Source organism: Lissotriton helveticus, chromosome 1_1 (genome assembly GCF_964261635.1).
Source record: "Lissotriton helveticus chromosome 1_1, aLisHel1.1, whole genome shotgun sequence".
NCBI classification, from domain to species: domain Eukaryota; kingdom Metazoa; phylum Chordata; class Amphibia; order Caudata; family Salamandridae; genus Lissotriton; species Lissotriton helveticus.
In genome coordinates, this window is record NC_136057.1 from 1282095485 (window position 1) to 1282167573 (window position 72089).

Consider the following 72089-nt stretch of genomic DNA (forward strand, 5'->3'; position numbering starts at 1 on the left):
AGCAAAGTCTTTAAGCATAGGACTAGTACAGTGCAGTCCTTGTCGAGCTGTAAAATAACAAAAGCCATTTATCACTCCAGGCACAATATTACAGCTTTGAATTGGTAAAATACCAATTCAAGCCAACCAGCTTGGCAAGGACTGCACTGTACTAGTCCTATGCTTAAAGACTTTGCTGTTAGGACGGGTCCGCTCACACAGAGTATAATGCGTGCATCCATTTGGGGGATGAGAGATTACGAACCACAGTTCCCATAATGCACAGATCTATATTTACCATTGGAGGGAGTGCAGTATTTAAATGGGAAAGTCATATACACGCATACTTTCCGGGGAAGCCTCTGAAGAGAAAGCTGAGGAGCTTTCGAAACGCGTCATGCAAACCTACACGGAGGCTGTGAATGGCTGTAGCGGTATCCGTCCATACAATGAAAAGAGAGCTGCTGTTGGCCGAGTGAGACTCAACTGATGGACACATCTTGGAGCTGTATGTATTCCCGGCCGTCCTGCCGCGGATTCTGCACCAACCCCGCGAAAACAGGGGGGCACTCGACAAGGTATTTACCAAATCGACAATATGGGTCAACAGCAGAGGATTTTGGACGGGTCCGCTCACACAGAGTATAATGCGTGGATCCATTTGGGGGATGAGAGATTACGAACCACAGTTCCCATAATGCACAGATCTATATTTCCCATTGGAGGGAGTGCAGTATTTAAATGGGAACGTCATATACACGCATCCTTTCCGTGGAAGCCTCTGAAGAGAAAGCTGAGGAGCTTTCGAAACGCGTCAGGCAAACCTACACGAAGGCTGTGAATGGCTGTAGCGGTATCCGTCCATACCATGAAAAGAGAGCTGCTGTTGGCTGAGTGAGACTCAACTGATGGACACATCTTGGAGTTGTATGTATTCGCGGCCGTCCTGCCGCGGAGTCTGCACCAACCCCGCGAACACAGGGGGCCACTCGACAAGGTATTAACCAAATCGACAATGTGGGACAACAGCAGAGGATTTAGGACGGGTCCGCTCACACAGAGTATAATGCGTGCATCCATTTGGGGGATGAGAGATTCCGAAACACAGTTCCCATAATGCACAGATCTATATTTCCCATTGGAGGGAGTCCAGTATTTAAATGGGAACATCATATACACGCATCCTTTCCGTGGAAGCCTCTGAAGAGAAAGCTGAGGAGCTTTCGAAACGCGTCAGGCAAACCTACACGGAGGCTGTGAATGGCTGTAGCGGTATCCGTCCATACCATGAAAAGAGAGCTGCTGTTGGCCGACTGAGACTCAACTGATGGACTCACCTTGGAGCTGTATGTATTCGCGGCCGTCCTGCCGAGGAGTCTGCACCAACCCCGCGAAAACAGGGGGCCACTCGACAAGGTATTTACCAAATCCACAATGTGGTTCAACAGCAGAGGATTTAGGACGGGTCCGCTCACACAGAGTATAATACGTGCATCCATTTGGGGGATGCGAGATTACGAACCACAGTTCCCATAATGCACAGATCTATATTTCCCATTGGAGGGAGTGCAGTATTTAAATGGGAACGTCATATTCACGCATCCTTTCCGTGGAAGCCTCTGAAGAGAAAGCTGAGGAGCTTTCGAAACGCGTCAGGCAAACCTACACGGAGGCTGTGAATGGCTGTAGCGGTATCCGTCCATACCATGAAAAGAGAGCTGCTGTTGGCCGAGTGAGACTCAACTGATGGACATATCTTGGAGATATATATATATATATATATATATATATATATATATATATATGCAAAGAAACTCCTTCCGAACAAAGAAGAACAGAGACCCAAGGAGAAACGTTTGGAGGCTTTAATGTGATCAATGGCGGATGCATTTCTGGCGGATGTTTGCCTTGGTCAGCGCCCAAAGCCTCCACGGGTGAATAGGCGCTTTGCTCAAGATCCCGCCTCTATTTGAACTCGATGTAGCAAGTTCGCACCGCCCCCAGTACCTTGAAGCAGCACACCTGTGTAGCGTCCCTGTTCCCCTGTAACGCCTCCGCCTCTGATTCCAGGGTCCATGCCGCAGGGGCTGCAAAGACAGTGTCTGCTGCCCAAAGCGAGGTTTGACTAACCTTGTGACTGCCAACTTTTCTTCCTGGGCTCTGAGGCGGGCTGTGGACCATCCAAATACCTTTGGCATACACGAAGAACTATAAGAGTTCGTACCTGTGATGTCCAAGCCTAGAGTGAGGTGGGGAGTCTGTAACGCGTCTCAGGCTGACGCGGGGGTATGTGCAAATAAACTCCTTCCGAACAAAGAAGAACAGAGACCCAAGGGGAAACGTTTGGAGGCTTTAATGTGATCAATGGCGGATGCATTTCTGGCGGATATTTGCCTTCGTCAGCGCGCAAACCCTCAACGGGTGAATAGGCACTTTGCTTAAGATCCCGCCTCTATTTGAACTCGATGTAGCAAGTCTGCACCGCCCCCAGTACCTTGAAGCAGCACACCTGTGTAGCGTCCCTTATATCCTTGGAAAACTACAAGTCCCAGAGTCCCCTGTAGAAGGTCCTGGGGGGTTGTTGCTGGGGGATAGAGTGATGTCACACACCTTGTACGTTAGTGCAGAAATGAAAGCAAAGTGTGCCATAAACCAAAAAAGTGATGGTACGTTCTCAGCTTTGCTGTCCACAATAAAACCTCCTCTGTTCCCCTGTAACGCCTCCGCCTCTGATTCCAGGGGTCCATGCCGCAGGGGCTACAAAGACAGTGTCTGCTGCCCAAAGTGAGGTTTGGCTAACCTCGCGACTGCCAACTTTTCTTCCTGGGCTCCGAGGCGGGCTGAGGACCATCCAAATACCTTTGGCATACACGAAGAACTATAACAGTTCGAACCTGTGATGTCCAAGCCTAGAGTGAGGCGGGGAGTCTGTAACGCGTCTCAGGCTGACGTGGAGGTATGTGCAATGAAACTCCTTCCGAACAAAGAAGAACAGAGACCCAAGGGGAAACGTTTGGAGGCTTTAATGTGATCAATGGTGGATGCATTTCTGGCGGATGTCTGCCTTCGTCAGCGCCCAAAGACTCCATGGGTGAATAGGTACTTTGCTCAAGATCCCGCCTCTATTTGAACTAGATGTAGCAAGTCCGCCCCGCCCCTAGTACCTTGAAGCAGCACACCTGTGTAGCATCCCGTATATCCTGGGAAAACTACAAATCCCAGAGTCCCATGTAGAAGGTCCTTGGGGGTTGTTGCTGGGGGGGTAGAGTGATGTCACACAACTTGTGCGTTAGTGTGGAAATGAAAGCAAAGTGTGCCATAAACCAAAAAAGTGAAGGTACGTTCTCAGCTTTGCTGTCCACAATAAAACCTCCTCTGTTCCCCTGTAACGCCTCTGCCTCTGATTCCAGGGGTCCATGCCGCAGGGGCTGCAAAGACAGTGTCTGCTGCCCAAAAGCAAGGTGTGGCTAACCTCGCGACTGCCAACTTTTCTTCCTGGGCTCTGAGGCGGGCTGTGGACCATCCAAATACCTTTGGCATACACGATGAACTATAACAGTTCGAACCTGTGATGTCCAAGCCCAGAGTGAGGTGGGGAGTCTGTAACGCGTCTCAGGCTGACGCGGGGGAATGTGCAAATAAACTCCTTCCGAACAAAGAAGAACAGAGACCCAGGGGAAACGTTTGGAGGCTTTAATGTGATCAATGGCGGATGCATTTCTGGCGGATGTTTGCCTTCGTCAGTGCCCAAAGCCTCCACGGGTGAATAGGCACTTTGCTCAAGATCCCGCCTCTATTTGAACTCGATGTAGCAAGTCCGCACCGCCCCCAGTACCTTGAAGCAGCACACCTCTGTAGCGTCCCTGTTCCCCTGTAACGCCTCCGCCTCTGATTCCAGGGTCCATGCCGCAGGGGCTGCAAAGACAGTGTCTGCTGCCCAAAGCGAGGTTTGACTAACCTTGTGACTGCCAACTTTTCTTCCTGGGCTCCGAGGCGGGCTGTGGACCATCCAAATACCTTTGGCATACACGAAGAACTATAACAGTTCGTACCTGTGATGTCCAAGCCCAGAGTGAGGTGGGGAGTCTGTAACGCGTCTCAGGCTGACGCGGGGGTATGTGCAAATAAACTCATTCCGAACAAAGAAGAACAGAGACCCAAGGGGAAACGTTTGGAGGCTTTAATGTGATCAATGGCGGATGCATTTCTGGTGGATATTTGTCTTCGTCAGCGCCCAAAGCCTCCACGGGTGAATAGGCACTTTGCTTAAGATCCCGCCTCTATTTGAACTCGATGTAGCAAGTCCGCACCGCCCCCAGTACCTTGAAGCAGCACACCTGTGTAGCGTCCCTTATATCCTGGGAAAACTACAAGTCCCAGAGTCCCCTGTAGAAGGTCCTTGGGGGTTGTTGCTGGGGGATAGAGTGATGTCACACACCTTGTACGTTAGTGCAGAAATGAAAGCAAAGTGTGCCATAAACCAAAAAAGTGATGGTACGTTCTCAGCTTTGCTGTCCACAATAAAACCTCCTCTGTTCCCCTGTAACGCCTCCGCCTCTGATTCCAGGGGTCCATGCCGCAGGGGCTACAAAGACAGTGTCTGCTGCCCAAAGTGAGGTTTGGCTAACCTCGCGACTGCTAACTTTTCTTCCTGGGCTCCGAGGCGGGCTGAGGACCATCCAAATACCTTTGGCATACACGAAGAACTATAACAGTTCGAACCTGTGATGTCCAAGCCTAGAGTGAGGCGGGGAGTCTGTAACGCGTCTCAGGCTGACGTGGAGGTATGTGCAATGAAACTCCTTCCGAACAAAGAAGAACAGAGACCCAAGGGGAAACGTTTGGAGGCTTTAATGTGATCAATGGTGGATGCATTTCTGGCGGATGTCTGCCTTCGTCAGCGCCCAAAGACTCCATGGGTGAATAGGTACTTTGCTCAAGATCCCGCCTCTATTTGAACTAGATGTAGCAAGTCCGCACCGCCCCTAGTACCTTGAAGCAGCACACCTGTGTAGCATCCCGTATATCCTGGGAAAACTACAAATCCCAGAGTCCCATGTAGAAGGTCCTTGGGGGTTGTTGCTGGGGGGGTAGAGTGATGTCACACAACTTGTGCGTTAGTGTGGAAATGAAAGCAAAGTGTGCCATAAACCAAAAAAGTGAAGGTACGTTCTCAGCTTTGCTGTCCACAATAAAACCTCCTCTGTTCCCCTGTAACGCCTCTGCCTCTGATTCCAGGGGTCCATGCCGCAGGGGCTGCAAAGACAGTGTCTGCTGCCCAAAAGCAAGGTGTGGCTAACCTCGCGACTGCCAACTTTTCTTCCTGGGCTCTGAGGCGGGCTGTGGACCATCCAAATACCTTTGGCATACACGAAGAATTATAACAGTTCGAACCTGTGATGTCCAAGTCCAGAGTGAGGTGGGGAGTCTGTAACGCGTCTCAGGCTGACGCGGGGGAATGTGCAAATAAACTCCTTCCGAACAAAGAAGAACAGAGACCCAGGGGAAACGTTTGGAGGCTTTAATGTGATCAATGGCGGATGCATTTCTGGCGGATGTTTGCCTTCGTCAGTGCCCAAAGCCTCCACGGGTGAATAGGCACTTTGCTCAAGATCCCGCCTCTATTTGAACTCGATGTAGCAAGTCCGCACCGCCCCCAGTACCTTGAAGCAGCACACCTGTGTAGCGTCCCTGTTCCCCTGTAACGCCTCCGCCTCTGATTCCAGGGTCCATGCCGCAGGGGCTGCAAAGACAGTGTCTGCTGCCCAAAGCGAGGTTTGACTAACCTTGTGACTGCCAACTTTTCTTCCTGGGCTCCGAGGCGGGCTGTGGACCATCCAAATACCTTTGGCATACACGAAGAACTATAACAGTTCGTACCTGTGATGTCCAAGCCCAGAGTGAGGTGGGGAGTCTGTAACGCGTCTCAGGCTGACGCGGGGGTATGTGCAAATAAACTCATTCCGAACAAAGAAGAACAGAGACCCAAGGGGAAACGTTTGGAGGCTTTAATGTGATCAATGGCGGATTCATTTCTGGCGGATATTTGTCTTCGTCAGCGCCCAAAGCCTCCACGGGTGAATAGGCACTTTGCTTAAGATCCCGCCTCTATTTGAACTCGATGTAGCAAGTCCGCACCGCCCCCAGTACCTTGAAGCAGCACACCTGTGTAGCGTCCCTTATATCCTGGGAAAACTACAAGTCCCAGAGTCCCCTGTAGAAGGTCCTTGGGGGTTGTTGCTGGGGGGTAGAGTGATGTCACACACCTTGTACGTTAGTGCAGAAATGAAAGCAAAGTGTGCCATAAACCAAAAAAGTGATGGTACGTTCTCAGCTTTGCTGTCCACAATAAAACCTCCTCTGTTCCCCTGTAACGCCTCCGCCTCTGATTCCAGGGGTCCATGCCGCAGGGGCTACAAAGACAGTGTCTGCTGCCCAAAGTGAGGTTTGGCTAACCTCGCGACTGCCAACTTTTCTTCCTGGGCTCCGAGGCGGGCTGAGGACCATCCAAATACCTTTGGCACACACGAAGAACTATAACAGTTCGAACCTGTGATGTCCAAGCCTAGAGTGAGGCGGGGAGTCTGTAACGCGTCTCAGGCTGACATGGAGGTATGTGCAATGAAACTCCTTCCGAACAAAGAAGAAGCGAGACCCAAGGGGAACCGTTTGGAGGCTTTAATGTGATCAATGGTGGATGCATTTCTGGCGGATGTCTGCCTTCGTCAGCGCCCAAAGCCTCCATGGGTGAATAGGTACTTTGCTCAAGATCTCGCCTCTATTTGAACTAGATGTAGCAAGTCCGCACCGCCCCCAGTACCTTGAAGCAGCACACCTGTGTAGCATCCCGTATATCCTGGGAAAACTACAAATCCCAGAGTCCCCTGTAGAAGGTCCTTGGGGGTTGTTGCTGGGGGGGGTAGAGTGATGTCACACACCTTGTGCGTTAGTGCGGAAATGAAAGCAAAGTGTGCCATAAACCAAAAAAGTGACGGTACGTGCTCAGCTTTGCTGTCCACAATAAAACCTCCTCTGTTCCCCTGTAACGCCTCTGCCTCTGATTCCAGGGGTCCATGCCGCAGGGGCTGCAAAGACAGTGTCTGCTGCCCAAAAGCAAGGTGTGGCTAACCTCGCGACTGCCAATTTTTCTTCCTGGGCTCCGAGGCGGGCTGTGGACCATCCAAATACCTTTGGCATACACGAAGAACTATACCAGTTCGAACCTGTGATGTCCAAGCCCAGAGTGAGGTGGGGAGTCTGTAACGCGTCTCAGGCTGACGCGGGGGTATGTGCAAATAAACTCCTTCCGAACAAAGAAGAACAGAGACCCAGGGGAAACGTTTGGAGGCTTTAATGTGATCAATGGCGGATGCATTTCTGGCGGATGTTTGCCTTCGTCAGCGCCCAAATCCTCCACGGGTGAATAGGCACTTTGCTCAAGATCCCGCCTCTATTTGAACTCGATGTAGCAAGTCCGCACCGCCCCCAGTACCTTGAAGCAGCACACCTGTGTAGCATCCCGTATATCCTGGGAAAACTACAAGTCCCAGAGTCCCCTGTAGAAGGTCCTTGGGGGTTGTTGCTAGGGGGGGTGGTAGAGTGATGTCACACACCTTGTGCGTTAGTGCGGAAATGAAAGCTAAGTGTGCCATAAACCAAACAAGTGATAGTACGTTCTCAGCTTTGCTGTCCACAATAAAACCTCCTCTGTTCCCCTGTAACGCCTCCGCCTGTGATTCCAGTGGTCCATGCCGCAGGGGCTGCAAAGACAGTGTCTGCTGCCCAAAGCGAGGTTTGACTAACCTCGCGACTGCCAACTTTTCTTCCTGGGCTCCGAGGCGGGCTGTGGACCATCCAAATACCTTTGACATACACGAAGAACTATAACAGTTCGAACCTGTGATGTCCAAGCCTAGAGTGAGGCGGGGAGTCTGTAACGCGTCTCAGGCTGACGTGGAGGTATGTGCAATGAAACTCCTTCCGAACAAAGAAGAACAGAGACCCAAGGGGAAACGTTTGGAGGCTTTAATGTGATCAATGGTGGATGCATTTCTGGCGGATGTCTGCCTTCGTCAGCGCCCAAAGACTCCATGGGTGAATAGGTACTTTGCTCAAGATCCCGCCTCTATTTGAACTAGATGTAGCAAGTCCGCACCGCCCCTAGTACCTTGAAGCAGCACACCTGTGTAGCATCCCGTATATCCTGGGAAAACTACAAATCCCAGAGTCCCATGTAGAAGGTCCTTGGGGGTTGTTGCTGGGGGGGTAGAGTGATGTCACACAACTTGTGCGTTAGTGTGGAAATGAAAGCAAAGTGTGCCATAAACCAAAAAAGTGAAGGTACGTTCTCAGCTTTGCTGTCCACAATAAAACCTCCTCTGTTCCCCTGTAACGCCTCTGCCTCTGATTCCAGGGGTCCATGCCGCAGGGGCTGCAAAGACAGTGTCTGCTGCCCAAAAGCAAGGTGTGGCTAACCTCGCGACTGCCAACTTTTCTTCCTCGGCTCTGAGGCGGGCTGTGGACCATCCAAATACCTTTGGCATACACGAAGAATTATAACAGTTCGAACCTGTGATGTCCAAGTCCAGAGTGAGGTGGGGAGTCTGTAACGCGTCTCAGGCTGACGCGGGGGAATGTGCAAATAAACTCCTTCCGAACAAAGAAGAACAGAGACCCAGGGGAAACGTTTGGAGGCTTTAATGTGATCAATGGCGGATGCATTTCTGGCGGATGTTTGCCTTCGTCAGTGCCCAAAGCCTCCACGGGTGAATAGGCACTTTGCTCAAGATCCCGCCTCTATTTGAACTCGATGTAGCAAGTCCGCACCGCCCCCAGTACCTTGAAGCAGCACACCTGTGTAGCGTCCCTGTTCCCCTGTAACGCCTCCGCCTCTGATTCCAGGGTCCATGCCGCAGGGGCTGCAAAGACAGTGTCTGCTGCCCAAAGCGAGGTTTGACTAACCTTGTGACTGCCAACTTTTCTTCCTGGGCTCCGAGGCGGGCTGTGGACCATCCAAATACCTTTGGCATACACGAAGAACTATAACAGTTCGTACCTGTGATGTCCAAGCCCAGAGTGAGGTGGGGAGTCTGTAACGCGTCTCAGGCTGACGCGGGGGTATGTGCAAATAAACTCATTCCGAACAAAGAAGAACAGAGACCCAAGGGGAAACGTTTGGAGGCTTTAATGTGATCAATGGCGGATTCATTTCTGGCGGATATTTGTCTTCGTCAGCGCCCAAAGCCTCCACGGGTGAATAGGCACTTTGCTTAAGATCCCGCCTCTATTTGAACTCGATGTAGCAAGTCCGCACCGCCCCCAGTACCTTGAAGCAGCACACCTGTGTAGCGTCCCTTATATCCTGGGAAAACTACAAGTCCCAGAGTCCCCTGTAGAAGGTCCTTGGGGGTTGTTGCTGGGGGGTAGAGTGATGTCACACACCTTGTACGTTAGTGCAGAAATGAAAGCAAAGTGTGCCATAAACCAAAAAAGTGATGGTACGTTCTCAGCTTTGCTGTCCACAATAAAACCTCCTCTGTTCCCCTGTAACGCCTCCGCCTCTGATTCCAGGGGTCCATGCCGCAGGGGCTACAAAGACAGTGTCTGCTGCCCAAAGTGAGGTTTGGCTAACCTCGCGACTGCCAACTTTTCTTCCTGGGCTCCGAGGCGGGCTGAGGACCATCCAAATACCTTTGGCACACACGAAGAACTATAACAGTTCGAACCTGTGATGTCCAAGCCTAGAGTGAGGCGGGGAGTCTGTAACGCGTCTCAGGCTGACATGGAGGTATGTGCAATGAAACTCCTTCCGAACAAAGAAGAAGCGAGACCCAAGGGGAACCGTTTGGAGGCTTTAATGTGATCAATGGTGGATGCATTTCTGGCGGATGTCTGCCTTCGTCAGCGCCCAAAGCCTCCACGGGTGAATAGGTACTTTGCTCAAGATCTCACCTCTATTTGAACTAGATGTAGCAAGTCCGCACCGCCCCCAGTACCTTGAAGCAGCACACCTGTGTAGCATCCCGTATATCCTGGGAAAACTACAAATCCCAGAGTCCCCTGTAGAAGGTCCTTGGGGGTTGTTGCTGGGGGGGGTAGAGTGATGTCACACACCTTGTGCGTTAGTGCGGAAATGAAAGCAAAGTGTGCCATAAACCAAAAAAGTGACGGTACGTGCTCAGCTTTGCTGTCCACAATAAAACCTCCTCTGTTCCCCTGTAACGCCTCTGCCTCTGATTCCAGGGGTCCATGCCGCAGGGGCTGCAAAGACAGTGTCTGCTGCCCAAAAGCAAGGTGTGGCTAACCTCGCGACTGCCAATTTTTCTTCCTGGGCTCCGAGGCGGGCTGTGGACCATCCAAATACCTTTGGCATACACGAAGAACTATACCAGTTCGAACCTGTGATGTCCAAGCCCAGAGTGAGGTGGGGAGTCTGTAACGCGTCTCAGGCTGACGCGTGGGTATGTGCAAATAAACTCCTTCCGAACAAAGAAGAACAGAGACCCAGGGGAAACGTTTGGAGGCTTTAATGTGATCAATGGCGGATGCATTTCTGGCGGATGTTTGCCTTCGTCAGCGCCCAAATCCTCCACGGGTGAATAGGCACTTTGCTCAAGATCCCGCCTCTATTTGAACTCGATGTAGCAAGTCCGCACCGCCCCCAGTACCTTGAAGCAGCACACCTGTGTAGCATCCCGTATATCCTGGGAAAACTACAAGTCCCAGAGTCCCCTGTAGAAGGTCCTTGGGGGTTGTTGCTAGGGGGGGTGGTAGAGTGATGTCACACACCTTGTGCGTTAGTGCGGAAATGAAAGCTAAGTGTGCCATAAACCAAACAAGTGATAGTACGTTCTCAGCTTTGCTGTCCACAATAAAACCTCCTCTGTTCCCCTGTAACGCCTCCGCCTGTGATTCCAGTGGTCCATGCCGCAGGGGCTGCAAAGACAGTGTCTGCTGCCCAAAGCGAGGTTTGACTAACCTCGCGACTGCCAACTTTTCTTCCTGGGCTCCGAGGCGGGCTGTGGACCATCCAAATACCTTTGACATACACGAAGAACTATAACAGTTCGAACCTGTGATGTCCAAGCCTAGAGTGAGGCGGGGAGTCTGTAACGCGTCTCAGGCTGACGTGGAGGTATGTGCAATGAAACTCCTTCCGAACAAAGAAGAACAGAGACCCAAGGGGAAACATTTGGAGGCTTTAATGTGATCAATGGCGGATGCATTTTTGGCGGATGTTTGCCTTCCCCAGCGCCCAAAGCCTCAACGGGTGAATAGGTACTTTGCTCAAGATCCCGCCTCTATTTGAACTAGATGTAGCAAGTCCGCACCGCCCCCAGTACCTTGAAGCAGCACACCTGAGTAGCATCCCGTATATCCTGTGAAAACTACAAGTCCAAGAGTCCTCTGTAGAAGGTCCTTGGGGGTTGTTGCTGGGGGGGGTAGAGTGATGTCACACACCTTGTGCGTTAGTCCGGAAATGAAAGCAAAGTGTGCCATAAACCAAAAAAGTGATGGTACGTTCTCTGCTTTGCTGTCCACAATAAAACCTCCTCTGTTCCCCTGTAACGCCTCTGCCTCTGATTCCAGGGGTCCATGCCGCAGGGGCTGCAAAAACAGTGTCTGCTGCCCAAAGCAAGGTGTGGCTAACCTCGCGACTGCCAACTTTTCTTCCTGGGCTCTGAGGCGGGCTGTGGACCATCCAAATACCTTTGGCATACACGAAGAACTATAACAGTTCGAACCTGTGATGTCCAAGCCCAGAGTGAGGCGGGGAGTCTGTAACGCGTCTCAGGCTAACGCGGGGGTATGTGCAAAGAAACTCCTTCCGAACAAAGAAGAACAGAGACCCAAGGGGAAACGTTTGGAGGCTTTAATGTGATCAATGGCGGATGCATTTCTGGCGGATGTTTGCCTTCGTCAGCGCCCAAAGCCTCCACGGTGAATAGGCACTTTGCTCAAGATCCCGCCTGTATTTGAACTCGATGTAGCAAGTCTGCACCGCCCCCAGTACCTTGAAGCAGCACACCTGTGTAGCGTCCCGTATATCCTGGGAAAACTACAAGTCCCAGAGTCCCCTGTAGAAGGTCCTTGGGGGTTGTTGCTGGTGGGGTAGAGTGATGTCACACACCTTGTGCGTTAGTGCGGAAATGAAAGCAAAGTGTGCCATAAACTAAAAAAGTGATGGTACGTTCTCAGCTTTGCTGTCCACAATAAAACCTCCTCTGTTCCCCTGTAACGCCTCTGCCTCTGATTCCAGGGGTCCATGCCGCAGGGGCTGCAAAGACAGTGTCTGCTGCCCAAAGCGAGGATTGGCTAACCTCGCGACTGCCAACTTTTCTTCTTGGGCTTCGAGGCGGGCTGTGGACCATCCAAATACCTTTGGCATACACGAAGAACTATAACAGTTCGAACCTGTGATGTCCAAGCCCAGAGTGAGCATATATATATATATATACTAGCAGCCTGTCCCGACGTTGTCCTGGTATGAAATAGAATGTGTGTAATGTGTGTATTTGGCAAGGGCAATTTATTTTAAAATCTCGCGGTAGACAACATTTTTTGTTTCATTAGAATCCGGACGGAGAAGGATCAGCTGCAGCCCTGGTTGATGTTAGCAGGCGTGTGTAATTGGTGTAGTGATCCGCCGCCTGAGCCCGGCTACAGCCCTGGTTGATGTTAGCAGGCGCGTGTAATGTCGTTGAATGAGAGAGTTATCAGCCGCGGGTAAATCTGTTTAATGAGAGAGTTGAGTGACAGCGAGTAGGAGATGCTGCAGTAATTGTCCCTGCAGACACGCTCATTGGCATGTTACCCCGCTTGAGGCCCAGATGCAGGCCTGTTTGACGTTAGCAGGCGCGTGTTCCCCCGCTTGAGGCCCAGCGGCCGCCCTGGTTGATGTTCTCAGGCGCGTGTCATTATTTTACTGATCCACCGCCTGAGCCCGGCTAGAGCCCTTGTTGATGGTAGAAGGCACGTGTAATTTCGTTGAATGAGAGAGTTCAGTAACAGCGCGCAGGAGAGGCTGCAGTAACGTTACTTACCACGCCTCCAGCTGAACGCGTTTGTCACGCCCCAGCACACGGCCACAGCAGACGATCTTCTGATTAATGTACGACCCACATGGCATGAAGGGTGGAACGTAGCACACGCCCCCAGCGTTTCTCATGCCCCCAGCGTGCCCATTGATGCCGCGCAATTGCGTTCACATGGCATGAAGGCCGGACACTCGCCCCAGCGTTTCTCACGCCCCCAGAGTGTCACGCCCCCAACGTGCCCCTTGATGCTGCGCAGCAACGTAATTGGCGCTTGTATTTACGACTCACATGGCATGAAGGGCGGACACACGCCCCCAGCGTTTGTCACGCCCCCAGCACACGCCCACAGCCCACGATATGATGGCCGTACCACACGTCCCCAGCGGTAGTCACGCCCCCAGCCCAAGCCCACAGCACAACGCAGACACGCCCACAAGGGACTACTTTGCTGGCACGGTTCTTTTACATTTTAAATGTATATGGTGGCCGTCTGCATAGCCTATGTCCTTCTGCTGCAACTGCCCTTTCCAATGCTGTATTGGGTGTTGTGATTGGTGCTGTGGTTACTGAGATTACCCGCCTCAAAGGTTTGGGCTCTCTCTTTATAATATTAGTATGGACTACATATGTTTTAATTTACTATATGTGAGTATTGATGTATATAAGTGATTATACATGAGGGTGTGAGAGATTGGAAGAGTTCCTACACTAAGCGCGCGGATTTATCGCGACGCTGTCGTCTTTTCCGATTTTGGGCTAAGACCTCATTTTAAATTGTATAAATTACTGCTGATTAATTTGTACTCACCACATCCGGCGCTTCCTTCCTCAGAGGGTACGGCCGATTTTGGGGCTGTTCATCCTGGGGTTAGGGCAGAGCGAGTGTGGCAGCCATCTTGGGTAGGGGTCCTCCCTTGGGGCGAGACTGAAAAGAGAATAAAAACAGTAAGAGGACTCTAGGCGCGAGATTCCTGCAATCGATGCCTGAGGCTTGAGCCGGGCAGTTACTTTTATTTTCTCTCCTTCTCTAGAGCTGTTTTAAAAATCTATTATTCTCGAGCGCACTACCCCCTGTGTCCTTTCCCCCCCTGCACTAAGCGCGCGGATTTATCGCGACGCTGTCGTCTTTTCCGATTTTGGGCTAAGACCTCATTTTAAATTGTATAAATTACTGCTGATTAATTTGTACTCACCACATCCGGCGCTTCCTTCCTCAGAGGGTACGGCCGATTTTGGGGTTGTTCATCCTGGGGTTAGGGCAGAGCGAGTGTGGCAGCCATCTTGGGTAGGGGTCCTCCCTTGGGGCGAGTCTGAAAAGAGTATGAAAACAGTAAGAGGACTCTAGGCGCGAGATTCCTGCAATCGATGCCTGAGGCTTGAGCCGGGCAGTTACTTTTATTTTCTCTCCTTCTCTAGAGCTGTTTTAAAATCTATTATTCTCGAGCGCACTACCCCCTGTGTCCTTTCCCCCCCTGCACTAAGCGCGCGGATTTATCGTGACGCTGTCGTCTTTTCCGATTTTGGGCTAAGACCTCATTTTAAATTGTATAAATTACTGCTGATTAATTTGTACTCACCACATCCGGCGCTTCCTTCCTCAGAGGGTACGGTCGATTTTGGGGCTGTTCATCCTGGGGTTAGGGCAGAGCGAGTGTGGCAGCCATCTTGGGTAGGGGTCCTCCCTTGGGGCGAGACTGAAAAGAGTATAAAAACAAACGGCTATGACTCCGCGCAGCGGACGCGTTCAGCGGGCGCGCCGTCATCGCGCCGGAGTCAAGCCAGAGTCCAGCCCGGGTGCGCCCGTCCGCGGCTGGCAGGGGCTAGGGGCACCCCATCATACCTCTCTTCTCACATATTCATCATCTCAGCTCTGCTCATATTGGAACCTCGGTGTTATCGGATCCTCCGTCACTGACTATCTGATTCACCTTGGTTTATTTATTCCCCCCTCTAGTACACCACCCGTGATTATATCGCAGCTGACCCCTTCGCCTGCTACCCCCCGCCCATCCCCCCCCTCCCTTTCACCCCCCACCCCCCGGTATTTAATACCACGGCCACGCTCTTGAACACTCGGTCGGCGGTTAACCATCAGTACGAGCTATTTGATTACATCGACACATATGAACCGGACCTCCTGTTTTTAACAGAGACCTGGTTCAAGGCCGACTCCCTGCCCAAAGTTTTAGCTGCACTGCCCCCCTCATATTCTGCTATTCGAGCGGACCGCCCGGAGGGCAGGAGGGGTGGAGGTGTGGCCCTGATAGCTCGCACCGACCTCCACTTTCAGATTCTTCCCTTCCCCCCCATCCCAGAAGTAGACTACCTGGTGACACGTTCCACCTCCTACCAGACACCCCTGACCTCTGTTCTTATCTACCGGCCCCCCCATTCCACTCCTTCCTTTATTTCCTGCCTCCAAGATCTCCTGGCCACACTGGCGGTAAACAACTCGTCAGTGTTAGTCCTAGGAGACCTCAATTTCTGGCCAAATGATCCTGCTGAAAGCTCCCTTTCTAAGGTGTTCACTGATCTGATGATCAGCCTTAACTTTACGCCTCATATCCACAGTTCTACTCACATACAGGGTCACACGTTGGACCAGATCTGGACTCTGAACATCCCCACAACACCCCCCACCATTTCCCCTTGCCCTTGGTCAGACCATTCGCTCATCTCATTCTCCCTTGCCCTAGCCCCTGAGGCAAAACCCCCGCCCCCTAAAAACATCTGGATCAGCAAATGGGGCAAAACTGACATGCCATCCTTTTGCTCGTCTCTGGCCAAAACCAGTCCCAACCTTTCAGGTCTTGCTGCTCCAGCCCAGCTGGCCACCATTAAGAACTGGCTGACCCATGCGGGCGACGAATTCGCTCCCCTGCGACGCATCACGGTCAAGCGGGCCCATGCAGCCAACAGATGGTTCACCCCAGATCTTAAGGTGAAGAAACTGGCTGCTCGGAGGGCCAGCGTGCATGGAGAAGAGCGTACTGTCCTGTGCTAAAAACCACCTACTTATCTGTTCTCCAGATTTACAAAAAAGGCATCCTTGACGCTAAAACAGAGTTTTATTCCAACAGGATACTGGCAGCAGAGTCCCAGTCCAAAGAAATCTTTGCGACAGTGCATGAATTGGCCTCATCTGACAGAGCTACGGCTGTGATTCCCCCCTCCCAACCTCTTTGCGACTCACTCAATGAATTTTTCACTGAGAAGGTGGCAATGATTAAAACCAACATCCCTCTCCCATCACCTACATTTATCAACCCTTCTCCCCCTCCCACTGTCACCAAATTAACCAGTATTCCCCTCTTGACCAAGGACACACTCCCCCCACTGCTCCAACGGGTGAAATCGGGCTCCCCCTTGGACTTTGGCCCCGCTCACATTCTTAGAGAAATCTTTCTAACTTGTCCCACCCCGCCTCTCACACTTCTCAATGACTCACTTAGTAATGGCATTGTTCCTAATCTCCATAAAACTGCGGTTATCATCCCAATTTTAAAAAAGGCTGGCACCGATCCCTCACTCTCCTTTAACTATCGTCCCATTTCTCTTCTACCTTATTTGGGAAAGGTTTTAGAAACCCATGTCACCAGAACCCTGAGCACTCATGTGGAGGCAAATCATTGCCTCTCCCCTTGCCAGGCGGGCTTTAGGCCCCTCCACTCTACGGAGAAGGTGGTGATCTCAGTGATGGATGGGCTACGTGAGGGCATCGACACCAACCTCTCGCAAGCCCTCATCCTCTTAGATCTGTCCGCCGCTTTTGACACGGTGGACCACTCCACCCTTCTCACCTGTGTCAGGGCGGCGGGCATAGAGGGCTTAGCCTTCTCCTGGCTTGAGTCTTTTTTGAGCGAGAGGACTCAGGCGGTCCACCTTGCTGGTTTCGCCGCTGTCTCCCGTAAGGTGGAGTGTGGTGTTCCCCAGGGTTCTTCACTTTCCCCGCTCCTGTTTAATTTATACATCTACCCCCTCATTTTTATGTTACAGCAGCTCGAGGTCACGGTGTTCAACTACGCCGATGACTTCCAGCTAATTTTTAATCTCTCCAATTCCCCTTCCTCCGCCCAGAATGTTCAAACAGTTATGCTGTTCATTCAGGACTGGATGAACTGCAACCACCTCAAACTCAATCCGGACAAGACAGAGTTGGTCTTGACCGGAGGTGGTTGCAGTCCCTGGTCTCCCTCTTATTGGCCCCCCTCACTTGGTGCTTCCCCACTCCCTGTCCCCAAAGTTAAAACCCTTGGGATTCTTCTCAACTCACAACTTTCGGTTCACTCCCAAGTTAGTTCAGTTGTGTCCTCCTGTTTCTTTTCCCTCAGGACAATCAGGAAGATCTCCCGCTTCTTCTCCCTCCCGGCATTAAAAGTCATCGTGATGGCAATGGTGCTCTCGCGCCTCGATTATGGTAACATAATCTACAATGGCGCGCCTGCCTACGCCATTCACCGTCTGCAACTAGTGCAGAATCAGGCTGCTCGCCTGATCCATGGCCTGCCCAAATTTCATCGTGCCACTCCTTTGCTGCAGGCATTACACTGGCTACCTGTGAGAGAGCGAGCCTTATTCAAACTCGGCTGCCTCACCTTTCAGGCCAGGATGGGCACTGCTCCCGAGTTTATATGCTCAGCCATCAAACCTTACCGGCCGGCTAGAGAACTCCGCTCCACCCACTTGGCACTCCTGACCATTCCCCGTTTCAAAAAGAAGAAGGCGGGAGGAGCAAAATTCGCGGTTCTTGCCCCAACTTTTTGGAACTCTCTCCCTCTGCGCCTCCGCACTTCACCCTCCTACATCGAGTTCCGTAAGAACCTCAAAACCTTCCTTTTCTCCCGAGCTTTCGCTGCCTAGCCCCTCTCGCTGCTATTGCTGGTTATAATCCGAAAAGCGCCAAGAAACCGCTAGGTAAAAGTGCGCTCAACAAATGTTTTTAAATTCAAAATTAAAATTAAAATTAAAATTCCTGCATAAATAAGTATGTGTTTCTATAAATGATTGTTTAAGAGAGTAAGTATGTGTACGTTTCTGTAAAAGTAAGTGTAGTGGTGTGTGTATAGCTGAATATGCAAGTAAATGGATGTTTGATAGTTTATTTGCATGTGTGAGTACGTGTGTGAGTAACTGTATGGATGAGTATCGGTGTGTAACAGGATGTATAGGTGTATAAGTACATATGATGAGTGAGTACATGTATGAGTGACTATATAGAACTGTTGGTGAATGAGTGGCGTGTATGTAGATTTAGGAATTACTGAGTAGGTTGTTCTAACTGGTATTGGTATCTCAATTTTTTTGAAAATTTTAGTTTCTATTTTTGAAGGTGTGTATCAAAGGTTATATTACGCTGAGAGGAGGTCTGCCACATTTTTTCACAAGGATGATGTCATCAGTGATGTCATTTGAGATGTCATCAGTGATGTCATGAGTGATGTCACTGACCATGTCATGAGTGATGTAATGTGACGTCATCAGCAGTGCATTGCAGGCGCGCGAGTTATAGTTAGCTGAACTAACTATAACGGGGGAATTTCAATGGTTTTGTATGAGTGAAATGTCCAGCTAACTAACATGTGTGAAACCTATGGTTTTTTCAGTGAATTTTTATGGTTTTTTAAATGCTAATTCCTAACTATAACATGGCTGAAACCTATGGTTTTTTCAGTGAATGTCAAAGGTTTTTTAAATGCTAATTCCTAACTATAACATGGCTGAAACCTATGGTTTTTTTCAGTGAATTTCAAAGGTTTTGTAAATGATAATTTTTTATTTATTTTTTAAAATATTTTTATTATCACTCAGTTCATAGCATAATCAAGGCAAATACAAATACATATGGACATCAATCCGTTAGCTAGCATATTAGAGATTCACTGAAACACAATATGTGCAAGCTTACATGCCAAAAAACACACAGAGGAAAAGAAAACAAGCATTTGCAATGCAATAGGGCTCGCAATAGTAAAGTTTGAGGGATTATTATTGTAAAAGACAAATTTTTTATTTATGTTTTTGTTTTGAAATTTTGGTAAATAATAACTTTGTCATTTACAATGCTAATAGTGTTAACTTGTGGAAATGTAACACCTATAGCATTTGTAATGCAATATGTGTTGTCTTTACATGACTTAGATGTATTAATATTAAAATTAGGAAAAAATTTTTACCAATATTTAATAGTTAAATTCAATAATTTGTCATATATAATGGCAATAGCTGAAACCTTAGCAAATAATTTTGTGGAAGATTATGTTAGCAGCAAATCACAAAATCACAATGTTTTAACAAGAACAGAAGTGAAAACATTTAACATCTTTTTATGACATTTGCAATAAAGCTTGAAACATTGACAGAAAATATTTTAACCAGTTGTTGTTGAATGGTTGCACAGATTGATGCTGTGGTGGCGCTGAGTGATGTTGTTTTGGGGACAAGTGATGCTGTGGCGTTCAGTAATGCTGTTGTAGCGCATAGTGATGTTGTGGTGCCCCTGAGAGATGCTGTAGTGGTGCTGAGTGGTGCTGTGGTGGTGCTGAGGTGGAAGTGTGCACTGCCGGCTGGTGGTGTGTGTGCCTGGTGGAGTTGGAGGGTGGAGTTGGAGTTGGAGGGTGTATTTGGAGTTGGAGGGTGTATTTGGAGTTGGAGGGTGTATTTGGAGGGTGTATTTGGAGGGTGGAGTTGGAGGGTGGAGTTGGAGGGTGGAGTTGGAGGGTGGAGTTGGATTGGAGGGTGGAGTTGGAGGGTGGAGTTGGAGGGTGGAGTTGGAGGGTGGAGTTGGAGGGTGGAGTTGTATTGGAGGGTGGAGCTGGAGGGTGGATTTGGAGTTGGAGGGTGGAGTTGAAGGGTGGATTTGGAGTTGGAGGGTGGATTTGGAGTTGGAGGGTGGATTTGGAGTTGGAGGGTGGAGTTGGAAGTTGGAATTGGAGGTTGGAGTTGGAGGGTGGAGTTGGATTTGGAGGGTGGAGTTGGACGGTGGAGTTGGATTTGGAGGGTGGAGTTGGATTTGGAGGGTGGAGTTGGAGGGTGGAGTTGGAGGGTGGCTTTGGAGGGTGGAGTTGGAGTTTGAGGGTGTGTGTGCCTGGTGAAAGCATGCACTGACGTCTGGTGGTGTGTGTCTGCTTGGTGAAAGCGTGCACTGATGTCTGGTGGTCTGTGCTTGGTGGAAGTGTGCACTGACATCTGGTGGTGTGTGCCTGGTGAAAGCATGCACAGACGGCTGGTGGTGTTTGTGCCTGGTGAAAGCGTGCACTGATGACTGATGGTGTCTGTGCCTGGTGAAAGTGTGCACTGACGGCTGGTGCTGTGTATGCCTGGTGAAAGAGTGCACAGATGGCTGGTGGTGTGTATGCCTGGTGATTGGAAATGCAATAGGTCTCGCAATAGAAAAGTTTGAGCTTTTGGTGTGGAAAATGTAAATATTTTGTGAAGTTTTTGTTTTTAAATATAAAAGTATTAATTTTGTTATTAGAAATGGCAATAGTTGTGAAATTATCAAATGTTACATGTATAGCATTAGTAAAGGTACATCTTTTGTTTTCCCCTGTCTTACATGTATTGATCTTACAAATCACAATGTTTTAACAAGAACAGAAGTGAAAACATTTAACTTTTTTTATGACATTTGTAATAAAGCTTGAAACATTGCTAGAAAATATTTGAACAAGTTGTTGTTGAATGTTTGCACAGATTGATGCTGAGGTGGCGCTGAGTGATGATGTGGTGATGCTGAGTGGTGCTGTGGTGGTGCTGAGTGATGCTGGGGTGATGCTGAGTGATGATGTGGTGATGGTGAGTGATGCTGTGGTGGTGCTGTGGTGGTGCTGTGGTGATGCTGGGTGGTGCTGTGGTGGTTATGCGGTGGTGCTGAGTGGTGCTGTGGTGGTGCTGAGTGGTGCTGTGGTGGTGCTGTGGTGGGGCTGAGTGGTGCTGTGGTGGTGATGAGTGATAATGTTGTGGTGCTGAGTGATAATGTGGTGGTGCTGAGTGGTGCTGTGGTGGTGCTGAGTGGTGCTGTGGTGGTGCTGAATGATGCTGTGGTGGTGCAGAGTGGTGCTGTGGTGGTGCTGAGTGATAATGTGGTGGTGCTCAGTGATAATATGGTGGTGCTGAGTGATAATGTGGTGGTGCTGTGGTGGTGCTGTGGTGGTGCTGAGTGTTGGTGCTGAGTGATGTTGTGTTGGTGCTGAGTGGTGCTGTGGTGGTGCTGAGTGGTGCTGTGGTGGTGCTGAATGATAATGTGGTGGTGCTGAGTGATAATGTGGTGGTGCTGAATGGTGCTGTGGTGGTGCTGAGTGATGCTGGGGTGATGCTGAGTGATGATGTGGTGATGCCGAGTGGTGCTGTGGTGGCGCTGAGTGATGCTGTGGTGGTGCTGGGTGGTGCTGTGGTGGTGCTGGGTGGTGCTGTGGTGGTGCTGTGGGGGTGCTGTGGTGGTGTTCAGTGGTGCTGTGGTGGTGCTGAGTGATGCTGTGATGGTGCTGAGTGATGCTGTAGTGGTGCTGAGTGATGCTGTGGTGGTGCAGAGTGGTGCTGTGGTGGTGCTAAGTGATAATGTGGTGGTGCTGAGTGATAATGTGGTGGTGCTATAATGTGGTGGTGCTGAGTGATAATATGGTGTTGCTGAGTGATGAAGTGGTTGCGCGGAGTGATGCTGTGGTTGTGCTGAGTGATGCTGTGGTTGTGCTGAGTGATGCTGTGGTTGTGCTGAGTGATGCTGTGGTTGCGCTGAGTGGTGCTGTGGTGGTGCTGAGTGATGCTGTGGTGGTGCTGAGTGATACTGTGGTGGTGCTGAGTGATACTCTGGTGGTGCTGAGTGATGCTGTGGTGGTGCTGGGTGGTGCTGTGGTGGTGCTGGGAAAGCGTGAGACAGGGCAAGAAAACAATGAAACAGGCATAGAGAGCAAGTCAAAAAGAGAGAGCGGGCAGAGATAGAACGTGGAAAAGTGAGAGAGGCAAAGTAGAAAAGAGAGAGACAGCGGGACAGAAAGAGAGACGGGCAGTCAGAGAGAGAGGCTGGTACAGACAGTGGAAGAGAGAGAAGCAGGGACAGGCAGGGAAGAGAGAAAGAGGGGCAGAGACAGACACATTGACAAAGAAAGAGAAGCAGCAGAAGCAGAGAGCGGATAAGAGAGGGAAGGAAATACAGGGGAAACGATAGAGGGGCAGAGACAGACACAGTGGAAATCACAGAGACAGGGAGGCTGATACACAGAGCAAGGCAGAGGCGGACTGTGGAAAGATAGATACAGAGACAGACACAATTGAAAAGACAGAGACATTCAGGGGCAAAGATAGAGAGAAGCAAAGAATGACAGTGGAAAAGAGAGGGGCGCAGACTGAGGCACAGAGAGAGGCAGATAGCGACAGCTGAAAAGAGAGGCAGAGACAGGCTCAGTGGAAAAGATACAGAAGCAAAGGCACAGAGAGAGAGAGCGATAGACAGTGGAAAAGAGGGCACGAGAGAGGCAGATATATTAGAGTAGAAAGAGCGGCGAAAGAGAGAGAAAGAGGAGGAGAGACAGAAACAGGAAATATTTCTGCGGTTTGTTTTGGTTCTGGCTGGCGGCGCCTCGGCCAAAAATGAAAGATAAAGGGAGAGACTGCGGCATGGGGAGCGGGGCAGAGACGGGCTGCAGAGGAGAGAGCGCGCGAGGGGGGGGGGGTGACAGACAGTCATAGAGAGACCTCCAGCAGAGTCGTACATTTAGGAAACAAAACGTGAAACTATGGTGCAGCCTCGAGAATTGGTAACATTACCTCAGGACCCAGAACATCATATGCTGCCTTCATTGAAAGGGATAATCTAACTCCTGAAATGTTCTTGATTATATAACCCAAGATCAAACAAAAACTAATTAACTATTGGAAGAAAAGCACGAGACTTTTAAAAAACACTTTCCTCCTTCACTAAAACATGAAGGTATACACCAAGTTCAATAAACTGGGTTCTAGAATATTAATTTAATGTAAATATAACTGGTGTGGCTCTGTTTTTATACTTTGCTTATACTTTTTTGTTAAACAACTGTGTAAACTAAGTGTTCTGGCATCTAGATGCGACGGACCACACTGTAGAAAACCTCAAATCCAAAACCGTGGCATAATGTAAAGAACAGGAATTATTACCACGATAGCCCATTTTATTGGCTTTATAGCTAAAACAAGCAACTGTTAGATCAGTAAAAGCTAAAAACACATTGGGATTTTGACTAGAACAAAACATTAAGTGCCCACCTTTTGAAAATCACTGGGATTGTTATCTCGCTATACTAATGTTTAAGAGGAAAAAAGGTCAATGAAACTCAACTGCGTGTACCAGAGATGAGGAAGAAGAACTGTTAAAGTAAAGTGAAGTAAATAATTACAAGGGAGGACGGGCGATGAGACGCACGGAGAGCAGCAGCCTTTGATGTGCTGTCCGGCCGTGCAGTGAATAATTAAGGGAGGAGAAATGCTGGCATGTGGCCGAGCGCACGCTGGGGTTTTAGGAAAAAAACAGAGGAGGTGGGCTTAGGATACATGAAAGGAGAGACTGTGGTGGAGTGGACTGGAGGGGAAGGAGAGGCAGAGGGCAGAGAAAGGGCAAATGGAGGCAGAGCAAAGATGGAACGGCGAAAAGAGGAGGGGTGAGGTTACGTTGGGGATGGAGAACCCAGAACGGCGAAAGGCGAGCAGGAGCCCTTATGTAATATGGACTGCAGAGTGCGTTTGCTCCAATTTATATAACATAAGCAGCTAAGGGGTGCAAACAAGCATGTGCGCTATTTTTTGCACCAGTGCCAAATGTATGTGATCTGGCCCGGAAGTTGCTTAAAGAAGAGACACGTGGCTACACTACTATAACGAGGGAGGATACCCGGAGAAAAAAAACGGCAAGCTCGAGGGACAGACAACACGGCATTTTAGGACAAGTAAAGCACTCCAATTACGTTGGTCGAGTTTGCGCTTAATAGGAAAGGACGAGCCCTAAAAATATAATTTGTGGGATCACTCCCAAATAAATAAGGAGAGGAGGCAGTGGTGAAAGGTTTTGGAGTAGTCTGGTCAACATGGCATGTTGAGGGGAAGAAGCGCTGCATAGAGGAAACCTGGATTGACGCTTGTGCTGTTTAATGGGGGGCTGACGAGACGCATGGGGAGCAGCAGCCTTTGATGTGCCGGCCGGCCGGCGGGCCATGCAGTGAATAATTAGGGGAGGAGAAATGCCGGCCTGAGGCCGAGCGCAAAGCAACAGATGGCTTTGATGTGGAGGCAGGCAGCTCGGGCGAATTGAAGCGCGTTCACGAGACCTCATGCACTCGTTGAAAACCGCTTTTTGAGAGCTTAGTTTAGCTCTTAGTTTCACCCCAATAGACTCGTCCTATTCATTCCTTGCGGAATGGAATAGGACGAGCCCTAAAAAGCAGAACAGAAGAATGATTGAACAATGAATCTAACATCTATTCTAGGCTATCCATGTGATCAATCATAGGCTGCCAAATTTTGATCCCAAGCTGCTTTTTTTTCAGCGATTTGATGCGGTACAAGTTATATTCTAAATGAAACACATTATAAAATTTTGCCCTTCACATCTCATATGAAGGTGCTTCGGAGTTCAACCACATAGAAGCGATACATAAGCGGGCAACTGACATAGCCATAAAAAAAAATAATGATTTTGATAGTACAGTGGCTGAGTATCCATATCTTTACATAATCCAAACATCATCATCTCTCTAGATATCGCCACTTCAGAATTGAAAATATTTGACAGAAATTGTGCGATAGATAGCAAAAAAGGTTTCAATACAATGCAATCAAAAAATATATGCACAATATCCGCCAAGTCAACTTGACATCTATAACACTTCCCATTATGCATGTTGCCCCACTTCATCATCTTGACCGGTGTGTGGTATAGATTAAATAAGGCTTTATAGTGTTGAGAGCGTAAGTTGGCAGTCAACGTAATTTTAGCAGCCATATTAATTGATTCTTGAACGAACAGGTCAGGAATGCCAAGTCTAGTACTCCATTTCTCCTCTTGTGCCTCAATGTCGTCCCTCTGTGTGCACAACAGACTATTATATAGAATCCCGATCCTGGCCGGTTTGTTCAAGATTTCAAGGAACTCGTTGGTACCTAAGGGTAGTATATTTCGATGTTTAAAAATGAAATCCCTTAGTTGTAAATATTTAAAAAAAATCGTTCTGGGTGATCGCATATTTATCTTTTAGATCTTCAAATGTAAACATGGTGCCAGCATCAAACATACTGCCTAAACAAACGATACCCTTGTCTGCCCATGTCCGCATCTTACTATCCCAAAATATAGAGGGGAGAAGTTCTGTTGAATCACAGGGAGTATAGAAATTAATACGTTTAAGAGAAATGATTTTCCGTGCCCACCGCCAACCTTTAAATGCTGCTAATACGACCTTGAATCTGGTTCTTTTATAGTAACTTAGTTCAAGAAAGCGAAGCAGCATTTGTCGCGATTGACTTCCCAATAGCATCGAATAGATATTGGGGCTTTTGAATATCGGTGGCTCACCGCCAATCACCAGGGTTTTAATATTCTGGAGAAGACAAGCTAAATAAAAAAAAGCAACATTTGGGACACCCCATCCACCTCTTAAAGGCGGAAGTGTCATGAATTTGGACGCCCGACGGGGGGATTTCCAACCCCATAAAAACCTATCTACGATAGATTGCAGCTTCGTCAGTTGTATGCATGACAGCTCCAACGGTACCGTCCGGAAATAATAGAGTACCTTAGGCAAAATAGCCATCTTTAAAACATTTCGTCGCCCCACCAATGTTAAGTGAAGACATTCCAGCTTTTCCAGCTGATACTTAACTGATTGTAGTATATCAGTCCAATTTACGGTAACTAACTCTTGGAGCGACATCCTAATTTTAATGCCTAGATATTTAGCCTCCTGGGTAACACGTGCGTCGTTGGGGCATAACCCAGCTGTACATACTACCTAGGTTTTAGTGATATTCAATTTATATCCGGACACTCTGCCAAATTCTTGTGTTATATTTTTGATTTCAGATAAAGAATGTTGCGGATCAGATGTACATAGTACATAGCTATCCCCCACAGTCATTGATTGTATACGCTGAGAGGACGCTAACATCTGCAACAATGGTTCGATATAGATAGCGAACAATAACGGCGAGCATGGGCATCCCTGCCGCGTACCTCGGGTAATATTAACTAATGATGACTCCTGTCCCATCACACAGATCTTAGCCCTTGGTCGTTTATACATAATTTGTAAGGCAGATAAAAATTGAGGTCCAAATCCCATTTTACCCATAATAGCCCATAAGAATGCCCAAGCCACATGGTCAAATGCTTTTTCAGCATCTAAAAATATCAAGCCAGCATGTTTATGAAATGCGGATGCATAATCCAAAACAGCAATCACACGATGTAGATGGTTAACAGTGCTTCTGCCTGGAAGAAAGCCATGCTGATGATAAGACACTAATGATGGTACAACTTGAATTAAACGGCTAGCAATGATTTTGGAATATATCTTGGCATCGACATTGATTAGTGAAATGGGTCTGTAAGACCCCGGAAGATGTGGGGGCTTATCTATCTTTTTGAATATCACTATGCTCGCGTCATCCCACGAGGGAGGAGGGTTGCCAGTTTGAGCTGTAATAAACGTGGCCAACATATCATCTTTAATAATATGAAATAACAAACGATATACCTTTAGGGACAGTTTATCTGGACCAGCAGCTTTCCCAAGCGCAAGGTCCTTGAGTGCAGTCTCCAACTCTAGCATCGTTATTGGTGTTTCTAACTCCTCTCTGATAGTAGACTCCACCATGGATACTTTAAATCTAGCCACAAACTGATCAATCTGATCTTGAGGAAGATGTTCTTGGGTATACAATTCAGTATAATACTGTTGAAAAACCTACAGTATACCATCTATCGACTCAACCCGGACACCTCGATCATTCTCTAATGTCGCTATACGTTGTAATATCTGTCACCCACGAAGTCTTTGGGCTAGACATCTTCCTACCATCTCGCCATATTCATATCTCTCCGTTCGGTGGGCTTGATATTGACAAGCTATATCACGACTCCAGGCACCATTAATCTTTGCCTTACAACATGCAACCTTAGTCTGTGTCAAATCGCTATCTCGATGTGCTCTAATATCCAAAATAAGTTCCTGTTCTGCGTTTTCCAGATCTAACAGCAATTTATCCATTTCAATTTTTTGTTTCCGCTGTTGAAACCACCCATAGCTACAAGTTTCACCCCGTAACCCCGCCTTAAAGCAGTCCCATACCATCGCCTGAGATGCTGTACCTCTATTACAGTCAAGAAATTGCTGGGCCCACACTTGAACATGGCGTACATATTCTTCATCAGATAGTAATTTCTTATTAAATGAAAATGATCGCTGTACCCGCTGCATCTTAAGAGGAGGCAGATCTAAAACAACAGGGCCGTGGTCCGATGTAATTCGTGGCATTATCTGCATACGAGCGCCACTCATAAAAGACCTGGGTACAAAAATATAGTGTAACCGAACAAACTTTTTATGTGGGGAGGAAAAAAAAGTATACCCAGGGTCACCTGGGTTAGCCAATGGCCAGCCATCTACTAAACCATGTTGAAGTAATAATTGCCGCAGTGCTCTAAAAACATGCGGTTTACGGCCACTATACCTAGTAAACTGAGGATCCCAAGTAAAGGACTCCCCATTTATATTGAAATCCCCTAGTAATAATAAGGGTGTACCCCACAGGGCTAGCTCAACATTTAGAAATTCGAGAGTCTCAGTTTCGTCCAAATTCGAGCCATATACTGTACATACTGTAACAATGACACCCCCAATGATACACTCGGCAATTGCCCAGCGCCCTAGACTATCGGCTTTGGTTTTACCCGTAGTGGCTATCGTTTGCCGCCCCAGATTAGCAACCCCACGGTTCATAGCAGTCTGCCGTGATGCAACAAATAGTGTGTAGCCCAACTCACTCAATAACTTCCGGTTCACCCATGACACATGGGTTTCCTGAAGACATATAATATCAGGGTTAATTAGTCGGACTTCCCGCATCACACGTCTACGTTTAACAACATTGTTCAATCCACACACATTGAATGAACATATGCGTAAGTTATTACTAGCCATTTACCCTAAATTGAACCTTAGATTGACAAAAACCATTAATACATGACGTGACAAATAAGCTTGCTCCAACAACCTTAAGGCATATGCTTTGAACTGACGTTTTTCCTTTTACACCCTTCCCCCAAGACCCACCCCCCCACACCCTGTGACCCCACCCCAAAGAGCCCCACCCCGCACACCCCCCCCAAGTGCCCCTCCCAAACAACGAAGGCAATAGGGCCTATCGCCCTTAGATGAGTATGAGAGAATCTCTGTGCTTAGACACTCCCGTATCAAATCTACATAGCTTCTGGAAATCAAGAGAAAAAACAGAGAAAGCAAGCAATATTCAGAAGTTGATCTACGTGCATATTCCTAACAAATACAGATATGTACTCATCTTGTATATCACCAATGCACTATTCATCAACCTATCAACTCAGAGAGTTAAGGTATTCCTTAGCTGAGGCCTCAGAAGTAAAAAAGCGATTCTGTCCTTTATACACAGTTTTTAAGGTAGCGGGCTGTAGAAGAAAAACCTGTAGACCCTTGGATTGAAATGGAGCAATAAGTTGGTGTAATCGCCACCGATTCTCTACAGTGGAGTGGCAATAATCAGGGCGTACAAAAAATTGAATCCCCTTCCCAGATGTCTTTTTATCGGGTCTCGCCAATTCGTAGAGTGTTTGTCTTGCCAGAAAGTTATTTAGTGAAATCAATATAGCACGTGGATGTTGGATAGCTTGCCCGGTTCGAACTGGTCGCTGACAAAATGGAAATCGATGCGCCCGTTGAATTTCCTGGGCCCAATGCCAGTCTTTAACCTCCGGGAAAGCCTCTTCAAACAGTTAGAGTACAAATTTGTGAGTGTCCTGTCCCTCACTCCCTTCAGGGACCCCAAGAATACGCAAATTATTGCGGCGTAGTCGATTCTCCATATCGGCAAGCTTACTATGTACATCATCCTTGTGTGCCTTGATATCTGCAATTTTGCAATATTGCAACCTTATGATTCGCCACTTGATCTTCTAATGTAGAAATACGACCCTCAGCCTCTACCATTCTGTCTGTAAAGTCATTACAAGATTTTGCCAAACGTCGAACAGTGTTCTGTAATTTCCGACAGGCGGTATGAGTTTTTAGATGTTCAGCCCTGGCCTCTAGCCGGTGTTCCGAGATGGCCTTAAAGATCTCCTCAAGCGAGACTTGACTAGTGGCCCCCAAATCTCCACTAGCCTGCTCAGATAAGTCCAGGTGCCCGAGCATAGGATCGACCTCTGGCATAGCCCAATCAGGGATCTCAGCAGACCGCTGTTGTCTGATGGTATCATTTCCGCCATCCAGCTCACTCCGGTTATTCTCGCTCTACTGGCTAGCCCTCCCAATCGGTGTGGTCTCCTCTGTAGTCTCTTCATGGATTGACAGATCTTCCTCATCTTCAAAATCCCCATCAGGATCAGTTCCATCAGATTGTTCAGAGAGAGAGTAGAATTCGCTATCCTTACTACTCACAGGGTCAGTAACTTCATCCCCGGTTACATAGGTCGTAGTAACCACACTACGTTCCTGCCCTACATGCTCATCAGTGGATCCAGCAGGGGTTTGTACTAATACCGTTAGGGAGTCTTGTATTGAAACAGGGGAGACTACCAACTGCTCCAGTGCTTCCACCAGCGTAGAATCCGCATCTTTATCGGCGGAATCAATAGGTCTCGCTATTAGAGTCATACCCTTTTTCCCTGAGGGATTTTGAAACATTTGTGGAATCTTAGGAGTGGCCGCCTTATCAACGTCAGGTTCCTTGCGACTGCCCTCTTCATTACTACTGCCTTGCGTTAACTTTGCAGTGAGTGCGGCGCGGGTCCCAACTTGGCTCTCTCCAGTCGCTCTGGTTTTCCCACCACGGGCTGTTTTTGGACCCATATTTTAATGATCAAAAATATCAGAACAGTATAGAAACAGTCAAAAAGTCAGCTAATAAGCAGATTTTTTTTTTTTAAAGTGACTCGCCGACCTCCGCAGCTCTTTCTAGTGCACACCAAGTTCTCACAAAGTAGGAGCAGTGGCGATTGGAAAATTAGTCAAGTAGTAGAAAATAGTCAGTTAATCTGCAGCCTTCCCAGGATATTTTGCTCGTCGTGTATGCCTTGCTACTTTAAACCATAAAGGGAAACAGCACGCGAGCGAGTTGCTTGTCTGCTTGTCTCCTTCCTTATTGTCAGCAGAAGTTCACGCTCCCTTGCAACAAAGTAGCTCTGGACACGAAAACGATCAAACGCCGGTACTCCCCAGAATGCTCCGCCCACTGTAGCTCCACGGCATCTCCTACCTCTGAGAGCCGCGCTGGAGACCGCAGGGACCACGCCAGAACAAATTGCCGTTCCCTGCCGATTACGGCCCTCCCGATGGCATTGGGGGGGTCGCCAGAGAGCCAGAACCACACGGGGCGCAAAGGCACCACAGACGCCGTCCAGGAACTCACTAGACCCCAGGTAAGTGATGTCTAGAACGGAGCCTCTCACACGTACGTCTGACTAGCAGACGCCATCTTGCCTCCGCCTATGTAAATGATAATTTTTAAATGTATTAATTGTTATTTTTTTATACTAATTTACTACATTGTTTTAAAGTATTTATTTTTAGATTTTTTTTAATTACATTACATATTTTTAATATAAATTTAAAAAAATTGTTTTTAAAAATATTGAAATTGTAATTATTTTTTTTATGTATATGGTGGCCGTCTGCATAGCCTATGTCCTTCTGCTGCAATTGCCCTTTCCAACGCTGTATTGGGTGTGGTGATTGGTGCTGTGGTTACTGAAATTACCCGCCTCAAAGGTTTGGGCTCTCTCTTTATATTATTAGTATGGATATATATATATATATATATATATATATATATTATATATATGTATATGGGATTCCGTAACTACCTCCGCTCACATTGCACTGCCATCATGGAATCATGGAAGAACACAGAAAGGAAGCACTCGAAACAGCGACTCACATCAGATAGCTGGTTGCAAAAGTCCTGTTTATTTTTTGATTGTCTTTGATGCCAAGTGCAAACTGCACTGTTTGCACTTGGCATCAAAGACAATAAGTGACAAAAAACGACCTACGGGTTTCGGCCAGAGGCCTTCGTCTGGGTCAGAGTGTGTGTGGTGACGTTGGTGTTTATAGAGGGGTTGGTTGGACCCTCCCCAGTTAAAAAAACATTGCTGTCAAAGGAACCTAACACATTTTTATAAGTAGACTCTTTCTTTTTTACTTTTTTTGTGTCCTTTTTTACTCTCAGTTACCAGCTTTGTGCACCGATATTCACATTCATGGTAGATTGCGAAAAAGATTTTTCCACATTCAAGAGTAGGAGACGAATAATCATTTACAACCAATAATGGCATTAACCTTGAAACAAAATTTAGGTAAAGTATCCATTTGTAGCAAAACGATATCTTTAACTACATTGGATTCTATGCTCTGCTATTTGTAAAGTAGATTGACAATAGACAAAATGGGGGAAATAAACCTGATGTTCAGATTAATTTTCACATATTGAGACCTTCCCCATATTTTAAGGTTCATGAAAACATATTTTGTCATGTTTGTTGATTTCTGAAGCAGTAAAGTGCAAGTGCAAGAATTTCATGACTTTCGAAGAGTCCAGCTGACAAATCTTTGATTTTGCAAATTATGCAAAATGTAAACATATGTTTGGTTATGACACTGTGAAAGTGAATCTAGGTCCTATAAACCTATAAAAAGTTCAAATATATCTCTGTCGTAGTAAAATGCCTTGGTTGGTTTAATCCTGTTGAGAGACTCTGTGTCGAACTTTAGACAGATTAAAATCACGTGCAAAAATGCAATGCGGATGAGGTGCATATTTCTATACATGCCGTTTATATACTGTCAAAGTGCATCTCATTAATGGTAAAGTACCCATTTTGTAATAGTCCTATTTCATTACAATAGGGCACCAATTCAAGTGCAAAAATGCAATAAAGTGCCAAGTGCAAGTAAACAGTAACACATACAAATCATGTTCACAGTTGTCCGTTTTTATGCTGTCAAAGTGCATCTCATTGGTGGTGAAGTACCCATTGTGTGATGGTCCTGTCTCATTCCATTAGTGCACTTCAACCTTATTCAAGTGCAAAAATGCAATAATAGTTCAGGTAAACAATAACATACAAAACATGTTTACAGTTGACCAACTCATTCTAAGATTCGGAGAGTTCCTCAATATCATATTACCAACCATAGTTACTCTAATGTATGTTGGGCATCACTTGACTTATTACATTTGTCCTAAACCACACTTTCTTTAGCTATAGCTATATTTATAGAACCCAAGATTTCCCTATAATTCAATGTAGTGTTGATTCAATTATACTTCCTGTACTACAGCTAAGTCATTATTGGTCCGTTTTCATCCAAACAATTAAATCCTGCCTTCTTCTCCATTTATAAAGTGCAAATGCTGGACCTAGGAGGTATTGATTGATTCATCCCCAACCATAATAAAAAGAAATGTACAACTGTATAAAACAACATGGTAAACAGAATTAGGAAGAGATTGACGGACTTCTTTTTGCAGGATAGTCTTATAAAAAAGTGTGAAGTTCTGCATCGGCATTGAGTCCCCATGGTATATCTGTTCCCATCAATACTATCCATTTGGATTCCGCTTTTCTGAGTGTTAAATCTCGGTCTCCACCTCTGATGTTAAGAGGGATGTGTTCAATGCCATAAAATGATAGGTTCTCAAAATGGCCTTCATGGTCTTTCCACATGTTTTGAGATCGCATAAGTAAAATCTTTGTTTTTAATTGCCCTAAGATGTTGTAGGATACGTAATTTCAGTTTGTTCACTGTACATCCAATGTACTGCTTCCCACACTTACACTAAACAACATGTGTGGTTTTGCACGTGATTCTTTCCATAATTTTGTTTTTCTCTCCTATCAGGTTGTTAAGTTCCTGATGCTTTGGGCCATGTTTACACGCCTTACATTTAGGGCATTTGTAAAAGCCACTCATTCTTAACCACTGGCTCTTGCTCCCATTTTTATCTGTTTTATGATAGTGGCTATGAGTCAGAATGTCCCCAAGTGATGGTGCTTTTTTGTGAGAGATGCTGAGATGGTTAGATGTGCATGCCTTTAGGTCTTCGTCTGTGGATAGTATCTGCCAATGATTTCGCAGAGCATCTCTTATCATATTACTGGAGATGTTACATTGTGTAATATTTCTGATTTTATCCTCCTCTGTTCAATCCCTTTGCTTCTCATTGATGCTCTTTGGAAGTAACAGGGACTCTCTCTTCTTCTTCATAGCCCTTGTTTTTGCATTATCCAATACCACCATTGGATAACCTCTTCCAAGGAACCTTCTGTACATTTGGTCAATCTGTTCCAAAAATTCTTGTTCTTTTGAGCAGTTCCTCCATGCTCAGAGAAATTCCCAATAGGGGAAACTACATTTCAAACATTTTGGGTGGGAGCTGTATGCCAATAGGATACTGTTGCAGGAAGTGGGCTTGCGGAAGAGTGTTGTACATATTTTCTGTTCCTTTACATAGATATGGATATCCAAGTAATCTATCTCAGTTTTACTGGTGTTGTATGTGAACTCCAACTGGAATGCATTTGTGTTAAGAGATTTGGGGAAGGCATTCAATTCCTCTGTATTGTCCTCCTAGATTAAAAACAAATTGTCTATAGAGCGCACCCAGAGTATAGATTTTTCCATCACTTTTTTGTTTGAGCCAGACCATATGTGTTCCGCTTCCCACATGCCCATCGTCGGGTTGGCATACGTGAGCACAAAGGAGGACCCCATCGTGGTTCCTTTGGACTGGATGTAAAACGTTTTATCAAAGATAAAAACATTAATAGTGAGGCAGAAATTCAGCATTTCTAAAATCATATTGGTCTGTCCTAAAACACTCAGAGATCTTGAACGAAGATAGAATTCATAGGCTTTGATGCCATCCTCATGTTTGATTGATGTTTATAGTGGGACTACATCACTGGTGACCATTGTGAGGTCTTCTTTCCAAGGGATGCCAGCTATTCGATTTAAAAAGTCCATTGAATCTCGGATGTAGGAAGGTAAGTTTCCCACATATGGAAAGAGAAAGATATCCAGAAATCTCGAGGTATTCTCCAAAAACGACCCACAGGAACTGACAATAGGGCATCCTGGAGGATCTTCCAAACTTTTGTGAACCTTCGGTAACACATACATCGTTGGTGTAATAGGACACATTATTAGGAGATAATCCAGTTCAATACCATCAAATAATCCATCTCTATGCCATCCATAAGGCATGCTATGAAACATGCTCATGATTATTGGTGTTTGATCTTCTTTAAGCTTTTCATAGTTGTTCACATCGTTTAGCTGTCTCTTGATTTCAAAGTAATATTTTTGAGAGTCCATTACCACTACATCCTCCCCTTTATCAGAGGGTTTTATCACAATGTCATTATCCATTTTCAAATCATTTAATGCCCATTGATCATCTTTGGTCATATTTGACGGTTGTTACTGGTTCTTCTTCCTTTCCTGTATGTATATATCAGGGCGGATTTATACCTTCTCCAAGAGGTTTGATTCTGTCAGAAAACAAAAGATCCAGAGTGGCGTGATGGAACAACAGGCAGTCTCACTAAGTAAAGCAATCTCAGATACTGGCTCAGATCAAGAGCAAGATGACCAAATGGGAAAAGGAGCAAGAGATGTGAGGCTTGTTGTCACAGGTGAGTACCGTTTTATGCAACTAGAGCAACAAACCGATCATCGCACAACAGGGGGTCGTGGAAGAGGAAAAAGTTGATGAAGAGGAAACAGAGAATAGGAGTGGAAGGCTATAGAAGGAGCGTTAGAATGGCAAACAAACAGGTCCATGTGCTCCCAAGCGAAGAAGCCAACGAAAGAGTAATTGATAAGAAGACAGTGATCAACTTGAGTACAATGATTTTATTTAAAGAAGATCAATCGGTGTTAGAACTGGGACTCAGTTACTGTGATGAAAATAATTTTGATTATCCTAACAGTAGAATGGACCTAGACCTATTTATTAGAAAATTGAAGCTGTCCAAGATGCATTTAAGTCGAAATCTTCAGAATCCCTCTAAATCGACAATATATTTAAAACCTCCCAATGACCCAAGTAGTTTGACTGTGAATGATGCACCTGTCTTAGAAGACCTAATGACACATTTTAACAATGACAGTCAAGAAACAGCGAGTACTAACGGAGCACTAGAAAATAATGATCCAAGTGAATCCCACACCGATATATTAGGAAAAGAAGATCATACTCCATTTCGATTACCTTCTAAATTCACACCACAAAGAGCACACAATAATTTGGATATCTTTGGGGAGAATATAACAAAGGAGTTCAAGCAACTATATTGTAAAACTCTCCAAAAGAAGAAGAGACATAATCCGAAGAAATTCTGCTGCACAAAACAGTGGCTAAAATACAGAAAGAAGAAGGTGTATTAGTAAAACCCTCGGATAAAGGGGGGAAATGTCTTGTTGTGGGATCGAGAACTGTCTAAAAACGAATCACTCAGCCAATTGAACAACAGTGAGTGCTATTCTAGGATCAGTATGCAAGAAAATGAAATAATGAAGGAACAATTTTACATGAGGTTGGAAGCTTGGAAACAAGAAGATTTAATCAGCTGGGAAGAGTTTAAATTCATCAAACAGGAGAAACCAGTTTTACTAGTTTCCTATATGCTCCCAAAGGTGCATAAAAGCACTGCAAATCCACTGGGGAGACCAATAATTTCCTCATGTGGCAGACTCTTTGAGAACGCTTCTAAGTGCATAGATTATTTCTTAATCCCCATTGTAAGAACATTAACATCTTTTATTAAGGACCCAACAGACTTTCTGAAATGTATATATGGTATACAATGGAATGAGTCTGACATGATACTGGTGACTCTTGATATTGCCACTTTATACACCAGCATAAGATACACGGATGGCCTGAAAGCAGCGGAATACTTCTTGAACAGAAGACCTGTAAGATTCATGAGACAGAACCTAATGATTTTGGAGTTAATGAAGTGGTACTTAACAAGAAATATGTTTTTGTTTGGTGAGGAATTGTTCCAGGAGGAGCAGGGAATGGCGATGGGCATCTGCTTAGCCCCCAGCTATACCAATTTACACCTTGGCTGGTGGGAGGAGCAGGTGGGAGGAGGACCTCCCCTGGAACAATGGTCGGATCATATACTGCTGTTGGTCAGGTTTATAGACAATGTTTTCGTGCTGTGGCAGGGCACAGAAAGTGAAATAGAACTGTGTATAAATGACCTGAACCAAAACACCCTGAATTTAAAGTTTGTGGGTCGTTTTAGTCGAACCACCATAGACTTTTTAGATGTTAGAGTAAGATTACGGGGAGATAAACTAGAAACCACTGTGTTTAGGAAGCTGACAGCTGGCAAACCTATTCTTCACGCACATAGCTCTCACCCCGCACCTTTAATTAGGAGTAGGGGGAATTTTATAGAGTTAGAAGAGCATGCAGTGATAAGGATTAATACTATAAAATAGAGCAGGAGATGACTAACAGATTCATCCACAGAGGTTATTCACCGCACATTATTAATGGGGCAGCCACCAAAGCAAGAAAGTTGGAAAGACAAAAAGTGTTATTTCAGCCTTCTAAAACCCAGTTGAAGAAATTTAGAAAGGGATTAGATTACCGGAGATTCATAACAACTTTCAACACTGAGCATAAAGAAATTAGATCAATCTTGAATAGACATTGGCATTTGGTGAGAGATGATCCGATTTTGGGCCCGAGAGTGAGTAAACACTCGGATATAACTTATAGAAAGTCCAAATCATTAAAAGATCTTATGGTGAAGAGTGAGTTTCAGGGAAGGAGGGGGGGAGCCTCGACCTGGTTACAACAATAAATGGGTTTTAAGAAATGTTTTAAGTGCAAGGCGTGGCAACTTGGATTGAACCGCACGCATGTTAAGACATTTTTTAATAAAACCATTGCTGTTAAAGGCTTCTTAACATGTAGATTGAGCTTTGTAGTGTACCTGTTGCAATGTCCATGCTTAAAAATCTACATAGGGAGTACCACTCTACCTGTGTACAATCCTGGTGTTGGCGGCAGGGTAGGTCAGAGTCCTTGGAGCGATTCTATCGCCAGACCCATTCGGTGTCCTTTTACCGCCGGCCACTGTTGCTTACAATGTTGCATACAGTTTAGGTCTACTATGAAAACAATGGGGTATGTAGTTTTACACTTACCTACCAGTGTAGATAGTATGACATTCTGATCCTGAAGAAGTGTCTTGATCTTTAATGACTTTGGAGACACAAAACATGTCAATCATCTGAGAGTAGGGCCCTCACAACTAGACACATCGCGACTAGGTATTGGCCCCTTTCCACCTTTTAACTAGGCAGTTTACCTACGGAATAAAGTTTGTTTAGGACTAACTGACCTATTTTAACTCACTCTCCCCTACATCTACACTCACTAGGCCCCTCACCCCCACTGCACCCAACGGCAAGAACAAAAGATCCCTGATAAAGAGCCCCGGTTTCGGGTGCCCGTCAGGTATTGCAGCGCCGACCTGACGAGGGGCAGGCTCAAATGATGAAGCATGACACCTAGCTTGCTGGGTGTGTGAGAGCCCTAGTTCCAAAAGGGGAATTCCCCCTCCTTCATGCACACAGCAGTGGTCCTTCCTGAGACCCTTCTACCGGTCCCTTTTACCCATTTTAACTACTAGAGAGGAACTCCGTACCATTCTTTGCAATACAGCCCCCTGGGGCATGTACGCTGGACCTCGTTAAACTGGCCCCGAGTCCCTCTTTTTGTTCAACAAACCAAAGAATCTTGCAACACCGCAAAGCAATTATTAATAAGGATAGAACTTATCCAATTGCTAGGCATTTTTAAATTCACCATCAGAGTAATCCCTCAAGCCTACAGTATAGCTGCTTAGCAGAAATCCCCCCAAAAATGAGAGGGGTAGATAGGGAGAGAGAACTCAGGAAGCTTGAAACCTATTTTATTCTAGAGTTCAACAGTAAGGAGCCCATGGATTAAATATCGATGAGGATTTATATACCTGCTTGAATTAAATGTATGGTAAAATTAAAATGTGTAAGTAAAATATGAAGAGAAAGGCTGCACACAAAGAAACTCTTTGTTTTTATATCAGATATTTTTGATAGAAGTGAAACAAAGAGACTAGGTACAATGTAATAATGAAAGTTTGGAATTGACGGAAAATAGTACAGTCATTTAATATATTCTTTCTAATTTGATAGTTTTTAAGTATAGTTATGATGATTGGAGTGGTTAGTATTGTGTATAGGAGCATAGAGTAAATGTGAAAATTGTACACTGATAAATCACTTGCACTTTGAAATTGAGGGAGAACCTATACGAAAAGAAAATAATAATAGTTCCCTCCTTGTCTTGTCCGTTTGTAAATAAATTTGAGATACTAATATATCAGTTGTGAGAAAACAAATATGAATATTAGAACTGGCTGTATATAAAGATCATCGCGTTTATATTTATATTTTTAATTGAGTGGATAGTAAAGTATATGAAATGCATTCTAGGTTTTTTAAAGAATTAATATACTGTAAAGCACTTGCACTTTAGAGACGTTTTTAGTACTTGTTGAATTGTGATTTAGATCAGTGAAGTAACTGATGAATGGAGATTAAAGCTCTAGCACTTTACGATATCTTGTACTTTTGAAAATATGCACAGGCACTTTTTTTTATAACCGTAAAAAAAACCTCTGGCACCTGCACTTCTTATTATATCAATAAAATCAATAAACATTATTAAAAAATTAAAATTAAAAAAAGTGAATGTGTTATCCTTAATTCTTGACACATGCAGTTAGAGTGTGGGTGGTAGATAGAAGCCACTTAAAGCTTATGCTCGTTTTGGGATAAAGGGTCCAAGATAACCTCAAGTTGAGGCAGAGGTAGGCATCTGGCGGAAGCTTGGCTCAAGTCTTCAGTGGTTTGCCCATCTCTATTATTTAATGGCAATTAAGGGAACAAAGACATAGGAAGGACATGATTTGACCATGATCATACAATTTTGTGAAGCGCCAACATCACAGAGCAGGACAACTTGTTTCAAAGTCCATACCTTGCTTCCTACACTACCTTTTAGTGAATTGTCTATGTTAGTGGGTAATCTCTCCCCATGGGTAAAATCAAATGATTGTTGGGTTACAGCCAACTTTTCTTATCACATATTGCCAGTGTGGAGTTTGATTTAAATTATTGCTAGCTCTGTAAAGAAAAGAAAGCAATAGAAATATGTTCAAATCATAGATATACATAATTTGTTACAAAGGGGAAGCTGGTATTAATACAAACTACGCCTTCTGGTTACACAACAGCTGGGATGTGGGTTGTTCTGATGGTGAGACTCAGGTAAAATCTCACCAAAGAATTGCCACTGTGCTATGGAACCTGGCCAGAATAAATACAGAGTCCACAATCAGCATATTTGACAAAGTGGTAAAGCCAGGATAAAACTTCAAGGCCAAGATTTACAAAGGTTTTGTGTTGGGTTTTTGTACTTTTTAAGCACAAACCTGACACAAAACTTTTTGGGGGATTTACAAACCTATACAAATTGGTATTTGTATTGGTTTGTAAGGGAAAGTAATGCTTTGCGTTATTTAGTGACAGGGAGGCATTTAATGGGTGGTACAAAGGCATTCCCATACAACCACCCATGCTTTTTGACACAAAACCCCATCTACTAAAATTAGTAGATAGGGTTTTGCACAAAATAATAAAACTGCTGGAAAGCAGTTGTTAAAGGAGAATTGTTTTAATGTATCCTTTCTTTTCTGACTTTGCATGTGTGCTGCACTGTACAGCACACCTACAAAGTAGGACACATTTTAAAACTTGTCTAGTCATAGTATTTTGTAGTGGAAGGGTACCCTTCCAGTCCAAACTTATGCTAGACCCACGCACACACCCTTGCACTATGGCGGAAAGGTGCGTGCGCTGTGCTCGGCAGCAAAATTCTGTGACAGTGCTAGGGAGAAGCGAGGAGAGTGCTATATCTCTGTCAATATGGTGTTCCTGTTTCCTCCTGTCAAGCAGCGCACCATAGTACCTTTGGGTGCTACGCTATGTTGCATGACACTTTTGTAAATCTGGGCCCAAGTTACCTAGTGCCATTACTGAAACTTTCTCACTGCACAACGCCTAGCAGTGTAAGGTTTTTTTTTGTGTCCGCCCACTTCAGTGTTTTCCACACCTGGTGGTCTTGGACCAGGAGTTTGTAAGCACTCACTCACTTAACTGAGCCTTTTCTATGCTCTCCAAAAGTTTACAGATGAGAGACTAAAGGCATAATTAGATTGTGAGGCCTAAGACTCTATTTCATTCCAGTTGGATAATCAAGTTACATCCTGTATACACTTTGGGGCAGATTTACAAGTCCCTTGCGACACATTTGTGCCGCCATTGCGTCACTTTTGTGACGCGGCGGCGGTGAAAACCATGCGCCGCGTTGTGACTTTTTACAACATGACGCATCTGGGCAGATGCGTCATGTTGTAAAGCACTGTACCACATGAAACCTGCATCAGGTTTCATGTGGGCGTTCTGTCGCAGTGTGGGCTTACCGTTTCTAGAAAGCCTCATAAAAATGACGCAGTGATATCTACAAGATTTCACGGAGTCAGTTTTACGACACCGCTGCGTCAAACCCGTACGCCTGCTTGAAGCAGGGTAAGGAGAGATGCACCATGTTAAGTATTGGTGGCCCCTGAGCATTGCTGGAGTTGAGTTGCGCTTGTGACACGACTCCAGCAATGTGCCGCCCTTACACCACAAGATGCAACATGCATCTGCCTGTCCTTTCGCCATGGTGCGCCGCATTGTAAATGCGACGCTTCCGCGGTGGCGCAAGGGGAGAATTACGTGTTGCATCTATTCTGGCACATCCCTGCTTATTTGCAGAGATGCGCCAGACCTTGTAAATATGCCCCTTGATTCGCCAAAGGTAGCAAAAGCAAATAGAGAAGGCTTACACTAGTGAGCTGTGGAGAGACATCAACACAGATACAGCATAACACAGTATTGTCAAATCTATGATTCTTCTGGAGACTAGAGGCTTAATTTAAAAGGGAGTGTGGAACAAAACCCTCAACATAACTCCACGAGTCCCAGTCCACGTTACGTACATGCTTTGCTCCCCTATGCCCTCTTTATCCCCACTCCACAATGCAGGCATTAGTGTGGCCCTTGATCACACCACAGAGCATATTTTTTGGCCTCTGGAAAAATGCTTGTGAGTACCCATGTTGTAAACCAATAGCACATACAAGGATAACAATGAAGACTAGACCTCCCAGGGCCAGCCAGACAGCAGAGGCCAGCAAGAACTGACAGACACAGACAACTTTCTTGGCAGATTGTCATGGGACAGTTACTTAGTCTGCCCCTCCTGCATCAAGTGCTGAAGTTGGTCTGGTTAGTAGGGATGCTGGTTATACAGACACTTCCAGTGCTGACTGGTTCATGGGGGTGCGTTGCATGAATCACAGTATCCAGAACCAGTGAGGCATGCCAAGTCTGGGGAGCTACTCCCAGCAGTGGGTGCAGCTCAGATTTGGAGCAGGTCATTTCGCAACCAGACAGGGTTTTTGATGTGACAGTTTGTCTGCAGTGGGTGCGATCGAAGCCTTCACTCAAGATGGCGCTCAGGTTACCTAAGTGATTCGTTCTGCTGTGCGTGACGGAGAACATTGCATTGAAGGGAACGCACGTGTGTGTGGTTATGACTAACCCAGGATGGTGTATCTCGTTCTAAGATGCAGGGTTTCAGATCGTGTCTTCAGATGGCTCCGAGGCAGATGACGGCTTACTTGGCAGAGCTACGGAATCTGGCTGCCCGCTCTTGCCAGACATTGCCATGGCGTCACTGGTCCCACATTCGCACGATAAAGGGCTCAGGCTTGAGTTTTCGGGGCTCGCAGAATTTTTTTTCAAACAGAGAGCTGCTTATGATTACTTGTCAAGCAATAATTAATTATTAGCACGCTTAGGTCACCGAGTGTCAGCCACGCTCATTAGTGTGTAGGCACGACCAGCAATGGCGTGATTTGCACATCTTTAAGGGGCTATCGCGCGTTAAGGTGATTTTTAATTAATTAGAGAGATCCTGTCACGGAGGGAACCCTACGTGGGCAACTGGGCTTGCCGTCGCCCGCGACTCTGTCACAACTGGTCCATGTTTGTCTTTCAAAGGGTGAAAGAAAGCTAATTAGAGCTTAATTTACAAGGGACTTTATGCTGCTTCGCTTCCATGGGTGAACCACTGACCAGGCAAAATCAAACCCGGGGCGCCAAGCACTGCATTAAGTGATGTCCAATTATAACAGGTCAGGTCGGGGGATTCGTTACCCACGTCATAACAGGCCTAAAAGCCAAAGGGGGCTGATATCTTGACTGGGGGACCCTGGTATGTGGATATTCTATCACTGTGGTGTTTTTTGCAGTTCGAACACTATTCATCAGCGGCTCCTCCACAATGGCGGGGGAGTGTAGCCCCCTCATGCCAGCACCCTCAAAAACATGAAAAATAAAATGGGTTTAAAACCCGCTTTATTAACGTTTTACGTTTCTTGTGCTGAACTTGGGAGAAGGCCAGGGGGCGTGACAGTACTGGAGGGAGAGTGCAGGGCACGGGTATCAGTGCACATAACGGGTATCAGTGCACATGACTGTTTGGCTGGCTGTCTCAGGCCGGCCAAACTGTCATGCGCACTGAAGCTCTCTCCAACTCGAGCTGTGTTGCCAGGGTGGAGAGAGCAGGCACAGGCTCCCAGTCTGGCTGGGAGTACAAATTCACAGCATTCTGGCCAATCCTGAATCTGCTCTAATGCATGCAAGCAGCTTCATGATTGGCCACAGGGCAGTCTGGGAACCTGTGCCTGCCTGCAGTGGAGAGGAGAGGAGCAGAAGAGCGCGATGCTCGAGAGCAGCAGGCACGTTTTAAAACATTTTTTATTTGTCCCCCATCCACCCCCCCTGACCTCCCCCTCCCGCCTCCTTTCCCTGACATGAGCCGCTCCTGTTAGAGGTTACTGTTGTCTTTGGATACGAGCACACAGCCCCACTGGCATCGTCTCCTTTTGAGATTTCATGTGTGATGGTGATTTACCAGTGCTATGTGCACTTGAACTTGTTTAGATTGTATGTAAGATGGTGATTTTACTGTTGTGTTATGCAAGCTCAAACTTTTAGGATTTTGAGATTGTGATCTGTTGTGTTATGCACCTCCAAACTTGTTTGGGCTTTGTGTGAGAAGCTGACCCAAGTGTTGTGTTACGTGAGCTGAACTTTCAGGGTTGTGTGTGAGATAATGATCTGACTGTCCTGTTATGTGGCTCTAAAATTGTTAGAATTTTGTATGAGATGGTGATCTCAATATTGTACTGTGTGCCCCAAAACTTGTTAGAATTATGTTTGACAAAGTGATCTAACAGTTGTGTTATGATGGGGTGTTGTGTCAATTCCCATGATCTCATTGATGCTTGCATAGTTTCTTTGCCCTAATATTCAAGTATGGCACCGTACAGTGTGGGCAGACAAGCACTCCTTCATGCAGTGGACACGCACTAGGTGAACACAATTGAAACTGAAGGCAAATTAATATTCCAGCCCTGTACTTCATGCGGTTTGACATAGATGGTGTTTCAAATTACCATCTTTTGTGTGGTATTCCCCCAGAGTTTTGCCTAGAGTGTTTTTAGTTGGCTTTAGGACTCTGCAGACTTTACTTTTTCTAACCAGTAGTACAGTGTAAAATTTCCCCTTAAAACGTGCTGAAATTGCCATACACCGGATTGGCACATTTAATTTACATATATGTCACTAGTATTTGGCGCTACATGTACCCAGGACATGTAAATTAATTGGTACTGGTGGGTTGCAGAACTCATTGTGCTACCCACTACAATAGCACTGCTAAGCATATCTCCACGTCAGCTACTGCAACCTGGCTTGCAGTGTTTAAACTGCCAATTCCGTCAGTCGAAATCACCCTTTTGACAGGCCTAAACCTCTCCTTTAAAAAATTTACAATTCACGCCTACATTTGGCCTCATTGCCCAATAAGCAGGGCACATGATATTCAAAATAGGGCATGTAGAAAGTAATGGTACACATGGTCTGGTCTGTATAAAGGCCCCAAAAAGCCCTTTTCACTGTGGCAATTTTAGCTGCCTCATAAGAAAATACTTGATGACATTCTAAAATCTTACATGATAGTTTCAGGTTGGAAGCAGCTAAACATATCATTCAAGGACTCATTTTAATAGTTAAGCAACATCCAATTTAATATGAAATTAAATGTTGACTATGTTCAAAAAGGTACATTTAGAAAAGTTACCTGTCTGGCCTTAAAGCTCTAGAGGCCTTTTTGCCAGTATGCAACTATCACCTGACTGCGGGTGGCTCACCAGTGGGGAAATGAGTATTGCTCCCAGTCAGAAGACAATGGGGTTGATGTGGGGAGCTGTTGGCCATTCCTTGACAGGATGGCCTGGGGGACTGTGCCTGTGGACTAGTTACACTTCAAAGAAGCCTGCCTTGTCACAAGCAGATGAACCTGACAATTGGTCTGCCCCATTCCTTTGTCCCTTTAGTCGGCTTGGTCCCAAGCCCAGTGAGAGGGGGAGCTGCCCCACAACTGGGTGGGTGTGACCACAAGGGAGGATTTGTCCATTATTATAGCCACATCTCTTGACTAAGGTAAGAAAGTCCTGTAATCTTGGATCTAGGTAGAAAAGTGCAACGTGGGATAGTTTACAGTAAAGCACACTGGAAGTGCTTTAAAAGTGGGTAGGGTGACCTCTGGGAACTCTTACCTTATTGGCTAGGGTGTTACCAGTGGTTGCCCCGCCCCACAGGCTAGCACTGGGCATACATGCGTTGTCCCCAGTACCCTCCTCAGAACACTCCTAGACCTGAGAAGAATCAGAAGGACTGCCCTGCTTTCTGAAGAACCTGAAGGGAAACTGGACCCGATATCCATGAACCCCGGACCCCAGACGTGGCTCTAAGTATCAGTTGGCTGACCTCCTGTTCGAGTGGACTACAACGAGTTCACAGAGGCCTTTTCTTGCTTTCCAGCTCACCAGGCCCCAACTGAACCTGCCCTGATCCCCTTTGCTGGCTACTGTGGGAGTCCTGACTTCCAAGTCCTGTCCCCAAACAAAGTCCTGGCTGCTTAGCTGTTGTCAGGGTGTATGCCTTCCTGCATACCTGAAAGCTTCACTGGACTCTCTGCCGACTATCGATGCAACAACCTTTGTTGATGGCTTCACCAGACTGATACTGAGTGTCTGATTGACTCTGAGACCTTGTCATCCTCAAGCCCTTTCTTTGTTCAATTTGGCTGCCAGACTCCGCTGAAGACTTTCTACCTCCAAAAACGTTTCTACGTGAAATGGTATTGTTGTGACCGGAATTAACCTTGTATTCGAGCCATACTCCACTGCGGTTGACCTTAAATCTTATTCTTGTACTGGGCCAGCACAGCCTGTGGCTTGATTTAGTGCTTTTTAGCACTATTTTTAAATGCATACTTTAAGAAATATATAACCCTGGTTCCACTAATTAGATTTTTGTTGTTTTATTTATTAAAATATTCTCTATTTTTCTAAATTGGTTTTCCAATTTTGTTAGTGTGTGTTTTCACTTTTTGCTGTTTGAACCCTTCATAAATACTTCACAAATTGTCTCTGAGTTGAGCCTGGCTGCTCTGTGCCAAGCTACAAGGGGTGCAGGTTTATTTAGTGACTCTTGTAATTCACCCTAACAAAAATTGTGTTTATTATTTGAGGTAAGTTCTTACTCTTCCCACAACTTATAATCCAATTTCTTACAGGTGGCATACAACTCAATATATCGTCTTCCATTTCAGATTCAGTTATATGATAAACCTATTGGCTTTACCAATCTTTGTTTTATTAGTTGTAGTATGGGCACGCACAATCAGTTCTGGTGGTAGTCGTGATAATGTTGTTAGAGGAGGAAGTTGTCGTGGTGAGTATGGTAGTGGTGGCAATATGCTAGTGGTAGCAATGGTAGCGGTGGAATGGTTGTGGTAATGATGGTATTAATATTAGTGGTTGTAATGCTTGTGGTAGTGCTAATGCTGGTTGTGGTGCTACCATGTATGGGATCCAAAGATGACATAAATAATCAAATGTATGCCGATACAGTGCAATTTTTAGATATAAATTGCAATGCAAGCACTCAAAAGGTGGCGGAATGATACACCAAAATAGCAAAAAGCATGCTGTAAGAGAAAAGTGCTCCTATGGGACAGACTTAAAACACGCCCCATGGCGGGTGACCAACTGTCCTTAAATTTCACGGACCGCCCGTTATTTGGGCCTCTTCTCCGTTGTCCGTCAGGAAGTCTTTCACGGACGCCTTTTGTCCGTAATTCTGGGCGTTGGTGCAAGCTGTCCCCCCTGCAAGCAACCTGAGAGTTCTCTAACTCTCACGGCAGGGGGCGAGCTCGCACTGCTGTGAACTGAAAGGCCTGCAGCAGCCCCTCTAGGGACAGATTGCTATTGGCCATTATCATTCTGTTGTCTTCCTGATTATCAAACACAGAATGATAATGGGGCCCTCTGTAGAGATACAGCATTTGCTCCCTCCTCCTGCCAGAGGTCTTCATACAGTGAGGCGCTCACCCATGGGGGTCTATGACTGCATTCCCAGGGGGGTGCAAACGCCTTAGCAAAGAAGTGTAAATGAAGACGGGCTGGAAGTGTGGCCTTCTTTATTGGCGCAATTCCAGGAGGTTTTCCGTTACAGACTTGAAGTGTAAAATATACAAATTGTGATATGGGGGCTGGGGTCATTGAGAGTGGTGGCAGAGTCAAAGAGGTAACTGAGACGAACAAACTATTCTGTAAGGACTTTATTTCATATGCAGTTACAAACGCAAAAAAGTAACACACACACACAATGAAATAAAAAATAAATTCAGGTTTAAACATTGTGTTATTCTGGCAAATCCCTTAATCTCCAGTGCCTGCAAACTAATGTGACCTTTGAAGTACTCGGTTTTTCAGAACCGGTAACCCAGCGGTGCCAGGGACACACCCTAAGACTTCGGGTCCTTCCTGTTTAGACTACAGAAACACAGAGTCTTTTAGGTGAAGCCAAAGATCGAGTTTATTGGCTGCAACCAAGTAACAGGCGTCCTAGAAGTACAACACAGTGTATATTCTCAGGAGACTGCTCAATCTTACAAAGCCAGCCTTCTCTTTTTATACAAAATATTATGCTTCAGGCAAACATTCCTTTTTTTACAGTTGACCATTCACATATTTTCAATACAAAGAAAAAGCAGAGTCATGATGACAAGCCCATATTTCAGTTTGTTCGGCCCACAATCAATTACCCGGCAAGGCCCAGTATTTTCATCAGATATCGACGAAACCCCAATAAAAACGGGCACCTCCTCCTCGTAAAGCAAGTCATAAAGAAAGAAACAGAGGCAGGTGTGTGTAAGATTAGGAAGGGTTTGTGTGCGATGAAAGGTTTATGGCATGTTGTGCCTTGATACTATCTCGACCGGCCACGGGGAGAGGAACTGACCGAACAGGTTTGTCCTTGGGCAGTGGAGTCAGCTTGCCCAGGTCGTGCAGGAGTCAGCAAATGTGTACGTGTCCTTTAGACTCGTTTTGGCCTTAGTCACCGGTCTATGTGAGGGCAATCACAAAATGGCTGCCGTTCACAAAAATGGAACCCAAGGGTTCAGGACGAAAACTAAGTTTTCAGGGTGAAATCGTCACTCGAATATGACGAAAATGCTTGTGCATAGTATACTGGCCATTTTCAGTCTGCTGATACCAAAATCGTCATGATATGACGATGTTTATAACACAGGTCCAAAATGTTCAGTACCACAAACCCCCCTTTTTGCTCTTACATAGGCAATAATGTTGTGTATTTCTATAGGTTCTGAATCGATCCCCCTATTCCTGACCCTATTCTGGTTAAACTACCTAGCTAGTTAATTAACAGTCAGCCCATGAGGCAAGAAATCCCCCATGATGCAGATACCGTTATCTGACGCAGTCACACTACGGCACAGGAACGTGTTATCTGATTAGGTCATAACGCTTGAGATCTAATTAGACAAGCGACATTCCTCCAGCCCCTGATAAGGCATACGACGTTCTCATAACAAATCAAACCTATGACAACCTGGATAATCCGTGCGGCCATTGTTTTGATTTCACAGAGAACTTTAGTAAAGAATGTGCTAACGAGCAAGTCGTATGACATCTTTATTGACGTACCTATGTCCATCCTTACGTCAATCCCGGCACCTTTAAGGTATAAATATTGCCGACCTTGCCCTATGCAAAACACACGCGTGGTGACAAGACGGAGCAGCCATACTTGCCGAAGCCGAGAGCAGAAGCAGACCCCGCAGGCAGCAGCCCCGCCTTCCTGACGCGCTGAGAGACACGCTGCTATCTCAAGCCGAGAGACCCAGCACCGGCGCTTCCGGGTAGCCCTCGCAGGCAGCCTGGAATATCGAGAGCAGAGAAAGAGATACCATTCCTCATTCATCCTAAATTCCAGGTACAGAACTGAATAACCCCTCCTAGAGAATTCTTTAGTTATTCACTTGGCAAAAACAAACTTAACTTAAACTGTAACTTTCTATTCCCGCCCACGCATTAGACTTAGGTCAGGTACACGGGGTAGGCGTATTTAGAAACACCAGTTGAGTACGTTTAGTCAAATGTATATGTGTATGTAAATATATTTTAATTATTTTAAAGCATCATATGGCTCAGAAACCATATCAATGTTTTTACAGTATTATTTTATACTATTGCTTTTAATGTATGCACTTTACTTAACTATAAGTATTGCAATAATATCGATCCATTTCTCTTGTACGAGAAAAGAGACTGATCAATAAATAACATCTTTTATTGAACACGCCCGTCTCTTCCTTTTCTCTACATTCTGATGAGACTAAGAATGCACGTACTGACTGAGTAAAATAATTGCCTTGTGCTCACACGACTCTTGAGATTGACTCTTGATTAGGGGAGAGCAAAGTTGTCATGTTCTATGGTTGTCAGAAACTAAATCCCTTCTTGTCTAATCAGGGGAGTTAATCCTTCCTTGAACATTCGAGAAAGTTTCTAGCGAACTCTGAGCTTAGCTGGCAAACCCAAAAATTAAGTCTAGTATCGACAGTAGTAGACCTAGTTAACGTCTGGTCTAGGCCTTTACTGCCGTAGGTACTATTCCAATGCGCAGAGCCTATTGGGAAAATAGGAGCTACACTACATGGCGCCCAACGCGTTTGGAAAGGGCGATAAAACTAACGTAAGACATTTAGAGTAACTCAGTCGTGCTTTCTCACTCAGACCCCTTTTCCCAAATACTCCAAAGACGTCTGGAGTGGGTGAAAGGTTATTATATCCTCCAAAACCTCGCAGGAGGGAACTCCTATGTATGGTTCTTGGTCTAGTCAACGTTGAAGGATAAAACAGTTCCAAAATATTGTGCATCTAATCTCTGTTTCCATAAAGAAACCTGATCTGCAAATAAACATAATACCATCCTGTCAGCAAAATGGACAGCGATGAAGAACGAGAGGTTACTAGATTAGCTACTGAAATAGCAGATGCTGATGCTACCATGCAAACAGCAGACCCGGATATAATACTCATCCAGGTCGCCAAAAGGAGATCTATAACCTTAAAACTTATAGAAAATGGACTGACACCTAGAGGTGGCACAGTCATATTCGTAATCGAGGCACACGAATATCGGCAGACAGAGGTATACTATACATGGATACATTTTCCAGCAGCTAATACTGTAACAAAGTACTTCCACTATTACAAAGTAGAGGAACCTCCTAATGAGTACACTCCTTTCGAGGAGGTGGAAGTACCACTCAAATTCCAAGAGCATTTGCTCTTATTTGATGGCGCCCTAATACATAACAATCACATTACAAGGCTCGGTCCTTTAGGAAGACCAGGAGCAACGTGGCCGGTCCTAGCCGGATACACACCACATCCAGACATCGAAAGAATGCCTGCAGCAGAGCTGTTAATACAGCTAAAACAACTACTAAAAATTCACAGACAATTAGTTCAGTATGTAATGCGGACTTCAACAATTCAGCCAGCGATTAAACTTCCACAGCTGACCCCTCACCAGGGGAACACAAATAAAATTACACCACAGAACATCCAATCCTGCCTAGGTAAAGTCCCAGCAAAACGGGAACAAATACCATTCTGGTTGGCACAGAAAATTACCCAAATAGAGGCGGTGTTTCCTGACACCACCCCATTAGAAAAACACAGGATTCTGACTATATGTCTCCCAATGGGAATCGCACCACACATTGAGGACTGTGACACTTGGGGTACAGTCTTTGCTTCCATCTACACAAAAACGCACGGTGTTCCATCCATTTCGGTGATACCAGATGTGCTAAAACAAATTCAAGATGAATACGGTCCAGAACCTGCTTTAACTCTTGGTATGAAATTACTAAAAGACTTCAAGCAGGTCTCGGCTATATTACTAGCCAACATAAAAGGTGAAGCAGCAAACGTGGCGATCCGCCAGAGGTTAAAAGAGACAGATATAGCAGACCAACCAGCTGAAATTGCCAGAATCATAGAAAAATCCTATGAAGAACTAGGCAGAGATAGTCTAGGTGGAATACCAGTAAAACCGCAACTGACTACAAGTCCAGAAAAAATGTTTTTTAATAATAATAATAATTCACCAAAAAAGAACTGGGATGGGAACAAACAATCCAATCCTAAAGAAAAGAAATTCCAGTCCAGAGGAAGGTCTCCTAGGCGAAGAGAGAAATCTCCAAACCCGAGACAAAGGTCACCCCAGAGTGAACCCTCTGGGAATAGATATAACCTTAGAAATAGGGATAATATTAAAAAACCTGATAGATATCAAGACATTGATACACGTCCCTCTCAATCTTTTCAGAATTCCTCGCAGAAATCGGAAAGAAGAGGATGATCAGAAGAGCACGCCAAGTCCAAAGACAAGGAACCTGCTCAACTGAAAAAGAAATTACAATTTCCAAAAAAGAAGGTAGCCAGTATTAAGGTAGTTAACAATGCCGAGAATACTGAGGACACAACTGAAAAACGGAGAGTGGGCTCAGACAATGCTAGACAGCGCAGCAGAGGTGAGCATAGCTCGCAAAGTCCTTATGAATCATCTGGAGACAGTGGACACGAATGAATACCTTCAAGTGGAAACTGCAGATACCAGAGTTAGCAAGCCCCACAAAATATACGAGATAACATTACGTATAGAGGGAGATAAGACTAGGAAAATAAGGGGACTATTTTGGGATAACCTCTCAAAGGGTTATGACATCCTTTTAGCTGAAAAAGACTGGCCACCAGAGTTGCCAGAGTTCGCCATGAGTGCCCTCATGGCGAAGAAGTAATTATGCCTGCCTTCTCGAATCAAATCCCGATTCATAAAAAATACACACTTGCTAGAAAGTGGGCAGTGGCCTTAGCACCTGCTTTATACAAAAATCATGTAGGATGGGATGAGGATTCTCCTCCTCACAAAATCCAGTTAAAATCACAACCTACTGCACAAAGGCAGTACCCAGTTAAGCAAGAAGCTAAAAAACAAGTAAATGAAATACTAGATCAGCTAGAATACCAGGGGGTGATTGAAACTTGCACCTCACAAATGAACAATCCTTTGTTTCCGGTCTCCAAACCAGACAATTCATACCGTCTAGTTTTGGATTACCGACACCTTAACACATGTTGCAAAACTTTTGCAGTGCAAAATTCACACAGTGCTGCACTAATGAATAACATAGTGCGCAAAAAATACAAAAGTACCTTGGACATCTCCAACGGATTCTTTTGTCAAAACATAGCACCAGAGAGCAGATATTTAACAGCTTTCTCAGTAAATGGCACTCAAAAACAATTCTGTCGGTTAGCCCAGGGGTACAAGAATAGCCCGGGGGTATTCTCAGCGAGAGTAACAGAATTACTACAACAATATGATGATGAAGCATTATCTTATGTCGATGACATTTACTTAACAGATGATGACTTGGAGACTCACTTGAAAAGAGTGAACACCATAATACTTGGTTTCGCTGCAGAGGGTTACAAATTCAACTTCAAAAAGTCCAGAATTGCCCATCTGACGGTCCTATTCTTAGGATATGAGTTATCAAGTGAAGGCAAAAGCCTGGCAGACAATTTCCTAGAGAAATGTGCCGTAATCAAAGCTCCTAAAACACTAAAAAACCTACAGTCAATTCTAGGCTTCCTAAATTTCGGAAGAACTTACATTGCAAATTACGCAGAAAGGGTCAAACCCCTTTATGATCTAATTAAGCCAGACTTTAAAAGATCCAGTTGGACTCAAACACACACAGACATTTTGAGATCCTTACAAACAGACATGCTAATTAAAACAAAATTAGAAACACGTGATAATACACGCAACCTTGTGATCCGAGTCATCCCAGGGAGATGCGGATTCACATACCTGACCTCTAATGAGGGAGAAAAGGTACCAATTGCATTCAGATCACACTTGTACACAAAAGCTGAACAGAGATTCAGCAACAAAGGAAAAATTGTTCAAGCAGTTCAAACCGCAATAGCTAGAGAAAAAGACATAGCTGACGGTAGACATATCACAGTCAGAACAGCTGAATCAGCCTTTGAGGCATTAACAACACCGTGTAATTTACCAACAACAACATTGGATCCAGAATGGTTACAATGGGTAAATTCAATCACAACGGACAAAGTATACTACTTCTTTGATCCAGAACTAGAAGAATTAAAAAATCTAAAATATGAAAAAACGTATCCTCTGCCAATCGACATTCTGCCTCTACGACATTACGCCTGTGTAATCTATACAGACGGACATGCTCAACCCTCCGTTTGGGGAGAACATGCATACAATCCCACATGTGAGATCACAAAAGAAGTGTGGCGCGGAGGTAAACTAAGACCTCTATTAACAAAATCACACTCAGTAGAAACTAATTCAGAACTGCAAACTGAAATAATAGCTTTGAAAATGGCGCTAGATAATGCGGATCGCGAATTCCCGACACTTATAGTGTCAGATTCATATTTCTGCGTCAAAGCATATAACAAGGATTTGCAGACATGGATTCAGAACGGTTACAAAGATGACACAGATGCACCAATAAAGCAGAGACTTCTCTGGGAACAAGTAGCTCTTTTGAAGAAAGAACTACCAAAGACTCACGTGACTCACTCACTGAGTCATCAACGTGATGGCGTTCACGTTGTGGGGAATTCATTGGCTGAGACAGCCGCAGCGGCAGCCACTAAATCGGCTCCCGTAGATCGAAAAAAGCGTACATTAAAATACATTGACGGTGAAACATTACTGGCGGTGAAAACGTCATCAAAAGGCGACTGCTCAGCGTTACCGATCAACTATCCACTCAATTATACATACATAATCGATGCAAACTCCGTCCCTTTTGCTCGAATCCCTGGAGTGGGGGATAGAGTGATTCCAAACATGGACAGAAGAAGCTTGTTAATCGCAGACGCGCATATGGGTGAGGGTCTTGAACACCTCAAACTAAAAGATTCTCTGGAAGATTTACAATCACGGTACTGGTGGCCAGGCATGAGCCTCCATCTTACCATCTTTGTAAAAAACTGCCCAAACTGCAACAGAAATCGTAGTGGGGAGAGAAAAAATAAAATACGGTGGAATCTGACTGCAGATAACATCACCACTAAAAAGAATGGCTTGCGATTAACATATACAGGCTAGTTCCCACTTATAATGTAGATCCACAGCACTCAGCTGACGTCCGGACTGTTATACAAGATTTGCGAGTCTAAATGGCATATACGCTAAGAGCATGCTACGTTCGACCATTTTTTTCTTTTTCTCAGGCAATCCAGCCTGGGGGGGGAAAGAATGGCCAAATGAGCACAGCCCAGCGGGAATCTTCTCACTTCCTTCCTGAGGGTATGGGATGGTGTAAAGAAAAAACCAAGACAGAAAGCAATCTATAATAGAAAGGATATTAGGTTCGGGAGCTGGGTGGGTCAAACATCTAATAAGTGTCCAACGTAGTCTAAATAACTTGCCAAGAAATTCTCTGAAGGGATTCAGTCCGTACGAATTATTATTCGGAACTAGGATGTTGATCTCTGACCTTGATAGTCAGACTTCAGTGGTAATAGAAAAAAGCTTTGATGTCAAAGACCGTTTGGCTATTTTGCAGGACTTAAACAAAACAAGAAAAGACCTGAGCAACATACAGTTGAAACAACAGCCAACAACCACTGAAGAATCACCACCTGTCCCAGCAAGACCTGTCTGGATTCCAAAAGTCGGGGATCTAGTCAGGGAGAAGATCGCGGTAAAGAAGGAATTTGGGCCTTCTTACAGAAAAGCAGTTCCTGTCTTGTCTGTCAACGGGACAAGATCAGTTGTACTACCGCCACTTGCTGGAAAAAAGGAGAACCGAGTTGTATCCATCGACCTGGTAAAACCACAACATGTGGCCGATAACAAACAGTAGGCCAAGTGGACTCCCAATAAGTAGCAGAACACCAAGGTTTGCTACCAGTACAGAGGTCCTAACAAAGAGGCTCATCACATTCGAAACGCCTACAGAAGAACAACAAGGACTATGCAACAATGCAATAGAACTTAGACCTCTGAAAACCCAAATAAAGACATTTAGCAGAGACACACCAATCTATACTGAAGTACCAAGTGAAAATGCAAGAAACAAAAATCCTGAACCAATTGGAACAATTGACAGAACTGCATCCGGTTACTTCATCAACTTCGATGATTCCTCTGAAGGTTTCAGCGAACAAAAGACACAGCCATCATCAAAATCCTTTAAAGACAAAGCGAAGGAACTTTTGAAACAACTAAAAGAAACATATCTGATTTCTCCATGGATTGAATTTTGGGTGGGTTTTGGTGCATTAATCCTCATACTTTGGCTCATCATGGTATTTACTTTGGGACGCTTCATTGAGGGAAAATATGCTAAAATGGACACAGCAAGTCAGAACATCAACTTGGTCCTCAAACCACACACATCTTCACACGTCGAGAAAAGAGAACTTTCTTCAGAACTTTCTTCAGCCAACTTCACAGCAATTCCAATACCTGGTGGGGTAGCCTGGGATAACACTGACTATGAAATTTATGGTCCGGTCGAGATCCTGAAATATCCACACCAAATTAAGATCTCTTTGAGTGACTTTGCAAAACCAAACTCATTTGCTGATGATTGGGACTTTGAAAGTATAAACAATATGATGTCTGACTTAGTAATGTCTGCTAAATTTACAAAACATGATTATTTGCAAGGTTCTACAAATTATGATAGTATGTATTGCTATAACCACTATGGTAACCATTTCTTGCATAAATCTGCACAACCTAGAAATTTTTTAAATTATAATCAATGGGAACATTGTGCTACACCTCCAAAAGGGAGCTCTAGAACCGTTTATGACAAATATTCATACTTTCAAGGTTTTAACACTAGTAATGCTGAAACATTTTATTATAAATTATCAAACAAGACAGGGACCAAAACCATGATAACCAACACAAAATTGATTTATTCTGATTCATTCTTTGAAAAAATGAATACTTTTGGATTCGATTATTGGGACAAAAATGTTGATTTGAAAAGTGTTTGGGGTACAAAAGAATGGCAAGTACAGGGTATAGAAGCTTTGTTTAGAGCCTGCATGATCCCAGAACAAATGATATTTTTAAATGACACTGTTCAACAAACCACCTGTCTTGGCTTAGCCAAAATCAAAGATTTAAATAACCCGTCTATTCCAAAGCCAACAATGTTTAGCAATAACTCTGATACAGATGAAGAAATAGACATAAACCATATACTTAACCAAAACAGAACACATCCTGATTGGAAACAATGGTTGATCTGGCCCACAGATACAAATAACTGTCATGATAGATTCCTGAATAAAACACAGGGTTTCAAAATGACCAGGCCAGACCCTAGATATCCCCAAAGACATCACCCAGGGATAATAACAACCTACAGTGTGGGCAAATTATGCCTTCAATGGCTACAGTCTTCCACACTGCCTGAAATTAAGCAACACCTAACTTTACTTACTGATGGTGCTGACTTGCGTGATTTATTAATGGGACCACGCAAACAGCGTCAAAAGCGTTTCATAGCAGCCTCTGTATATGCAGCATACAATGAGGCCTGGAAGGTTACTCAAATTGAAACAGCAGAGAGAATACGTGAAATTGATCGTATTAATTTGGAAAAATCACTTTCTGTAGTGGACAATGGGTTAATGACTCTGTCCTCCAGAATTTTTTCATTGGACAGCATTGTGTCTTCAGCAATCGATATATTATCGCAAGACTTACTGTTATTACAACATGGTCAGTCACAATTGCGTTCTATTGTACAGCTTGGCTGGACGTTACAAAATCTGCGTTCTGGCTATGTGCCTTGGCGTTTAATCAACACAACGTCACTATTCCAAATCTTTAACCTTACTGATAGACAAATCGGTATGGCGCAGAAGGGTGCTGATTATACAATCTTGAGCATTGAAAAACTAGAAAGATTACCGTTGACAATGTCAGAACGACCTGTCAGTGAATGGATAATCCACGGAATCATAAATATTCCAATCTCAACCTTCAGGTTTCAATACTGCCAAAAATATATACAGGCTGGCATGTACGAGAAATTGGGAAAGGGGTACCTTAAAACAACTTGGAACCTGCCCTATTCACATGCATGTGTCAGTAACAAAGGACAGAAAGTGTTTCTTAGTGGCAACAATTGTGCTATGTCACTAAGCGGCACACTTCTGTGTAACGGTATTAGTTTGCACGGAGCCTGTGAAGGGAATTCATACAACCTTTCATGTCACCAGCAAGGCGCACCTGCAACTGAAATAGAACCATTCTTTCAAAGACTCTATAATGGGAGTTACATTCTTATTGTAGACCGCAGATGTTGTAGTCTTATGCCCGGGACTCCTTATCTCGTCACTACGACGGCGAAGGTCAAGTGCTGTGGACGTTCTTTATTCCCCAGCTCCTTTCCAGACAGGGAGGCAAGGGCATGGCCCGGTTTGAAAATTACTTCTATTCGAATAGACACTTTAAGCAGAATGAAAACAGTGCTTCTTCAGACGCCTACAAGGCTCACGTCATCTAAAGAAACGTATGATCTACAAGTCGCAAGGACGACTGCAGAGATACATACATTATTATCAACTAATTCCCCCGTACATTTCGCGGAAATCCTGAGCGAAATCTTAAATATTTCTGATACCACTGGGGTCTCAAAGGTATTTAAGACAGTATTTTCGATGGCATTAACACCATTCAAAGCCATACTGGGTATTTTTCCAGATTTCGTCCATTCGATTTTTGGCGGACTTCCCTTGATCCTGGGACTAATTGCAGGAATCCTATTCCTAGTCCTTATTTTTCGTTATGGCAACCCATGTCACAGAACAAACTCTCGCGACAATGGAAGATACGATCCTAGCCATTGGATACCGGGACCGGATATCAAAAATCCTGGGACTCTCCCGGCTTAGAGATAAACATGACTTGGTTTCTATCATTTCGACCAATGTGGCAAAGGTGTGTTTTACCTGTACTAAGGTGTCTGCTATGCGGAGAAGAATGCGTGTTAGACACCTGTCTGACGCTACAATCGGATGCGCCAGTGGATGCAGATACACTGCTGGTTCCTACCAAGGTTCACGCTTTGTGCTGCCCTCAAAGGCTGCCAATTCTGATGACGGCATTCCTGGAATCTTCACCACTGCGATTGAAGGGTAGTGAAGTTCAAGATGAAAGCAGCATCGAACAGGTACGACCTTCTGTCAGCAATGCAAATCAGAATGTCAATGCAGACAATCATGCGCATGAATGCATGGTTACCCCTATTTCCGACTTAGTGGAACTTTCCCATGAAGCTGTTGACAGTTTTTTCGAAAGCCTGAATGATATGATGTTCTCTCCGGAACAGAAATAGAGACTTTTGAGTAAACTCGCACACGGCGTTCCCTGAATCCGGCCTTCAACTTTCAAAATAAAGTCACATGAACAATTACAATCCAGTTCACGGACAGCAATTTTTTCAGAAAGCCCCTTAAAATATTTTTCTATATATTTTTTTCCGGGACACTGATCTTCTGCTTAAAGTAAGAAACTATTCCTAGAGAACTAAGATTTCTATTTTTTTAGATACTTTATAGACTTTATATAGACTTTAGCTGCCCGCTGGTATGTTCACAATATATTTTATGTGATGAAATGGTTTCGACTTTTTTTCTGTATAGCCATATTAAGAGCCATTTCATGTGTATTTCTCATATACCAACAAGCAATAATGCATAACAATGCGTGTTTACTTTTGCATTTAATTCATAGCTTAAGTGCATACAATATATATGACTATAATTTCTCAGTATATTTGAAAATTTCAAAATGCATTTATGTATTTTGGGGTGGTAAGGTATACACTATCCTCTATAGTATGTTGTACTATGTTATACTATGCATAGATTAGTAGATATGACCATAGTTAGCGTGGAGTGGGTGTCGTGTATTTCTATAGGTTCTGAATCGATCCCCCTATTCCTGACCCTATTCTGGTTAAACTACCTAGCTAGTTAATTAACAGTCAGCCCATGAGGCAAGAAATCCCCCATGATGCAGATACCGTTATCTGACGCAGTCACACTACGGCACAGGAACGTGTTATCTGATTAGGTCATAACGCTTGAGATCTAATTAGACAAGCGACATTCCTCCAGCCCCTGATAAGGCATACGACGTTCTCATAACAAATCAAACCTATGACAACCTGGATAATCCGTGCGGCCATTGTTTTGATTTCACAGAGAACTTTAGTAAAGAATGTGCTAACGAGCAAGTCGTATGACATCTTTATTGACGTACCTATGTCCATCCTTACGTCAATCCCGGCACCTTTAAGGTATAAATATTGCCGACCTTGCCCTATGCAAAACACACGCGTGGTGACAAGACGGAGCAGCCATACTTGCCGAAGCCGAGAGCAGAAGCAGACCCCGCAGGCAGCAGCCCCGCCTTCCTGACGCGCTGAGAGACGCGCTGCTATCTCAAGCCGAGAGACCCAGCACCGGCGCTTCCGGGTAGCCCTCGCAGGCAGCCTGGAATATCGAGAGCAGAGAAAGAGATACCATTCCTCATTCATCCTAAATTCCAGGTACAGAACTGAATAACCCCTCCTAGAGAATTCTTTAGTTATTCACTTGGCAAAAACAAACTTAACTTAAACTGTAACTTTCTATTCCCGCCCACGCATTAGACTTAGGTCAGGTACACGGGGTAGGCGTATTTAGAAACACCAGTTGAGTATGTTTAGTCAAATGTATATGTGTATGTAAATATATTTTAATTATTTTAAAGCATCATATGGCTCAGAAACCATATCAATGTTTTTACAGTATTATTTTATACTATTGCTTTTAATGTATGCACTTTACTTAACTATAAGTATTGCAATAATATCGATCCATTTCTCTTGTACGAGAAAAGAGACTGATCAATAAATAACATCTTTTATTGAACACGCCCGTCTCTTCCTTTTCTCTACATTCTGATGAGACTAAGAATGCACGTACTGACTGAGTAAAATAATTGCCTTGTGCTCACACGACTCTTGAGATTGACTCTTGATTAGGGGAGAGCAAAGTTGTCATGTTCTATGGTTGTCAGAAACTAAATCCCTTCTTGTCTAATCAGGGGAGTTAATCCTTCCTTGAACATTCGAGAAAGTTTCTAGCGAACTCTGAGCTTAGCTGGCAAACCCAAAAATTAAGTCTAGTATCGACAGTAGTAGACCTAGTTAACGTCTGGTCTAGGCCTTTACTGCCGTAGGTACTATTCCAATGCGCAGAGCCTATTGGGAAAATAGGAGCTACACTACAATAACCTATACTCATGCTAATCTGAGTCCAGGTCTATATTCATAAAGTCATTGAGATGTTGCTGTAGCATCATCCTATTACTTAGCTCGTCCCTCAATACAGGTTTCCTTACACATGATGTAGCACAGAGGCCACATAGTGCAGGAGCACACTGTACACACAGACAGAACAGGAAAAGAATGGCTAAGATCATCCCAATGACCATCAGAATTTTCCATCCCTAGGCGGATATCAGTTCCCAGAACCATCCCATCAACGACCAATCTCCTTTATCCACATAAATAGATTCGGAAATTTTATGCAGTTTTGAAATGGCCTGGTACACTGTTGGAGCGTTATCTGGAATGAAAACACAGCAACTCGATTGGATCACTCTACATACCCCACCTCGGTCTGCAAGTATGACGTCTAACGCGAGCCTGTTCTGAAGGGTCATAAGACGATCCGACTGGAGCTCAGCAGTCAAGTTACTAAGGGTACCGGCAGTTTCATCTACGGTGGATTCAACCACCCTCGTCAATTGCCTTATGTTCCTGCTGTTAACCATGGGTCCCCAAAACGGCAGAAAACCCTTCATGAAGTCTCCAAATTCTTGTCCTGCAGTGTCTTCTTTACTGAAGACACCTCTAACTATCCTGGTCTTATGGTAATCTGCCGCAGCTGTGTAGGTGGGAGGCAACAGGAAAGAAACAAAGCATGTGCCCGAAAAGTCAGGGGGCAACCATGTATAGTCTCTATCATGGCAGATGACATAGGTACCCTTAGCTGCTAAGAACAAAGGGGAAGTTTGAGACGCAAAATATATGTCTCAGTGCAGATGCTTTTCCCTAACTGAGCTCTGGGATTCTTGCCAGTACCTTGCAGACATAGGTGACCCTGATGGGGTACAATCCAAATCGGGGAATATCTCTTAGCTTGCTGTTTCTCACTCAGGGTAACTCCATATCCGGTCACGTTCCATCCTATATATACTAGTGTCTCATCTCTCGGGATAGTCTCATAGGAAGTATCTTCCCTAATCATGTCTACTATACCCTTAACTAGAGCACTATTCTTAGGATTATCTTTCACAGAACGTAGGGGGTAGACTTCATGTGCGTAGATGAACATTGTTCTGTATGCCCACACGGAACCATTGTGGCTGAATGGCAGGACCAAATAAGGGATACCTTTATCCGTTGTGTGAGGCATAAGACCACACACCCAACAGTTAGTCATGTTCATTACTAGTTGGTGTTGGTGCAAAAGCTGAACAAAGGATTTATTAATAAACTCTAATCTCCTAGCGGATTCATGTTCAGGAAGAGGTTGAAAAGAATGTGAGGAAACAGTAGAAGGAGGAGGTATGGGCGATGTAGTGGGTGCAAATGTCACTCGGAAAGAGAATAAAATATATCCTATAAAAAACATCATTACACTGAACAACATAAAAATGCATAATATCAAAAAGCGTTTCTTGGTCATTATTCTACATATTTTGGTTTTAAAGTTCATTGTTTTGGCAGGTCTCTCCATCTCGAAAAACTCCATCCTCTCTAAATGCTGCTCGCGATGGTAGGGTGTTCTATGCTTAGGAATGCTTCTGTCAGTCCAGGGCAACTCCCTTAGACCAACCAGAACTGTCGACCTAACGTCTTGAGCTGCACTCCAAAGACTTTGGGCAACCGCGACCCTACAGCTGAACCCGGATGGTGGTTCGAAAAACAAAAATAAAAAAAGTTTCTCAGATGAGAGAGCTGCACTTTAAAAAATTAGCAAAGAAAAGGAATTTTTTATTAGTCCATAGTTCTCGGCCTCAGATTATAGCGTTTCTTCCCAGGTACTGTCTGGTCCTGAAACAGGCATTCAGGCTCTGTAGTGTCCAATCGAATTGACGGTGGCACAGATTCCTGCAAAAGATTGTCACTTTCTCGTTCAGAAATTGTTCCTTTCACACGTGCATCGCTGAAAGGCAGAAAACGAGGCACAGTCTCAGTCTCAGAGTCAGCAACACCCTCCTGGACCCACCGGTCGTACGGCAGAGGCAAAGGGACCCTCTTGCAGTGTACGCCGTGGATCCAGTTCTTCTTTCCTTCCACTCGAACGGCTGATCTTGTTGAGAGCAGAACTAGGTGGGGGGCGGTCCAGAGGGGCTGTTCATTCTTTGTCCGCTGGAAATTTTTCACCAAAATCCACGAACCAGGATTGATGGTGTGACCTGGATCTTTAGACACCTGAGGCAGAGAATCGTGAACCTGTTGTTGTAAAACACGCAATTTAGCCGTCAATTCGTACAAATAGTCAAGCAGTACAGGGTGTTCGATCTCACTGAATTTTTTCGGCCTTGGCACTCCCCATATGTTGGCCGGGCGGCCGAACACTATTTCATAGGGACGAAGTCCCACTCGCGAATGCACAGTCATTCTGGTTGATAGGAGTGCTAAAGGCAGAGTGTCAGGCCATTTAAGACCAGAGCTTGCTTGAATCTTGGCCAATTTTAGTTTTAATGTGCCATTGTAGCACTCTACTAGTCCAGCTGATTGGGGGTGATTTGCAGCATGGAATTTCTGTTGGATGCCTAGCCCTTCACATACTTTCTTCATCACTCGACCCACAAATTCACTCCCATTGTCACTCCAGACCATTCTCGGCATTCCAAACCTAGGGAAAAATTCCTTGACAAGGGCTTTAGCTGTGGATAAGGCAGTGTTGTCCTTTAAGGGATATGCTTCTACCCATTTCGAAAAGGCACAAACAACAACGAGTACGTATTTCAGATTGTTGCACCTTTCCATGTGGATGAAATCTAGCTTCAAAACCTCGAACGGATATGTTGGAGGCGCAAAATGACCAGCTGGAGTTGGGGTTCCCCTACCAGGATTGTATTACAGACACACCATACAATTCTTGACCACATTCTCTGCACACTTAGGAATTCCAGCATTTTGCCATACTGGAGCCAACAACTTACAAATCCCTTTTACACTGATGTGAGCCATTCCATGGGCCATTGTAACCACTGCAAGCACATACGCATCGGGTAACAACCATCGCTGATGCTCTGATAATTCAACCCAACAACCATTTGCATCCAATTTACCCGTACTTTCTCTCCACACACTCAACTCTTTCTCTGTAGCTTCAGCTTGAATAGACTTCACACTCTCTATCGTGTCTTCACACATTCCCACGTCACCAATCCATCTTGCAGGGCCCGCAACATACATTCGACTCATCACATCCCTCGCTGTTTCTTTTGCGATTTCATCAGCAAATGCATTTCCACGACCAACATCATCAGTCACTTTCTTGTGTGCACTTCATTTCACAATCGCAACTTGTAAGGGCAAAGTCAGTGACTCAAGAAGCTCATTCACCAACTGACCATGCTGTATCTTAGCTCCATGCAAAGTCAGGAACCCACGTTCTTTCCACAATCGTCCAAAACTATGGGCCACACCAAATGCATACTGGCTGTCGGTATATATGGTCACTTTCATTCCTTTCGACAACACACACGCTCTCGTAAGTGCAATCAACTCTGCTGCTTGAGCTGAATTATGTGGGATACGTGCAGCTTCAACAATCGCGTGCAAAGTCGTGACAGCATATGCCGCAGTCGTATCACCATTCGGAAGCTTGAAACATGAACCATCCACCCATAAGGTACCATCACACTTCACAAGAGGAGTGTCCTGAAGGTCTATTCTCCCTTTCGTTTCTTCTTCTGTTCTGAGAAAACAATCATGCTGTTCAGAAGCATCTGTCTCTGCCCACAATCGGCAACAACGTAGCTGGATTCAGTGTGTTGCATCTTTTTATGTGTACATGACTCGCTAAAAGTGTCAACTCATAACCTGACAATCGAGCACTAGTTAAGTGCTGTGTCTTGGTCCTGTTCAACAACGTGTCCACTGCATGTGGAACCATCACAATCAATGTATTATTCATGACTAAACCAGCAGACTGCCGAATAGAAACAGCTGCTGCCGCTGTCGCTCTCAAGCAGTTTGGCAGTGCTTTGGCTACCGGGTCCAAAGTCGACGAAAAATACGTGCATGGACGCTGTTTGTTTCCGAACAACTGTGTCAACACTGACAATGCACAACCTTCTTTCTCATGGACATACAATGTAAAGGGCTTACTGTAGTCGGGGGTACCCAACACAGGAGCCGAACATAATGCATCACGCAATTCGGAAAAACTTTTCTGACAATCTTCAGACCACGGAAGGGGATTCGGTGTATCTTTGCAAGTTAAAGCTACCAAAGGTTTGGCCAGCAAAGAAAAATTCGGTATCCATTGTCTGCAGTATGATGTAATACCCAAGAAAGCACGCACTTCTCTCTGTGTCTTTGGCACACTCAATTTTGCAATTGCCTGACTTCTTTCCGGGGTCAGTTTCCTTCCCTCCTTCGATAAGAGATGACCTAAGTAGGTCACTTCTTGTCGACAATATTGCAATTTTGAGAGGGACACTTTGTGGTGTAACTCATACAGATGACGCAACAACGATACCGTGGCTTCTTTACATATTTCCTCAGTATCTGCAGCGACGAGCAAATCATCAACGTACTGAATGAGGGTAGCGCCATCAAGGAAAAACAATTGTGTCAAGCTGTGCTTTTAAAGCTTGACTATATATCGATGGACTTTCACAGTAGCCCTGGGGAGCGCGTTTGAAGCGGAAGCTTCGACCTCCTAAACTGAAGCCGAAAATATCCCTACTCTCCTCGGCAATCGGGATGCTGAAGAAAGCATTTTTCAAGTCGATCACCGAGAACCAAGTCGCAGAAGCTGGAATCATAGTCAATAGGGCAGTGATATCAGGGACAACTGGAAATTGTGGCACTACTATTTTATTCACCTCTCTAAGATCAATCACGAATCTGTAAACAGGTGGCTGAGAAGGATCGGTACGCTTCAAAACAGGCAGAACTGGACTATTGCAAACGTTGCCTCTTGTCTCTTCAATTACATCTTTTTCAATCAAATCATAAATGATCGCTAGCAACGCTTTTTCACCTTCACTAGATATTTTGTATTGGGTAATGCGTGGCATTTTAACATTGTCTTTCAATGTCACCACATATGGCGGTATTTCCAAAAGACCCACATCATTAGGACCGGTGGCCCAAAGAACATCAGGAAGAGACGACAATTCTGTCGGAAGTTTATCCTTTGACAAATACATTGGAGAGACTATTTTCCTACCTAGTGTAAGCTGTACTCCTGAAGGAGAACAATACAATGTCGCATACAACCTTTTCAACAGATCTAATCCCAACAAGTTTTCACCACAACCTGTTGTCAGAATAAGGGGTGCTTCGAATTCACAAGGTCCAACAGAAAGGGACATAGTTCTAGAAATCGGGTTTCTAACCGGGGCGCCAGAAAAACCTACTGAAACATTCATTTCGCCAGACAAAGGTGCGCCAGGGAGTTTAGAGTGCATAATAGAACTCTTTGTAGCACCAGTATCCAACAGAAAAGGCTCTGACACACCTGATGTAATCACCTCAACGTAAGGTCCACTCTGATCTACTGGAACTGAAACAACTCCCTCTCTTTGTTTATGGCTGTCCTAGCAATCAGTACCTTCCATATTCTCATCTTCTGCATAGTAGTCATCAGCATAGTACTGAGGCGTCCTACCAGACGCGTTATTCTGCTGATCAAAACTATTCATTGAGTTCTGTGGCGGAAAAGATCGCCCGTTCTGTAGGAAATTTCCACGTCCTCTACCTCTAGCCGCTTGTGGAGTACCTCGACCTCGTGCGCTAGAAACACCATTCATACGCTGTAGCAGAGCAGGGCAACTACTTTTAAAATGGCCCTCCTCTTTACAATATGCACACTGATTAGGGCCTACAGGAAAACGTTGTTGAGGATATTAGGTCCTTTGCGTGTTTCTCTGAACCTGCTGAGGCTGCTGATAGTTACTCTGACCACCACGAGGCGGGTACCCCTGCTGTAAAAGAACCTTTGTTTTTAACTCTTTCGTTTTCTTGTCTGCTCTATCTTTCTCATCTTTATCTTGATTTTCGTAATACTGGGCAGTAGCCAATATCTGTGCTGAAGAGGAAACGGCCCAAGAACTCTCTGAATCTTTTAACTTTTTACATAACTCAGGAAGCAAATTATGCACGAACTTGTCAACGAACAATCGTTGACCACCTTCTGTACTCATATCTTGACCACTGTGGTCGATAAATGTTTCTTCGAACCTGGTGAAGAAGTCAGACATGGTCTCATCTTTCTTCTGCTTACACGCAGACAATTTGTCCCAATTCACTCGCATCGCAGGCATCAAAGTCTTCATGTAAGTAATTATCCTACCAGGGAGGTCTGCCACTAAAGGTTCGGGTTTAGCACCACCAACTTTTCTGCCATCAGCAGCAGCAATATTAACCCATGTATCACCTAACTCCTGATCATGATCCGCATGACGAATCTTTCCCCATAAAGGTTATAGAACAACATTTCCAAACAACATGTCTATATTCGCTAAATTCATAATGCAAGAGCCTGCAGTCTGTGACAATTCCTTGTAATACCCTGCAGGATTTTTACGGGGGTCAGGCAAAGTCTGCTTAAGGGCCAAAACTTCAGCTCATTTCCAAGGAACATGTACAAAAACACACTGAAAGTGAGCTGGCACAGCATCGATATTATGAGCGGCATCAGCCTGAACTGCTTCCTTCCATACCGGAGGAACCTCTCTCATTGGGTACTGTCGCGCTTTCCTCCTAACAGAGGAATCATGCTCAAACAACGACCGAGAAACACCCTCACTCCTAAACGACAACAATGTCGCAACTGCTTTTTCAACATCAGAACCCACAATTGTGCCTTTTGCAAACTCGTACCGTATATGACACAGCTCAGGTGGATTGCATTCTAAATCATTTTCCTCCAGTTCCTCACAAAGAAAAGCACACATTTTTTCGAAAACGTATCTCTGTTTCGGTTCTTCCCACTGATGGAAGACATCCATAACAGAATCTAGCTCATATCTCGTAGGGTCAGTAACCCATTTGTGTGCCAAATAATTCAATGTTTCCCGCTCTCTAGAGTCGGGCAGTTGACTACGCAACTGTTTGCTTGTTGAAACAGGGCTCATACTAGATGCCCCAAAAAGAGGAAACAGAAGACTAGCGACAGTGTCAGTCATTCTCTGTCGAACAGAAGGAGAAGTTGACGAAAGAACAGGAGTAAAAGCAGAGTGAGGCAAGGCAGATGCAGATGCAGACGCAGTAACAGTAGGAATATCAGAAGAGGTAGTCGATGTAGTAGGACAGATCGCAGGAATTACAGGGAGAGCAGGCAGCAAAGTCGGCGGCCCTTGAGGAGGCTGTGCCATAGCAGTAGGAGCCAGCTGAAGAGGAGCTGGCGGCTGTGGAAGAACCTGGGGCACAACAACCGGAGGTTGCACAACTAAAGGTTGCGGAGGTGCTGTAGCACTCTGAGCATGGGGGGGTGGCGAACTCAATAAGTGAGACATTAAAGGATCTTTCTCAAGTTCTTTTGCTGCATCTTGCTGAAGAGGCGGCAAAACTGGGTAACATTTATCGATCGCCATTTTACGTTGCCTGTGCAACTGTTCACTCGCTTGTTCTTCCTCATCATCTTTATATTGCATAGCAGCTTGCATTATCGAAATACCCTTTTCTCTTTTATTCTTTTTAGCTAATTTAATTTCTTTCTGTTTGGCTTCCTTACGCCATAGGCGGAAAGAGTCAAACATCGCCGGCCGGGCTTTCTTCTTAAAAAGTCTAACCTCTAGATTATCTAAAATCTCCGTGTCAAAGCTACCATATTGGGGCCATTTTAAAACACCATCCTTCCTGGTGTATCGGATCCATACTTCATTATATGTGATGGGGCCTACTCCATGCTTCACGTAGAGCTCATAGGTTGGAGTTCCAATCGGAGGAACCGGACACGAGTCCTCCAATCGGGAATCCCTATTACAACCAAGACAAAACAAATTTCCAAGTCTGCTAAGACCAGGCATCTTCGCTCTCTAGTCTAGCTTCAAACTTCAAAGGATTATCGAATACAATAGTCTCGTGAATACACGAGTCCCTCGGCTTTGGTACTTGCAAGTTCCAAACCAAAGATCCCAAGGGGATACTCAAACTAAGAACCAAACTAAGGACTGGGAGACGCTCCACTTATACTTAACTGAGGTATCGATGACGTCACCAGAAGACTCGTCTATCGTTTCGCTCTACCAATCATCAAGGGTCCAAAACAGGGCGATAGTCAGGGCAGCAGTCCTTCGTAGCCGTCGGGAAGCGGGGAACCTCGCAGCAAAGACTTTCGGACCACGTCGACATGCAGGGGTCGATGAAGTGGCGGCCTTCCTCCAGAATTTTCACACGAAGCTCCTCACGAACCTCTGGCTTGGACCGGTACCGCTGATATCGCCCCACGTAGGGCGCCAACTGAAGTACTGGGTTTTTCAGAACCGGTAACCCAGCGGTGCCAGGGACACACCCTAAGACTTCGGGTCCTTCCTGTTTAGACTACAGAAACACAGAGTCTTCTAGGTGAAGTCAAAGATCGAGTTTATTGGCTGCAACCAAGTAACAGGCGTCCTAGAAGTACAACACGGTGTATATTCTCAGGAGACTGCTCAATCTTACAAAGCCAGCCTTCTCTTTTTATACAAAATATTATGCTTCAGGCAAACATTCCTTTTTTTACAGTTGACCATTCACATATTTTCAATACAAAGAAAAAGCAGAGTCATGACGACAAGCCCATATTTCAGTTTGTTCGGCCCACAATCAATTACCCGGCAAGGCCCAGTATTTTTATCAGATATCGACGAAACCCCAATAAAAACGAGCGCCTCCTCCTCGTAAAGCAAGTCATAGAGAAAGAAACAGAGGCAGGTGTGTGTAAGATTAGGAAGGGTTTGTGTGCGATGAAAGGTTTATGGCATGTTGTGCCTTGATACTATCTCGACCGGCCACGGGGAGAGGAACTGACCGAACAGGTTTGTCCTTGGGCAGTGGAGTCAGCTTTCCCAGGTCGTGCAGGAGTCAGCAAAGGTGTACGTGTCCTTTAGACTCGTTTTGGCCTTAGTCACCGGCCTATGTGAGGGCAATCACAAAATGGCTGCCGTTCACAAAAATTGAACCCAAGGGTTCAGGACGAAAACTATGTTTTCAGGGTGAAATCGTCACTCGAATATGACGAAAATGCTTGTGCATATTATACTGGCCATTTTCGGTATGCTGATATCAAAATCGTCATGATATGACGATGTTTATAACACAGGTCCAAAATTTTCAGTACCACACCTTGTATAATGTAATAGGTGCTCATGGCATTCTGCTTTTGTTCAGAAACTAGTGATAAATGAAGGCGTCCAAAGGTATTACTGTAAGACGTCTGATATTTATCAGAAAATTCTTCTACTATGTCACACCAGTAGGTACACTGAAAAAACCTGGAAGGGCCCAGAAATATGCAAATGAAAAAAAATCCAAATTGGTATAACATACATTATATTTGTGAACAGTGTGGCAAATTCAACAAATGCATATGCCAGGGTCAGTTCACCCAAACTGATTTAAGTGTTCCTGAGCGTCTGCATGATGCTGGTATCTCATCTCTCGCACAACGGACCGGGATTCCTCTCCGTTCAAAACAAGTTGTGCAGTCTGCAATAGATTTACTCAAAACACAGCTTTGATAGAACTGGCTCTGGTCTAATACCACTGAGGTAGTTGATCGTGTGGACGAGTGTTCTCAAGTAAATTTAAGAAACTTAGAATCTTGGGTCCGTTTTTCATTATTTGGCATAGTTTTTTCCCGATACTGTAAAAGCGCTTCATTTTCCAGTCTTTTGCCTTCATTTTATTAGGGACTTTTGCCGAAGTGTACACCACACCCAGAGCGGGGAAGGTGTCTTATTTTTCTTTTAGACTAGGTGGGCTGCCTGCTCTTCTGCCACTGTAAAATGCTGACTCGGCAAATATAGGAGTCAATAACAAAGGTTTTTCAAACATTTGCCCATTTTCACATGTTTTAAGCATATCTGATTTAAATTTATGGTTAGCGACGGTGAGAGGTATGCGTGTTCGTGTTATTTTAGCAACTTGTGATGTCATTGGATTTATGGGAGTTCCTATTCTGTGCATATGATGTGGCATGTGTGCGTGATGGTCTGTGTGTGTATGTGAGTGTGCATCTTTATGTGATTATGTATGATGCAGGCTGACTAACCATCCATAAATTTCACGGTCCGTCCGTAATTTGGACCTTACGTCCGTTGTCCGTGAGGATCCCTTTTAAGGACACCTTTTTCCGCAATTGTGGGCATTGCAGAGAACAGCACTGTTCCCTGCATGAAGCCTCAACTCCCTGATGGGGCCGCCTTGCAATCCTCCTCGGAGCACAAAAGCAGCCCCACCTGCCTATTGTCAATCTGTATGCTGGCTGATTGTCCCATACAGAATGACAATGGTCCAGTCTAGGCTGGTAAAGCAGAAATGTGCAAAAACGCCAATGTTGCTACATGAGAATCCAGCTCAACAAAAGGAGCTGGTGAAAGAAGTTAAAAAGAAGGGGCTAGAGTTCTTTCACAGTCTCGTCATTTTAGAACTGATGCATTTTCAATATTATATTCAAGGAAGTCAGATTGCTACTTTTTTATTTTATGCAACTAACAACCTTTGACAAAGCCAATAGTTCTGGCTTGTTGCAGGTATAACATTACTTGTTGTTATATATCTGGATACAATGACAGAAGAGGCAAAATACCAGTCAGACAGCACACTATATTAAGCACAGATTTTTAGCTTACTTGTTTTAAGCCACGCCCTTAATTACATCGAACACCCCCTTTGGAGAAACCCCCCGGTATTTTCATCCCACTTAAAGCCCTGGAAACAACACCATCTCACAGTCACCTCAGGGCCAGCCACTGTGCATCATGCATGGCCCATGAATTTCATGTTTTCAGATTTCCTATGTGCAAGCATAGGGAACCCTACCCCCAACCATTGCTTTAGGAACTACAGCATGGGTGAAATTCTTGATGGGCCTCTTCTGTCTGCATTTCTGCAGACAAAGGCTCAGCTCATAATTAATATGAAAAGGTGGCCAAGTGAGTGAATGAAGGAATGGGTGGATGGCTGGATAGATTAGTGAAAGGGTGAATGGATGAATGAAAGGGAGAATGGATGGATAATTAGAGAAAGGATGTATGGATGAGTGAGTGGAAGGATGGATGAGAGAAACGGTAAACAGATGTATGTATGGGTGGAAGGGTAGATCGATGGGTAAAAGGGTGGATGGATGAGTGAAAGGATGGATGGATGAGTGAACGGGTGGGTGATGGGTGAGTTAATGGGTGGATGGATGAGTAAAATGATGGATGGATTGATAAATTGATAAGTACAAGGGTGAATGGCTGGACAGATGAGTGAGCGGGTGGATGTAAGGATGGATGAGGGAGTAAAAGGGAGGATAGATGGACAAATGGATGGCTAGATAAGTGAAGGAGTGAAAGGGTGGATGGATGACTGATAGGGTCAATGGATGGATTCATGAGTGGATGAGTAGATGGATGGGTGGAAGGAAGAATGGCTAAGTGAAAGGGTCGATGGAGAGAGAAAGAGAGGATGGATTGATGACTGAAAGGGTGAATGGGTGGAAGGGTGAGTGACTGGGTGGATGGATGAGTGGGTGAAAGGATAAAAGGCTGGATGGATGAGTGAATGGCTGGGTGGAAGAATGGATGGATGAGTGTACTGATGAATAGGGTGAAAGGATGGATGGATGGATAATGGATGGAT